General features: G+C 37.8%; 4 protein-coding genes, 2 long non-coding RNA genes and 1 pseudogene across 7 annotated transcripts; 5 read left to right on the top strand and 2 right to left on the bottom strand.

Annotated features, from left to right (window-relative positions):
- Positions 1–6,357: 6,357 nt before the first annotated feature.
- On the top strand, positions 6,358–7,945 carry LOC103453318 (aspartic proteinase CDR1-like). Its single transcript, XM_008392860.3, has one exon. The coding sequence runs from the start codon at positions 6,463–6,465 to the stop codon at positions 7,834–7,836; it is 1,374 nt and encodes a 457-aa protein (XP_008391082.3). The 5' UTR covers positions 6,358–6,462; the 3' UTR covers positions 7,837–7,945.
- Positions 7,946–22,442: 14,497 nt separating this feature from the next.
- Positions 22,443–23,066, top strand: LOC103411597 (aspartyl protease UND-like). Its single transcript, XM_008350230.2, has 2 exons — positions 22,443–22,791; positions 22,933–23,066. Exons 1-2 carry the CDS (start codon positions 22,443–22,445, stop codon positions 23,064–23,066), a joined length of 483 nt encoding a protein of 160 aa, XP_008348452.2.
- A 9,201-nt stretch (positions 23,067–32,267) lies between these two features.
- On the top strand, positions 32,268–34,364 carry LOC103427091 (uncharacterized). Its single transcript, XR_003771549.2, has 3 exons — positions 32,268–32,824; positions 32,927–32,988; positions 34,100–34,364. It is a non-coding gene; the product is annotated as an uncharacterized lncRNA (long non-coding RNA).
- A 10,352-nt stretch (positions 34,365–44,716) lies between these two features.
- LOC114822295 (glucose-6-phosphate isomerase 1, chloroplastic-like) lies at positions 44,717–45,730 on the top strand. Its single transcript, XM_029096627.1, has 3 exons — positions 44,717–45,130; positions 45,221–45,508; positions 45,602–45,730. Exons 1-3 carry the CDS (start codon positions 44,717–44,719, stop codon positions 45,728–45,730), a joined length of 831 nt encoding a protein of 276 aa, XP_028952460.1.
- Positions 45,731–48,478: 2,748 nt separating this feature from the next.
- LOC114822294 (probable splicing factor 3A subunit 1) lies at positions 48,479–58,133 on the bottom strand (annotated as a pseudogene).
- Positions 58,134–60,247: 2,114 nt separating this feature from the next.
- LOC114821987 (large ribosomal RNA subunit accumulation protein YCED homolog 2, chloroplastic) lies at positions 60,248–62,067 on the top strand. The gene is made up of 7 exons (XM_070815096.1): positions 60,248–60,445; positions 60,769–60,957; positions 61,065–61,154; positions 61,330–61,419; positions 61,510–61,590; positions 61,695–61,740; positions 61,825–62,067. Exons 1-7 carry the CDS (start codon positions 60,308–60,310, stop codon positions 61,896–61,898), a joined length of 708 nt encoding a protein of 235 aa, XP_070671197.1. The 5' UTR covers positions 60,248–60,307; the 3' UTR covers positions 61,899–62,067.
- A 60-nt stretch (positions 62,068–62,127) lies between these two features.
- On the bottom strand, positions 62,128–68,135 carry LOC114821986 (uncharacterized). Of its 2 annotated transcripts, none has more exons than XR_011576974.1 (5): positions 65,051–68,135; positions 64,450–64,562; positions 64,280–64,357; positions 63,717–63,801; positions 62,128–63,572 (listed from the first exon to the last, which is right to left on the bottom strand). It is a non-coding gene; the product is annotated as an uncharacterized lncRNA (long non-coding RNA). The 2 variants fall into 2 exon arrangements; XR_011576975.1 differs by having other exon boundaries at positions 62,585–63,572; positions 64,248–64,357; positions 65,051–65,272.
- Positions 68,136–72,089: the final 3,954 nt, after the last annotated feature.

The following is a 72,089-nucleotide window of genomic DNA, read 5'->3' as shown; positions in this document are numbered from 1 at the left end:
ATTATCAACAAAGATAACCTTTCGGGCAAAGTGTTCATTACAACTAGGCTTGTAAGGAGTTAAAAGGCCCCTGACTGAACGATTGCACAATTTCTAGCGCAATTAGGCTATTGACGATGCGCTTCGATAGGACATTACCAACATAAGCAAGTCACCGTTCACAAATGAGATTGAGCGGACAGATCCACCTTGTGGGTTCACTATGCCTCACTTCACTCTATACAAGGGAGACAAAGATCTAGATCAACATCTCAAGCATTACCGTAGACAAGAACAACGACACGCTTATGTGCAAAATTTGTACCACAACTCTACAAAGCGAGGCACAACACTAGTTTCACACCCTATCGCTGCAGTCGATATGGAGTTTCAATGAACTTTCCTTAGTTTTCATTAAGGAGTATTTGTCTAACCGCTTAATCAAAAGGACATCCAACCATCTCTTCAGCATCGTAAAAGACCTTTGGGAGACAATTCGCGACTATGTCAAGAGGTTTAAAGCAGAGAATGCCAAGATTGTTGGCTACAACGAAGACATAGCAACGACCGTATTCAGAAATAGGCTTCCCACTGAACACCCTTTATTCGAAAAATTGATCATGGGAGAAGAACTGACCCTATGAGATGAGGTCAAGCAGTCTAACAAAAAAGAGTCGGAAAAGAAGCGTATGAAGCGTTCCCCAAGCAGAGAAGACTCAGGGCCTGAAACATTCACCAAGTTCACAATTCTAATTGGCCAAATTCTTTGTAAGCTCAAGAATGAACCTTGGTTCGAATTGCCGCCACCCATGAAGTACGATCTTACCAGGCTAGATTAGACAAAGTATTACGCATTCCATCAAGGACCAGGCTACACTACCAACGGCTACCTGAAGTAGAAGCAGTACCTTGAGAAGCTGACAAATGAAGGCCGGTGCGACGAGTATCTGATAGGATTAAAAGCACACCACAAAGTAGCACACAAATGTCCTATTTATTTTCCTTATTAACACTAATATTTGTCAATTGTAGCATATGAAAATAAGGGTCTTTCCCGCAAAAGATTGTTTTATCTAACCACTTAAAATGTCACAAAAACTGGGTTGCTGCCCCTACTGACCAGCCACCCAAATAATAATTATTAGACCAACTTACACTTATCTAAAGTCTACAAAATTTTATATGAACACACTAGACACACAGAGCTACACTCATACATATTTTTAGGATTTTTGGAGTTGATTTGCTATTTAAATTAAATCGAACAAAAACAGGATAGAAACAGATTTTAAGTAGTTCACAAATTAAGAAAAACGAGTTAGGGAAATTGCTATCCACCACCAAATAATCATGCAAACATGTTATGTTTCATTCAAATTCCTTCTATTTCCGGATGAAGATCCTCAAGTTGGCTCAATGTTAGAACTCAAACTATTACTCTTTCTTATGTAGTATGTTAAGAGAATGGCATTTTCAACTTAACTTAGGCCCTAGCATGCAATCTAGAATGGCATGTTCATAGATTTAACAAGTAGAAATCATTAAGAACGAAAAGAGTTTGAGTCATCGCAAGGCATCGTAAGTACTAACGTTGTCTTACTTATCCTAGAAATTGGTTCACATGTTAATCACAATTAACAAGTACTACTCTAGAACATATGTAGGTCCTCATTCGACAAGGGCAGACACACATATATTCATAGCGTTAGAATCCTAGATATGCTTACTACGTATGCATCCATAGAAAACACATAAAGAATTCATTAATGAGACAAGTAGTGAACCAATTTTCATCCATTCATAAAAGTAATTCAAACGAAATGTCATAACAAACTTGCAATCATATTCGGGGCTTCAAAAAAGCCCCTAACTACTAAAAATTTAGTTACACATAATCCTTAAGTTAAAACAAAAGATAGACATGAGTTTGAGAAGATAGAACCGAAAGAAATCGACTGAGGCCTCCTCCTCCTCTTTCCTTCCTTCCCCAACGCTACTTTTAAACCAATTCTTGCTGCATCATTTTCTTCTCCTTAACTCACCTACTAATAGCCATTTAGTGATGACAATAAGTGAGAGGAAATGGTAAAACAATTGTAACTCTTTGGGTAGCCTTTATGCCAATTGCTCCCTCTTAATCCTCATCTTTAATTCCATTCCCTTTTATATTTGAATAAGTGTCAGCTGGCTTGTTCTTGGCTGCATCAGTTTTGGCTGCTAGATTTATTGGGTTTATTGCTTTCATTGCAGTTACAAACTGTTCAGTCTCTTGGTAACCTTTCAGTGTTAGAATGGCTATAACGTTTTCTAGAAAAATGATATTAACAATTCGTGAAATGCTCCAGACAATAGACATCCGTAGCTTTCCAAGACTATAAGGCTCATTCTCTAATTCATTATGAGCTGCATGCAACTTGCTTCCAAAGTCAGCTGATCTACACAAGCAGTTTTGACGAATTTGTTACTTAAAATCCCACTTGTGCTATTTTTCTTTTCTTTGCTTGACAAATCCTACAAAACACAAAAGAAAAGTACATAGCTCAAAAATACAAGGAACCAACTAAGAAAAGATAAGTGAATTTAATGTAAAATATATATATAAATGAACTTATTAGTATCTTGATAGGTCAACAACACAGCCTACACAAGCATGGGAAGTCTCCATCACCCCTTGAACCCCATTAGGCTTTTCCAAATAAGCTCGAAGTCTCAAGCAGCTCGACAAACAAGACCTCACAAGCAAAGGATTATCCAGTTTGTTATGCAGTTTCTACCTTCCAGCACAATTGATCCATTTCTTTATTCTCAATAAAGATTCAAGAAGTTATTCATAAGCCTGGCTCAACTGCTGTCTACAACAATTGCTTAAACCCCTATCTAGGTTTTCTCTCCAGTGTGCGAGGATAAACTAATTACTCTCCAATGCGAGAAGGTAAACTAGTTCCCCGACATCCATCTGGGTCTGCTCTCCAGTGCGAGAGGGTAAACCAATTCCCCAACACCTATATAAGTTTGCTCTCCAGTGAGAGAGGATAAACTAATTGCTCTCCAGTGCGAGAGGGTAAACTAATTCCCCAATACCCATATAGGTCTGCTCTCCAATGTGAGAAGATAAACTAATTGTTCTCTAGTGCGATAGGGTAAACTAATTCCCCGACACCCATCTGGGTCTGCTCTCTAATGCAAGAGGATAAACTAATTGCTCTCCAGTACAAAAGGGTAAACTAATTCCCCGACACCCATCTGGGTCTGCTATCCAATGCGAGAGGATAAACTAATTGCTTTTCAATGCGAGAAGGCCACACATCTTAAAAGATCAAATACTTGAAAACCAGTTAAGCAGCAAATTGTCAGGGGGCAGCAACCTCTTCGCACTCAACAGTTCGCTCATTTGACACTTCTTCTTCAGTAGCTCTGATCTTGACAGCTCCATCATTGATTGCTCCATCTATAGCAACTGAGAAATCAAACTCAAGCAGTTTCCTCATTCTTGGCAAACAGCCTAGACGTTGCAGCCCAAACCATGGCCCATGCCACGCCACTTCCTCAGTCCATACTAAGCCAGCCTTTGGTTTTAGTTAAACCGAGCTCAAGCTATGGCACCTGCCACACCACCTCCTCTACCCATGCCAAGTCGACTTCTGGCCCCTGCCAACCGACATGCCACACCACCCCGACAGTTGCCCCATGGCAGCACTACTCAAGAAGAAAACAAAGAAAATTAAGTTTTTCTTACATTGATGGTGCGCGGAGAAGACAAAGAAATCAACAAAAGACGGTTCTTTGCACTGGCAAGCAAAGAAAAGTGCTAGGGTAGGGGGAAACTATCCTCTAGCTTTCTCTCTTTCTTGTAAGGATAAATATTTTCCCTCCGAAGTTGATTTATTCCCCTACTTAAGGTAGGCTTAAATAGGCTTTGGAGGTGATTTATTTCCCTTGCCTAGAAGAGTCTAATTCCATGTCTAAGTGGGAATTTGCATCAAAGTTGGAGATCTCTACACATGCTGCCCTTTCCTGCAAGCAGCCCAGCAGGTGTGGGGTATTTGTAGAGCCAAAAAATAATAAAAAATATTATGGAGGTGACATGTGTACTTTTGGGTGAAAATAACAAAATTACCATCGAGGCACAACGGGATTCCCACGCACATGCAATGGACAATAACAGCTCAACCAAGGAAGAGTCAAAGGTGGTCAAAATGGTATTTATTCAAAAACCTCTCATCACTCCTTATCAAATCCTCACTCAAAATGTAACTCCCAATTTTCCTAATCAATTTGGGATTAATTTCCAAGTTAATTGCAAGATATTATTTCAAGATATTATTTCAAATAATATCTTGCAATTACACTCACAATTTGACCATAGGGCCAGTCACTCCCTTATAAATAGCCATGTTTTCCCACTAAAATGCTAAGCCATTCTCTCCCAAAAAATTCCTAAACACTTTCTCTCTCAAATTCTAACTTTGGCATGAGAGATTCTTTGGTCAAAGCCCCTCGCCCTAATTAATCGTGGGTGTGTGAGGCTTTTGGCCTTAATCTTAGGTGTTATTATTTTGCAGGTGCATTTTCGTCAAATGAGAAGACGGCGGAAATTTGCATCCACACTCATCTCCTTACCTTGACAACTAAGAAGCAAAGCATTGTATCCCGTTCTAGTTCTGAAGCTGAATATCATGATCTTGCCACCGCAACCACTGAACTACGATAGTTCTATTATCTATTTCATAAACCTGTCATTCCTATCCGTACCTCACCTTGCATCTTTGTCAACAATGTCTCCAGACTCCCCAAAATTGCAAATCCAATCTTCCATGCTCAAACTCATCACATTGAAATTGACTACCATTTTATCAGGGAATTGCTTGCCCAAGGAGTTCTTGCTACACTGTATATCCCATCTCACCACCAAATCATCGATGTCTTCACCAAAGGCCTTTCACGTGAACAGTTCTCACTTCCAAGCTTAATCTCCACTTTCTTTTGTTTTGCTTGATGGGGGGACGAAAAGAGTACCATGAATCTAGACCATTCAATAGATACATAAATCATTTATATTTGTTGTTTTATTACTTCCCATAATTAGTTGTACAAAGTCAACTTATATAGGAAGCCTTTTAGGAAAGGGATTCCTATTTTTTTTTTTAAATGGGGATTAGTTGTGGAGCCCACACCACATCAAAGTTTAACGATCCGAACCGTCTATTTTGTCAAGTTTCACGTCATAGATCATCATTGTAAAATATTAGCCAAATCGGAGATATTTGAGACACTTATTTTAGTTCAAAGAAATTGACGAACACTTTGTTCTCTAAGAAACATTGAAATTTCATTGTGATAATTAAATAGGCAAATGACTTCGAATTGAAGAGAAGTTTTGTTATGATGATGTATGAATCGAGACTTATAAAATAGACGGTTCAGATCGTTGAAATTCGATGTGGAATGAGTCCCCCAACTAATCTCTATTTTTTTTTTCAAAAATACGAATCCCTATACATACATACACACACACACACACACATATATATATATATATATATATATAGAACTAATCTCTATTTTTTTTTTCAAAAATACGAATCCCTATACATACACACACACACACACAAACACACATATATATATATATATTGGGATGAGGAATGGAATGCATGGCGATACCTTTTTAACACACACACACATATATATATATATATATTTATATATTGGGATGAGGAATGGAATGCATGGCGATACCTTTTTAGCATCCTCTCGAAAAGTATTGGGACAAGGAACGGAATGCATGTTGCTACCTTTTTAGCATCATCTCGAAAAGTGTACACACACACAAAGCTATGCGAATATACAAACCATTGAGTTATTCTCCCAAAATACATCTCTTTTTTTTCTTCACAAATTCTCTCCGTGCACGAATTCCTCTATGCAGTTATAATGACGGATAGACCGTGGATAATGTGCTACAATGTAACCCTAGGCCGAGAAATTGGCGGAATATCTGCAGCAACGTCTCATTTTTCAGGTGGAGAAGACGTGGATTTGGACCCTGCAATCTTTGTTTTGCCAATCGACAGAAGGGTTCTTTTGCATGACCGTAACTATAGAAGGCAGTTTATACGAAACTATCTTTACATGTTTCCTTGTTTTTATGTTTCCAAGGGTACATGCTTATTTACTTGTTTCCTTTTTTTCATTGAGATTATAGATATTTTATGAAACTACTACCTTAGAAATTTATGTCATGTGACGATCGGTGACTTACTCCCAAGATATACAATCCTTTCTTTTTATTTCCCTTTTTAATTTAATGTAGTCCTTTTCTTAATTAGGAGTAAATCCCTTACGATATATAAGATCTAACATGCAAAAAGAAAGTTTACGCAAAAAGATTAGTTCCTTATATAGTATATCAAGGATAGAATGGTATATAAATAAGCACTGCTCTTCTGCCAAGTCTGCCATTCTGTGTTGAGGGAAGCAAATATGGCAGGCTTATTTGCAAAATCTGCTTCCCTCTCTCTTATTAATCTTGTTATTTTCTTATATTTATCATGCTTAACCACCAATCTCACGGCCTCCACGACCACAACTTCCGCCGTCAAAACACCAAGCCGTTTGGCCACAAAACTCATTCACCGTGATTCGGCTCTCTCTCCGTACTACAATCCTAATGCAACCATCAAAGACCGTGCTATAAGCACATTGAAACGCTCCAGGGCACGCTTAGCATGCTTGGGAGCAAAGGCCGGTTTTTCCAGTGACGATGACACCCGTGCTGGTCTTGTTGCCGAGGACAGTGGAGCACAATTTATGGCCAATTTCTCAATCGGTGAGCCACCAGTTCCACAGCTCTTAACCATAGACACAGGGAGCAACCTCTTGTGGGTTCAATGCCTTCCTTGCACCAAGTGCTTTGAACAAACAAGTCCGATTTTTGACCCTTCCAAGTCCTCTACATACACCCCATTATCATGCTCATCCCCATATTGCACAATTTCCCCTAGTGACAAATGTGACCCCTCAAACAATTGCAAATTCTCTCACACATACTTTGATAGCACCAAAGTAGCTGGACTTATTGGGACCGAAATTTTCACTTTTGAGACGTCCGACGAAGGCATTAGCACTGTCCCGAATGTTGTTTTTGGTTGTGCCCAGGACAATGATGGTTACAACGGGCAGCCTAGTGGAATAATTGGTCTAGGCCCTTCAAACATATCTTTGGCAAACCACATGGGGTCAAAATTCTCTTATTGCATCGGTAGCATAAGGGATCCTAACTACCCTCATAACCAGTTAGTCTTAGGCGATGGTGCAAAGATAGAAGGCACTTCAACTCCACTAGAAGTCTACAATGAACTTTACTATCTAACCCTAGAGAGCATCAGCCTCGCGGAAAGGCGGCTTGAGATCGATCCGGAAATCTTCAAGAGAACAGAATCAGGCTCGGGTGGAACAGTCATCGATTCCGGAACAACAATATCCTTCTTAGCTACAGGTGCATACTATGTGCTTAGAGATGAAGTTCGGAAGTTGCTTGATGGAAGATTGGAAAAAGTGGAAGAGCCTGGTGTTCCTTCAGGTTTGTGCTACAAGGGGAATATAAGGGAAGATTTAACAGGGTTTCCAGATGTTGTGTTGAACTTTGCAGGTGGGGCTGAAGTAGGGTTAGACGTAGAGAGCGCTTTTCAAGATTATGGTGAGGGTGAGTTTTGCATGGCAGTGCAACTGTCTCCTGAGGGCAGTGACTTGAACGTTGTTGGGATTATGGCGCAGCAGCATTACAATGTTGCCTATGATCTTGCTGCAAGCCAGGTTTATTTCCAGAGGATTGATTGTCAACTTCTTGATGATTAATTGGGGGTTTATTGCGCATGATGTAATAATAATCAGGAAAAACAAAGTAATTAACAGTCACATTGATATGTCATGATGTGTTTTTTATATTAAAAGAATTTTTCCTAAATTTTTGGTTTAGTTGATTTTTGTTTATTTATTGATTTATAAATATGAGAGATGTGGTTGAAGATAGATTAGTCTCTCTAATGCTATATTACTGCAGCTTTTACATAAGGGTTTCTTTATATGATCTAACTACACAAGCCCAAAATCTAATATTATATATGTATAATTTGAAAGAGAATAAAATCACCTGACATAAGCCCCAGAAGAACTAATATAAGATATGTCAAGGTTGTGAAGGGCACTGGGCGTATAGCTGGATGGCGGGCAGAAGCCTAGTGTTTAGGCGTCTAGGCAGGGGCTTTGGTGGCTTTTTAAATTTTCACTAAATTTATTGTGTAACATATAAACATTGTCTACTTATGTTTAAAAAATATATATATAATTTTATTGTGATACATAAATTGCAAAATAAAATGACATATAAATTATAAAATAACAGAAAATATTGAAAACATGGAGAATAAACATATAGGTACCGTTTGAAACGTGAGACGGGACGGAACGGAGTGGGACGAGACGTTCCGTCCCACGTTTGGTGCGTCCAACCGTATTGCAACATAGAAAATATTGAAAACATGGAGAATAAGAGGTATGAAAATTGCAACATAGGGGGTATGAAAATATTGAAAACATGGAGAATAAGCGGTATAAACATCGAAAATATTGCAACATAGGCGGGTGCCTAGGCAAGCTATGCATGAGTCTAAGCGGTTGGACGGGCTATTCACTACTTATGTGTAATATATTTTTAATACTTATTTAATTAGTGAATCCATGCCGCTCCCAAATCGGAATTCATTGAGAATTTTCACGCTCCCGAATCTCCTAGCTCTCGAATCTCTACTCAACTCCCGTATTCATGCTTCATAGATCTACACTAAGAGGAAAAAAGAGAGAGTTTGACTCATAAAGTAGTGAGATGAAAAAGAAGGCCCATCTACCAATTGCATCTTCTTAAGATCGATTATAAACTTTCTTCCTTTTGATTGTAATCATCCTCTTTTACTATACAAAAATGTTATTCTTACCATATTTTGCATACCACCTTTTTAATAGAGGTGGGACCTATTTGTATTGGTTTACCCTATCTCTGTTAAGAGAACAATTTAAATGGTACGAGTACAGCACCTCGTGGCATATGTGTCATATAACATAAATCAATTTCATTATCAGAGAGTGATGCGAAATAGATAAGCACACAAATTAAACCCTCTTTTTGTCAAATTGTAGCAAAGATGTAAGTAGGGATCGTTCTAGACCGGGGATTAGGAAGGATTGCTAAACACTTGGAAACTGACTAAAAAACTCAAAAACAAAGTTTAAAACACTAAACTAGACTCAAAGAATGCAAAACTAAAGGTTAAAACACTTAAACAAACCTAAAACTCAAAACAGCAACCTAATGACTCAAAACTGCCTAAAAACCACTTTCTGGGCAGTTTGAGAACCTAACAAGAATTTGGACGAAATTGGGTGAAAACTTGAATCAAAACACTTAGAAACACAAATCAAAACACTTTCTAACTAATCTAAGACTTCAAAATAAAGGGGGATTTGTTTTGGACGAAAATTGAAAACAAAACAGAAACTTAAAACTAAACAGATTGTAAAACGTTTTTGGATGAAAAGGATGGATAAAAAGGCTAGTTAGGAGGTTCTTCTCCACACATGTCACACTTGCAAACGAAACGATTTTCAGTTGTTCTTCCAATAAATTATAAATACTCAACGCTCCAAATTAACCGTGAATTGCACTAATTAACCCTCAGTTTTTCCACAAGTTATTAGGTTGGATGATTGCATACGACAACCCAAAACATTCCCTACAAGTTCCCTACATGAATTGCATAATAGAGATACAAGCACGAATCATTACGTTCTATGAAAAACATAAGCATTGACGAAGCATTTGTTACTATGAATTGCATGAAACTTATGCTAAGAATTCATTCAACGCGATCGTTTTCAAGCGACCTTCACTACTTGTGATTATAAGATTGTAACTATTAGGTGAAACTCCCTCATAATCTAGCATCATATTCATGCATGAAAACTAAGCGTGCACTCTCAATCAACATACACAAATAAGTTATCAATCAAATAGATGAACGAATTGAATCCATAACTTATGAAATAACAACTGAATGTAATCAAATCATATTGCAAGCATGTACATGGTTTCGAATTACCCCCCAACTATGGGGGTTTAGTTCCTCATACTCACAACACAAAGTTTATTGAATTGAAACATCGAAGACATAAGAAAGATTACACCTAAAACGCCCAACAATTCCACTTTGAATTCTGCACGTCAAGCTCCTCCTTCTTCTTCTCCTTGCTGCGGCAGAGAGGGTTTAGGGGATTTTTGGATGTGATTTTGGGTTTGGAAGGGAGTTAGGATAGTATGGTGGTGCGGCAAGGTGTATGGATGGTGTATGGAGGTGTAGAATGGTGTATGGTTGTGGAGAAGGGTTGCGGCAAGGTGTGGGAAATGGCTGGAATGGATGGAGGAGTGGCGGCTAAGGGTATAAGGATGATGGTGGCTGCGGCAAGGTGGGGAAATAAGGTTGGAATAATTTCTGAATTGTGTGTAGAGATGATATGTGCGGCTAGGTGTAGAAATATATATATAGGCACTTAAAAACCCTAACAAATCAGATTAGGGTTTCTAGAAACCCAAATCCACCAGAAAAATAGGTTAAACAATCAGAAATTTGGTGAGAAAAGGGCCTAGGGTGCGGCAATTAAGTGGGCTAGGGTTAGGGCTTCTAGAAAGCCTTGCAAGGCAAGGAAATTGGTGTTCTAGAAGGGGAAAGGTGCGGCCCAAACCCTAGGGGAGATAGATTAGGGTTTAACTTGGCAGAAATTAAATGATTAGGCCCTAGGGTGCGGCATAGGCTTAGGATCCACAAGGAATTAGGGTTTAGGTCATCTCAAAGCCCAAAGCCAAGAATAGAAACTCACGAAAATGGAAACCTCTAAGAATAGGAACTTCCAACTTTAGAAACTTTGGTTGCCAATTCCGACTTCTTTGTTCTTCACTTTTATTTCTTCATTTCTTAAGCTCCTTTGACCTTCAAACTCGTCCATTCCTCGTGCTCCATTAGCATACACAACATTCCGGCTCAATTTTGCTCCAAAAAGCTCCAAATTGCATCATTTCATGTAATATGTCCTTTAACCCTGAAAACACATGAAAGTAACTTAAAAGACTACTTTAACGAAGAAAACATAACGAAAATGCATAAAAACTAGCTAACTAAGGCGCATAAATATGCTCCTATTAGAGAGGTGATACAAACGTGATAAGTTTGTATCTCAATAGTTGTAATTTACTCATGCTCTTCCTATTTATAGCAAGTTGTACATTTGTAATAAACTTGTAATCATGGCTCTCTTTGTTGCCAAAACAAAACCAATTCCGCTGATGGTCAAACTCACGCACCATGATACCATCTTGCATCCGTATTCCACACTAACAACATAACAAGTACGGATTAACACCCTCTCATACGTTGTACAGTTACACTCCAATTAAATTTATACTAGGAGCTATGAGAGAACGATTTGCACAAGAGATTCTTACTCCTAAGAAACTCTTCTAATGAATGTACGTTACATACTAGTGTGATTAAGTTGAAAATCGAAAACCTTAATGCAAAGCTGGGCATAGTACTTGGACCAGAAACTCGACCATGATCACTGGCAACATAAGTGATCATCTCTACAACTATAAACAATTGAGGCACATTTTAATGTTGGAGATCACATGGAAAGGGTAGTGTTTATCACAGAAATCCGTACATTATGTTATCAACGCAACACTGCTCTCAAATTTGATGCTTCTTTATTATTCATCACTCATCTGCATATTCATTATAGGTTTTAGTATGTTGATGAATTAATTGTCACAAAGTCTAATTCTGATGCCAGTCACTAGTTCATCGGTCTGTTATGTTGTACTAAAACCTATAGGTATTAGTTCATCGGTCTGTTATGTGGTACTTTTGCTAGTTGTAAGCTAGAGGATTTTAATTTTTACCTTGGAATGGAGGTCACATGAACAACTAGCCATCTTTCACTCTCTCAGACTCAATATCCTTTGGACTTATTGAAGAATTTAAAATGGACCTGTGCAGAACAAGTCCCAGTTCATATCCTTCCTCTATGCTCTTGTCAGCGCATGAAGGTGATTTCGTTTCTAATCCGGAGACTTATCGCAGTATGGTGGGCGGGCTCCAATGTTTAACTTTGTCTCGTCCCAGCATCGCCGATGCAGTTAATCAAGTATGTCAATTCATGCATAATCTGGAGTCCACTCATCATCAAGCAGTCAAGCGTATCTATAGTTATATCAAGGGCACCATCGAGCATGGCATACTCTTCCACTCCTTTCAGGACTACTCCAATTAAGTATTTTCCGATGCTGATTGGGCAGTTCCATTGACGACCATGGGTCTAATAGGGATGTATGTATTTTTATGGGTCCTAGGTAATCTCTTTACTGGACAGCTAAGAAGCAAACCACTGTATCCCGTTCTAGTTCTGAATCTCAATATCATGCTCTTGCCACGGCAGCCATTGAACTAAGATGGTTTTATTATCTATTTCGTAAACCTGGCATTCCAATCCGTACCTCTCCTTGCATCTTTGTTGACAATGTCTCCACTCTCCCCAAACTCGAACTCGTCACATTGAAATTGACTACCATTTTATCAGGGAATTGCTTGCCCAAGGAGTTCTTGCTACTCAGTATATCCCATCTCACCACCAAATGATTGATGTACAAGGTCACTTATATTTGTTGTAATAATTATTACTTCTTATAATTAGTTGTACAAGGTCAACTTGTAATATACATATTCAGAGCTATGTGAATACAAAAACCATTGAGCTATTCTCCCAAAATACATGTCTCTTTCTTTTCTTCACCAATGTTCTTTCTGTGCACGAATTCCTCTATGCAGTTGTAATGACAGATAGACCGTCGATAATGTGCTACAATGGAACTGTAGGCCGAGAAATTGGCGGAATACCTGCAGCAACGTTTCATTTTTCAGGTGGAGTAAACTTGGATTTGGACCCTGCAAGCTTTGTTTTGTCAATCGACAGAAGGGTTTTTTTGCATGACCTTAACTGTAGAAGGCAGTTTATACGAAACCATCTTTACATGTTTCCTTGTTTTTATGTTTCCAAGGGGCACATGCTTATTTACTTGTTTCCTTTTCATTGAGATTATAGATATTTTATGAAACAACAACTACTACCTTAGAAATTTATGTTATGTGACGATCGGTGACACATGCTCAAGATAAACAATCCTTCACTTTTTTTTTTCCCTTTTTAATTTAATGTAGTCCTCTTCTTAATTAGAAGTAATGCATTACGATATATAATATCTAACATGTATAAAGAAAGTTCACGCAAAAAGATTAGTTCCTTATATTGTACATCAAGGATAGAATGTTATATAAATAAGCACAGCTTTTCTGCCTAGTCTGCCATTCTGTGTTGATGGAAGTAAATATGGCAGGCTTATTTGAAAAATCTGCTTCGCTCTCTCTCAATAACTTCGTTATTTTCTTATATTTATCATGCTTAACCACCAATTTCACGGCCTCCACCACCACAACTTCCGCCGTCAAAACACCAAGCCGTTTTGCCACAAAACTCATTCACCGTGATTCGGCTCTCTCTCCGTACTACATATTGGAAAACCAGTAGTATATAATAGGGTAAAGTACAAAAAACTACCTCAATTATTGATGTCACGACACTTTCATACCTCATCTTTTAAAATTGACAATGTCATACCGTATCTTACGAATTTGTGACAATGTCATACCTTCGTCAGTTTTTCTGTTAATTTCTCTGTTCAATGCTGACGTGGCCCGACACGTGTCCCACTCACTAATCTAGCTGGATTAAAAAATAATTAAATATATTTTTAATAATTAAATATTAAAAAATTAAGAATAAAAAAAACAAAAAAAAAAACTTCGTAGGGATGCGGCATCCTTTCCTTCTCCCGCACCAATTTCAATTTTTTTTGTTCTTCTCTCCCCTCCATCTTCTTCATCTTCTTCTTCTCCTGGGCGATTTGTCACTTTTTTTTTTCGGTTTTCAATTTTTTTTGTTCTTCTCTCTCCTCCTTCTTCTTCTTCTCCTGGGCCGAAACATCTAGTCACTTTTTTTTTTTTTCGTTTTCGTTCTTCTTCTTCTTCTTCACTTTTTTTTTTCGGCTTCAATTTTTTTTTATCTTCTCTCTCCTCCTTCTTCTTCATCTTCTTCTTCTTCTCCTGGGCCGAAACATCCAGTCACTTTTTTTTTTTACGTTTTCGTTCTTCTTCTTCTTCACTTTTTTTTTCTTCGTTTTCAAATTTTTGTGTTCTTCTCTCTCCTCCTTCTTCTTCTTCTTCTTGGGGCGAAACTAGGTTCGAATTTTTTTTTTTTTTTCTAGGTTGCAGGCCGAAACTGGGTTCAATTTTTTTTTTCTGGGTTGCAGGTAGAGGGAAAAGGGGACGAAGATGAAGATGGGGAGGAGACAAAGAGGGTTCTTCTTCTTCTTCTTGGGCCGAAACTGGGTTCGAATTTTTTTTTTTTTTTTTTTGTTTCTGGGTTGCAGGTAGAGGGAAAAGGGGAAGAAGGTGAAGATGGGGGAGGAGAGATGAGTGTGCGTTGGGTTGGGGGGGGACAAACTGGGTTGGCAGAGTGAGGGAGTGGCGAGAAAGGGGGGAGAGAGAGAGAGTGGGTTGCAGAGAAGAGAGAGTGGCGAGAAAGTGACTGGATGTTTTGATTGGTTGGTTTACAGGCATATCAATTTAGTTGGGTGGTTTGATTGGTTGGTTTACAGGCATGAAGAGAGAGAGTGGGAAGGGGTTTTGGGTTGCAGAGAAGAGAGAGTGGCGAGAAAGGGGGGAGAGAGAGAGGAGAGAGTGAGAGAGATTTAATATATATATATATATATATATATATTTTATTATTCTTAATTTTTTAATATTTGATTATTAAAAATATATTTTATTATTTTTTAATCCAATTGGATTAGTGAGTGGGACACGTGTTGGGCCACGTCAGCATTTAACAGAGAAATTAATAGAAAAACTGACGGAGGTACGACATTGTCACAAATTCGTAAGATGCAGTATGACATTGTCAATTTTAAAAGATGAGGTATGAAAGTGTCGTGACACCAATAGTTGAAGTAGTTTTTTGTACTTTACCCTATATAATATTAACAAGTTTCCTAGATTACTAACAGATGTTAACATGGTACCTGAGGCAACCATTGCAAAACAAGAAAATGATATCTTCTACTCGTTGAAAGACTTAATGTTCTTAAGGTGATACGCAGAACCTTTCTTTACAAGCAGGGAGTCCTTATATAAATTAACATTCACCAACTTCCCTCTATCATGGAGAGTTGGTTTTTGTCAGTTAACAGCAGTTTCATCAAATAAGTGGGACGTAAGTTATCTCCACAATTGTTATCCATATTTCCTTAATAATAGGTAGCAGTTTTTTTCCACGTTTGCAACTTATGTCAAATTGTATTGTTACCAAATACATTTCTTCCTTCACTAAATGATAGTTTAGTCCAATTAAGTTTCTAACATTCTCCCACTTGGACGTAAACTAATCATTTCATCGAAATGTTATTACAATTACAATATCGACTCCTTAGTGATCACATCCAGTTACACGTAATTTGCTTCCCCACATCTACCAGTATTAGTTCAAATGTCGAACTCTAGAAAACCATGTGCAGCTCATTGGCACATGCACTCTAAAATCACTGTCATTTGAATCTAATCTGTATGATGTCAAACTTTCAATGAACTTAACATTCATTTTTCTATGAATCAATTCAATCAACTTTATGGATCATCTTTGGATAATCACAGTTCCTTTACTGAATTGAAAATCATATACCACTTTGTGTTATATAAGCTATATAACTCAGAATAATCATAAAGATTCAGCACATGCATATTTATTACTGCAACTCAGTCTTAAACCGTCACTTCATAATTGTAATGGCATACTGAAAATCATGCAAATACATATAAATACACATTCATACATGCAATTACCCAGTGTACCTTTATAAAGCTAACTTTATGTTGCCTTCAACCTTAATCACTGGATACTAGCTTTTCAAGCTTCCTGCATAAACATACGAAACCAACATGCTCTTTGGAACATAAGTCAATTGTACTAATATATATCATAAACTGAATCAACATGGCATTATTTACAATAACCACAGGGAAAATAAGTTAAGCCAAGCATCACCATAAGGAACATAAGATAAGCCAAGCATCAGGTCCAGATGCTATCAAAATTATGCAGCAGTGCTTTCTTTACTCCCACATTTCAGTTGATTCAAAATCTGGTGCGCTTGGGTGTACGCAACCTCTACACCCATCAAGAAGAGCCTTTGTCTTTCCGTTTCTTGCAATGAATAAAAATTTGGCTATCAAAGACATGAAAAACTTGAAACAACCATTAGTGATTGTTAAATGCATGTTTATATCGCACCTTTGGGCAAGAGATATAAGCTGCCATTGACCTTCATTGTATAGCCATCATTCAAGAATCTTATCATGCATTTATTATAAGTCTTAGGACAAGAATATGACCTGATCTACATGATACCATACACTGATTAAAAATACCAAAAACTTATACATCCCCATCTTTGGAAAAGAATGTGAACATTTCATGAGTTTTAAACCACAAATATTCTTCCTTTACTGTAATAGAACAATGTTCTTAACATTTTACTGCAAACCAAACTGTCAGTATAGGAGCAGAAAAAATAGAACCGAATTGTGAATGAGATGGAATCGGATTAACGTAGTGAACAAGCAAACATCTGCAAGTGTGAGTTCATCTCCACACAGGTATCTTCAACTGCTTAAATGATCTTCGATCGTGTCCAGTGTGTCGAACGACTTGTTCACCGCTGTATCATTTTCTTGTTGAGAAATTGGGGTAGATTATGCTATTCCACTTCTCAATCTTAGGCTTTAATGGTGTTGGTGAAAGATCCAGACCTGGATTACGAACCAACTCATTGAGTCCGGAGTTCAACAATTGGATTATATGGAAGCTCTCATTGCAGACCACTTCATTCCTCTTCGCATACTAAAGCATTGGTATTGTGGACCTCCCGTCGTACCTTCGAGCCCGGGATAATGGTATCTCTTGTAGAATCCAAAGTGATGTAGTTATTAACAAAATAGAAACCAGCAATAACCAAAACAGTTGAGTACCATGTTATCTCTGTCATGCAATTTAATTATACAATGGATCTAGGGCCTGCTAAGTTGGCTTTCTGCCACTTTTCATGCTTCAATCTTTGCTCAGCAGTCGAAGTGTCAGTCAGTGGTGCAGGTTCATCCTCTCTCAATGCTAAATCGAGATCCATCAGGCCCAGCAAAATCTCAATGTCTTGTCTCCACCTTTTGAAGTTTCCTCCATTGAGAGGCTCGATCGATGAAAGGCTAAGTGTAGATGATGTTGCTGAGGTAGCCAAATAAAACAATAAATACAATTTTAATTTCATGCATCACTTACACATGTTCATATATCCCCTTTTGGTTAGAAATATAAACACCCCTTCAAAGTCATCATGTACATTCTGACCACTTCAATCATCTTTTATCACAGATATATCAAGTCTTTGGACAAGATAATTACAAGATTATACAAGGAATGATTCATTGAAACCTTAGGCATTTTATATACTCTTTCCTTTGGAAAAGAGTATGAACATGCAATGAATCTTTAAACCCTTCTTTGCCAGAATATACATCCAAATCATTCACTTTGGTGAATTCAAAATATTATCGTAAGTGATGCATGACATTAAAAAACTTCTGAGGCAAGACTACCTCATGCATTTTATTGAAAGTATCGGTGCTGTCATGTGTTGTTGGATGGAATAATGAAAAGCATGAGTGCTACTGTCGATGCTGTTATGTGCTTTGGTTCAACACATTTCATACAAAATTCACATGCTGAAAACATATGCAGTTTGACACATACATTCGAATCTAGGATTTGTTAATTTGGCTCTAATACCAAATGTTAGAAAACTAGTAGTATATAATATTAACAAGTTTCCTAGATTACTAACAGATGTTAACATGATACCTGAGGTAGCCATTGCAAAACAAGAAAATGATATCTTCTACTTGTTGATAGATGATGTGAAAAATAAGTTAACACACAAAATTAAACCCTCTTTTTATCAAATGTAGTAAAGTATGTAAGTAGGGATCGTTCTAGGCCGGGGATTAGGAGGGATTGCTAAACACTTGAAAACTGACTTAAAAACATAAAAACAAAATTTAAAACACTAAACTAGACTCAAAGAATGCAAAACTATACTTTAAAATACTTAAACAAACATAAAACTCAAAACAACAACCTAATGACTCAAAACTGCCTAAAAACCACTTTCTGGGCAGTTTTGAGAACCTAACAAGAACTTGGACGAAGTTGGATGAAAACTTGAATCAAAACACTTAGAAACACAAATCAAAACACTTTCTAACTAATCTAAGACTTCAAAATAAAGGGGGATTTGTTTTGGACGAAAATTGAAAACAAAACAGAAACTTTAAAACAAAACAGATTGTAAAACGTTTTTGGATGAAAAGGATGGATAAAAGGCTATTAGGAGGTTCTTCTCCACACATGACACACTTGCAAACAAAATGATTTTCAGTTGTTCTTTCAATAAATTATGAAACTCAACACCCCAAGTTAATTAGATACGCTTAAATTAACCTTCAAGTTCTCCTTAAGTTAATGAATTGGATGGAAAAGCGCATACAACAATTCAAAGCATTCCTCAAAGGTTCCTTACGTGATGAGCACAATAAAGATACAATCAAGAATCATGAAGCACAATGAGAACTATAAGTGTTGACGAGGCATTCGTTACTATGATGAGCATGAAACTAGTGCCAAGAATTCATTCAACGCGATCGTTTTCAAGCGACCTTCACTACTTGTGATTATAAGATTATAACTATTAGGTGAAACTCCCTCATAATCTAGCATCATATTCATGCATGAAAACTAAGCGTGCACGCTCAATCAACATACACAAATAAGTTATCAATCAAGTAGATGAACGAATTGAATCCGCAACTTATGAAATAACAACTGAATGTAATCAAATCATATTGCAAGCATGTACATGGTTTCGAATCACCCCCCAACTAAGGGGGTTTAGTTCCTCATTCTTGCAATACAAAGATACATAAAATTAGACATTAAAATCAAAGGAAAGAAAACACCTAAAATGCTCCAACTTGGAAAGCAAGTGCATCAATGGATCTCCCTTCCTCCTTGTTGCGGCATGAAGCTTGTGGACAGATTTTTGGGTGGATTTATGGTGTAGAATGGATGGGGAATGATATGGAGGGGTTTAGGGTGAGTGTGGAAGAGTGTTTGATGGTTGGAAGGTGGTGGAGAACTAGGCAAAGAGGGTGGAAGAAGGTGGAGTGGCTGTTATGTTTTCTAGGCACTAGAATGGTGTTTTTAGGGTGTTTTGCTTCCTAGGGTGTGTATGGACGAATTTCTGTTATAAAATGATGAATATGGGGGATTCTTCTTTGGCCAAGGGGTGTAAACATGTATTTATAGGCCCCAAAAACCTTAGAAAATCAGGTTAGGTTAAGGATGAAATGCATGGCAATTTGTGTGTGTGGTGTGCAATGGTCCAAGGGTGAAAATGAAGTGATGATGCAAAGTGTGAAGGGTAAAATGGAGTGGTCTTGTAGCTAGGGGGCATGAATGATTGTGTACATTGCATAGAGATGGAAAGGGAGGTGAAAATGTGTCAATAAATGGGTCAAAGGTGCAGCAACATGTGGTACACAAGGCATGGGATTCCAAATGTGAATGATGGAGCATCAATTGGTGCATGTAATGGATGTAAATGTTGTCTAAAATCTAATGAGTGAAGGGAACAAGAGGTATCAAGCAATTGAGTGTAATAATTAAATGAATTGAAGCATGAAATTAGAAATTATGTAGAGGACAAGAGTGATCAAGCATGGCATGGAATCCAAAGGGAATTCTATGTGGTTTGCATGGCAAGGAATGCAAGTTGGGGTGACAGATTTTTGGGCTGTTTTCTTCATCTTTTGGACCATAATTCTTCATATTCTTGGCCTCTTTAGTTCTCAAATTCGTCCATCCACTTGGCCCATGCATTTGCTATCCATTCCAAGCCCGAAACATGCTCCAAAGGCCTCCAAAATGCATCTTCTTGCATACTTTGTACTTAGAGTCTGAAAACACACAAAAATGACTTTAAACATTAAAATAACTAAGGAAACACGACATAAATGCACAAGAACAAGCCAACTAAGTCGCATAAATATACTCCTATCAATAGAACCCAATAACGCATAACTTTTCTTTACGAGCAGGGTGTCCTTATATAAATTAACATTCACCAACTTCCCTCTATCATGGAGAGTTGTTTTTTGTCAGTTCACAGTAGTTTCATCAAATAAGTGGGATATAAGTTATCTCCACAATTGTTATCCATATTTCCTTAATAATTGGAAGCGGTTTTTTTCCATGTTTGCAACTAATGTCAAACTGTATTGTTACCAAATACATTTAGTCCTTCACTAAATGATAGTTTAGTCCAAGGAAGAAAATATCGGTAATATCAGAAATATCGGTAGTCCGAAAACACGGAAATATCGATGGAAATATCGGGATAATATCGATATCGATAAAAATTACATGGAAACCACGGAAATTGTAAGAAAAACTTGGAAATTTTTATTGAAACTTTGCAGGATGTTTATTTAGTCAATTATCTATTAGTTTATCACAAAAAATTGGAAGGAAATGCATTGCATGATGGATTTAACATTATCAAGTTGATTATATAGCGAGCTGACAAACATTGTGAGTGTAGAAAATATGTAGAAATTAATGAAAGAAGTCTAAACACACCATAATCATTTATATATAATGAATTAGTACAATATTTTACACTTTATACATTGCATGGTAAGATACATGAGTGGCTTAGTACCACATAGAGTTCCTATGAGGTTCAAAATTTTCACTATCTTCATCATCTCTATGTGTAGAGTGAGTGTATTTTGAAGAGTAGTTAGCAACCATGGCAATGGTTTTCAAGAACCAAAACCCAAAAGTCAATAGGAAACCGAATACTTCGGTATTTTTCGGGATTACCAAACAAATGGGATTTGGAAACCAATCCCATATCGAAAATTTCGGTATTTTTCGAGATGGGATTCCCCAACTTCAGGATGGTTTTGGTTTGGGATTTTTCGGTTTGGTTTGGGATTTTCCGGAATTTTTTCCAGCCCTACCATGTAAGTGACCAAATAAAAAATAGAAAAATTAAAAACCACATGCCATTGACTAAGTAATTAATTGACACAATTTAAAATATAATACCACAAAAAATTTGGAATATGTGCAAATTTGTTTCTTGTAAAAAGAATTCAAAACAAAACCATATATATAAATATTGTAGCTTATTATCACAACAACATAAGTGGTACAGTGGTTAAGGCATTAAGAAGTTAAGTGGGAGGGGTTCGAACTCTTCTATGCTCAAAATTGAGATTTTTCCAAATTTTCAGGAATTTTTGGACTAAGAGGGGTTCGAACCCTTCTATGCTCAAAATTGAGATTTTTCCAAATTTTCAGGAATTTTTGGACTAATATCGCGATATTATAGCTAATATCGAGAAATATCGCGATATTATCGATAATATCGCGATATTTTGACGAAAACTTATTGGATACTCATTAAAATATCGGTAAGTCAAAAAAACGAAAAATATCGACGATATATCGGCGATATTTTCGATATTTTCTTCCATGGTTTAGTCCAATTAAGTTTCTAACACTACAATCCTAATGCAACCATCAAAGACCATGCTATAAGCACATTGAAACGCTCCAGGGCGCGCTTAGCGTGCTTGGGAGCAAAAGCCGGTTTTTCCAATAACGGCAATACCTGTGCTAGTCTTGTTGTCGAGGACAGTGGAGCACAATTTATGGCCAATTTCTCAATAGACACAGTGAGCCACCAGTTCCACAGCTCTTAACCATAGACACAGGGAGCAACCTCTTGTGTCTTCAATGCCTTCCTTGCACCAAGTGCTTTGAACAAACAAGTCCGACCCTTCCAAGTCCTCATCATACACCACATTACCATGCTCATCCCCATATTGCACAATTTCCCCTAGTGACAAATGTGACCCCTCAAACAATTGCAAATTCTCTCACGAATACCTTGATGGCATTAAAGTAGCTGGACTTATTGGGACCAAAAATTTCACCTTTGATGCGTCCGACAAAGGCATTAGCACCGTCCCGAATGTTGTTTTTGGTTGTGCCCATGACAATGATGTTACAATGGGCAGCCTAGTGGACTAGTTGGTCTAGGCCCTTCAAACATATCCTTGGCAAACCACATGGGGTCAAAATTATCTTATTGCATCGGTAGCATAAGGGATCCCAACTACCCTCATAACAAATTAGTCTTAGGCGATGGTGCAAAGATAGAAGGCACTTCAACTCCACTAGAAGTCTACAATGAACTTTACTATCTAACCCTAGAGAGCATCAGCCTCGCGGAAAGACGGCTTGAAATTGATCCAGAAATCTTCAAGAGAACAGAATCAGGCTCGGGTGGAACAGTCATCGATTCCGAAACAATAGTAACCTTCTTAGCCACAAGTGCACACGTTGTGCTTAGAGATAAAGTGCAAAAGTTGCTTGATGGAAGATTGGAAAAAGTGGAAAAGCCCGGTGTTCCTTCAGGTTTGTGCTACAAGGGGAAAATAAGGCAAGATTTAATAGGGTTTCCAGATGTTGTGTTGAACTTTGCAGGTGGGGATGAGTTAGGGTTAGACATATAGAGCGCTTTTAAAGATTATGGTGAGGGTGAGTTTTGCATGGCAGTACAAGTATCTCCTGAGGGCAGTGACTTGAACGTTGTTGGGATTATGGCACAGCAGCATTACAATGTTGCCTATGATCTTGCTGCAAGCCAGGTTTACTTCCAGAGTATTGATTGTCAACTTCTTGATGATTAATTAGGGTTCATTGTGCATGATCTAATAATAATCCGGAAAAACAAAGTAATTAACAATTACATTCATATGTCATGATGTGTTTGTTATATTAAAAGAGATTTTTTTTTAAAATTTTTGTTTTAGTTGATTTTTTTTAATTTATTGATTTCTAAATAAGACTAGCCTCGCTGCACGCACTAACATGCGTGCAAGAGGCATTTTTGCATCACGCGCCCCTAAAAGTGTATTGTGTTAGTTTTTTTTTTCATTGTAATTATCAAGATATACTTTAAATGTATTCACTAGTACAAAAACATGTTTGTGCGACGGAATCTTGCGCGACGGAGCAAATTTCGTCGTTCAAAGTATGTTTGCGCGACGCAAAACACAAAACGTCACGCAAAAGGATTTTGCGCGACGAAGACTGGTTTCGCGCAAAACAGCTTTGTGCGACACAAGCCTTCGTCACGCAAAGGCTATTTGCATGACGTTTTGTGCGTCGAACAAAATTTTGGCGCCAAACCATCCCAACTTTGCACGACGCAGGTGTACTTACGTTGCGCAAAACAACTTTGCGCGACGTAATTGAACCTATGTCGCGCAAAGATGTTTTGCACAACGTATGTGGCGTCGTGCAAAGTCGACGACTTTTTTTTCTAAAATAACCACACACAAGGGCCTTTTTCTTCACACTCAACCTCTCTTTTTCAGATTCTCCATCTTTCTCAACCTTCACCATCTTCACCTTCAGGTATTGTATTTATTTGATTAATTAATTAACTATTTATTGATTACATTTATGTTTGGATTTTTTTATTTTTGTGTATTTACGTTTTTCTTTAATTATCTTTGTCAATGCTTATTTTTAACAAGTTGAGTTTTGATTTTGAACAATTGAATGAGTAGAATGAATGACTAGAATGAATGACTTGGAGCCAAACAAAGAATGTTTTACCATTTTTTTCTCCAACTTTGCGCGACGTACATGCACTTGCATCGCATAAAGATGTTTTGCTCGACGCAGTGGCACCTACGTCTCGCTAAGTCTATTTTTATTTTTTTGGGGTTCTTGCATTGTCTTTTTCTCTTGTGGTATCCACTTGTGTAAATGTTTTAAATTGATGATCGAATTAGTTTATTGTATTCATATAGGGTTAACGAGTGTAGCTGTAAAAAATCATCAAAATCAGAGTTAAAATAACCGCTAAATCGTGATTTTTCGTTTATGACTGTTGTTGATGTACAAAACCAAAGGGGTCTTGGAACAACGTAAATCCGACCATGAATCTGCTAGAAAGTAAATAACATAAGATGTATCGTCGTTCACCCCAATGTTTGGGCTACGTCCACACTGATATTGTATTTCTCTGAGAGGATTGAGGATGAGAGGGTGAGAGCTTCTGAGGGTGAGAGAGCTCTTCCCATGGCCTAAGAATTGGTCTCCCTTAATGAGGAGAGTGAGGGGTCCTTTTATAAAATAAGGGCTCCTCACTTATTACATATTTGCCCCTTCATTTATTACATAATTACATTTGAGTCCCCCGAGTATTTATACGAGATCTAAATACGGAGGCTCTAAGTATGGTATAAACAGTAGTCCCTCAAGTCTTCAGTCAAGAGAGTTTTTTAGCTGAAGACTTGAAATTCAGTCCATGTGTAGGCCGAAGTAACTAGATGTCGTCTATAACTGAATGCTCGATATGAGGCGGTGCTCAATGTGAAAATGATGCTCAACTAGAAGTAGCACATGTTGCGAGGCTGCTCGGCTTCTAGCTTATGTTTCCTTGGTTGGCTCGGCTTGTGGCGTTGAAGGTGAGGGAGTCTCTTTTATAGAATAAGGGCTCGCTCCTCAATATAAAAGTGATGGGCTAGAGTTGATGTTCGCGGCGAGGCGGTTGCTCAGTAGGCGGCGATGCTCTCTAATGATGGTGAGGGAGTCCCTTTTATAGAATAAGGGCTTGCTCCTCAATACATAAGTGATGGGTTAGGAGTGATGTTGGCGGCGAGGCAGTTGCTCAACTGGTGGCGATGCTCTCTAATGATGGTGAGGGAGTCCCTTTTATATAATAAGGGCTCGCTCCTCAATACATAAGTGATGGGCTGCTCTCTAATGAAAGTGAGGGAGTCCATTTTATAGAATAAGGGCTCGCTCCTCACTACATAAAGAATGGGTGTTCTCTAATGAAAGTGAGGGAGTCCCTTTTATAGAATAAGGGTTCGCTCCTCAGTACATAAATAATGGGCTAAGTCCCCCAAGTATTTTTCATGAGGCCCAGTTGAGGCCCAATATATGGTACATAATGTAGTCCCCCAAGTCTGCGGTCAATAGAGTCTGTTGGCTGGAGACTTCAAATTGAATCCATGTATGGGCCGAAGTGGTGGTTGTTCGGAGGCGGTATTTGTATACCCTGCACTAAAATTTTGTAGGTGAAGCTTTGCAAGTGAAGCTTTGAAGCTAGATTGACATGAGTGATGCTCATGAATGTTTATGTTGATTGACATGAGTGATGCTCATAGATGTTGACATGAGTGATGCTCATGAATGTTGACATAAATGATGCTCATGAATGTTGACATGAATGATGCTCATGAATGTTTATGTATGAATGACATGAGTGATGTTCATGTATAATTTTGGAGTACTGCGCATACTTTTGATCACCTAGTGGGTGATAATAGCGGCAGGTTGTCGAATAATTTGGGAGTATTGGGCGTACTTTTGATCACCTAGTGGGTGATAATAGCGACAGGTTGTCGAATAATTTTGGAGTACTGGGCGTACTTTTGATCACCTGGTTGGTGATAATAACGGCAGGTTGCCAAATAATTTTGGAGCACTGGGCATACTTTTGATCACCTGGTTGGTGATAATGCGACAGGTTGCGAATAATTTTGGAGTACTGGGCGTACTTTTGATCACCTGGTTGGTGATAATAACGGCAGGTTGCCAAATAATTTTGGAGCACTGGGCGTACTTTTGATCACCTGGTTGGTGATAATAGCGGTAGGTTGCCGAATAATTTTAGAGTACTGGTGTATTTTTAATCACCTAGTTGGTGATAATAGCAGCAGGCTGCCGAATAATTTTTTGTAGTACTGGACGTATTTTTGATTACTTGGTTGGTGATAATAGCGGCAGGCTACCGAATAATTTTTTGCAGTACTAGGAGTACTTTTGATCACCTGGTTGGTGATAATAAAGGACCTGGCTCTTTTGGGCATATGGGCATTCACCCTCCACATAACACTCCAGCCCATTATTTTGGGCTTTTCGTTTTTTTTTTTTTTTTTTTACCCTCTAATAGGGTTTATACTGATGTCTTTGAAAGATAAGAAAAATAAACTACATCATTCAAAAAACAAGAAAAGTAAATCACATCATTCTGGTGGGTGTTTACTCCTTACTTTTGCAGTGTGGGTGTTTATTCCTTGCTTTTGCTTTCTGCTTTTGTTTCCCACTGTGCCTTCCTCTCTGTCTCTATCTCTGCGTTGTTGTCCATTTGTAAAAAGCATCTTTAGAGGTCATCACTCATGAGCTCTGCGACCACTTTCTTTAGAGGTCATCAACCCACATGTGCTTGCATGCACCTGATCCATTTAATCACAGAGAATTAATGGAAATCATCGCCGGGCAAAAGCAAAAGCATACCAATATCAGTCTCCCTTTTTCTTTTTCTTTTTTCTATTCTATTCCCTCTGCCTTTAAACCCACGGAGAGACAAAAGAGACAGAAAAGTTGAAGCTCTTCGCAGGATCCTGGAATTTTGAACTAAAGCACTTTGCCCAGCCATTTTCAACCATGTACTCAGAAACAGTTAGAAGAGCACGGCACCAAGACATGGCCAGAGGAAGCCGGAGACGAGGTAGAGCAATGTCCCTTTCTAGATCTTTGAATGTAGTGGATGTTGAGCTGGAATTTTCTTGGAAAATTCAAGCAGGATTTTCCCGGAAAGTCGTTGTAAAACCCAAAGCAAGAGCTATACTGCATTACCTTCGGATGAGGTGGCCAGGGCGGGGAGCTTGGAGATAAGGCAAGCGGACGCAATGGCAGTGTGGAACGGTTGAAGAAAGCTCAATTCTGGCCGCAACAGCCTCGAGGAAGGGGAGCGAAGAGCCATGAAATTGGACGAAATCGAAGGGCATGGCGCTGCTGAAATTCTTTTTCTTGCTGTTGACGTCGCTACTCAGAAAAACGCGAGTAGAATTGTCGATCTTCCAGTGATCGAAGCTGACATTTTTTTTATCTTTGTTCGTCTTCGGTATTCGACGTAGAGAATGCTGATCAGATAAGCAGTCCAGCTCCCCATGATTCCGTAGAAAACCTAGAATATGATTCCCAAGAGCATTCCCAGTTGGGAGAAAGAGTAGGGCAGAGTCAGCAGAACTTGAGCAAACTGGTTCGATACGCAGCTGAACCAGGCGTCGTAGATGGATCTGCCATGCCAGATGAAGCTTTTAAGGTTAAAACCAGAGTTCTCATCTGCTGCATGTTCTTCTTCTTCCTCCCTGTCAACAGTCTGGTTGAAGGTTATGGCTTCCTCTGATTGCTTTTGTGCTGCCATTGCTGACGGATTAAATGATCAAAGCATGAACCCTTTTTCTTCTCAGTTTCTGTCTCTGTGTACTGTGTTTCTGTTAACTGTTGCAGAGAAGTTACCTTCTCTCAATGAACCTCTATCTCTCTCTTTCTCTCTCTCTCCTTTGTCGATTGAATAGGTGTGTCTCTGAGTGTGGGTGTTAGGTTGTTTGGTTCTTGGGTTTCTGCAGATTCACGGTGGAGGTGAAAAATTGAGAGAGAACCGACATAACTTTTCGTGTCGATTCCTACAGACGATGCCAAATGTTAATGCATAAAACCAGAGGGGTCTTAGAACAACGTAAATCCAATCGTGAATCTGCAAGAAAGTAAATAATGCATAATGTATCGTGGTTCACCCCAATGTTTAGGCTACGTCCATACTGATATTGTATTTCTCTGAGATGATTGAGGATGAGAGGGTGAGAGCTTCTTAGGGTGAGAGAGCTCTTCCCATGGCCTAAGAATTGGCCTCCCTTAATGAGAAGAGTGAGGGGTCCTTTTATAGAATAAGGGTTTCTCACTTATTACATATTTGCCCCTTCATTTATTACATAATTACATTTGAGTTCCCCGAGTATTTATACGAGATCTAAATACGGAGGCCCTAAGTATGGTATAAACAACCGTAAAAAAGTTTTGTCTCATTACTTGATCTCTGAATGTTTGTTTTTTATGATTTTTTGCGTACGCGATCTCGAAGCATATACAAACAAGTTTAACGGTTGGATCGTTCAAACTAGTTTTGTACAATGCGTTTCCCATCAAAACAATAGATTCACTAACATTTGGAATTTATTAATACTTTCATCAACTATAGCATAAGATTTTGTGGTATCCACTTGTGTAAATATTTTAAATTGACGATCGAATCAGTTCATTGTATTCATATAGGGTCAATGAGTGTAGTTGTAAAAAATCATCAAAATCGGAATTAATATAACCGTTAAATCGTGATTTTTTGTTTATAATCATCAAAAAGTTTTGTCCGGTTACTTGATCTCTGAATGTTTTTTTTTTTTTTGCAATTTTTTATGTATGCGATCTCAAAGTATATACAAACAAGTTTGACGGTTGGATCGTTGAAACTAATTTCATACAATGCGTTTCCCATCAAAATCAATGATATCTGTATTTACTAAGTACATTTTCATTTATTTATTTTGTATTCATAAGCAAAAGGGTAAAAAAAAAAAAGACCTTGCATGACGTAGGTAGAACTACGTCGCACAAAACCATTTTGTGTGACGCAGTGGCACCTACATCGCGCAAAGTCTTTTGTTTTTTTTTTTTTTTTGGGTTCTTGCATTGCCTTTTTCTTTTGTGGTATCCACTTGTGTAAATTTTTTAAATTGATGATCGAATTAGTTCATTGTATTCATATAGGGTCAAAGAGTGTAACTGTAAAAATCATCAAAATCATAGTTAAAATAACTGTTAAATCGTGATTTTTCGTTCATAACCGTCGAAAAGTTTTGTCCCGTACTTGATCTCTGAATGTTTGTTTTTTACGATTTTTGGCGCATGCCATCTCGAAGCATATACAAACAAGTTTGATTGTTGGATCGTTAAAATTAGTTTTGTACAATGCATATCCCATCAAAATCAATGGTATATGTATTTACTAAGTACATTTTCATTTATTTATTTTGTACTCATAAGCAAAGCGGTAAAAAAAAAAAAGACTTTGCACGACGTTGGTACAACTACGTCGTGCAAAGCTGTTTTGCGTGACGCAATGGCACCTACGTCGCGCAAAGTCTTTTTTTTATTTTTTTGGGGTTCTTGCATTGCATTTTTCTTTTGTGGTATCCACTTGTGTAAATGTTTTAAATTGATGATCGAATTAGTTCATTGTATTCATATAGGGTTAAAGAGTGTAGCTGTAAAAAATCATCAAAATCAGAGTTAAAATAACCGTTAAATCGTGATTTTTCGATCATAACCGTCGAAAAGTTTTGTCCCATACTTGATCTCTGAATGTTTGTTTTTTACGATTTTTGGCGCATACGATCTTGAAGCATATACAAACAAGTTTGACTGCTGGATCGTTAAAACTAGTTTTGTACAATGCGTATCCCATAAAAATCAATGGTATATGTATTTACTAAGTACATTTTCATTTATTTATTTTGTACTCATAAGCAAAACAGTAAAAAAAAATAAAAAAAAGACTTTGCGCGACACTGGTACAACTTTGTCGTGCAAAGCTGTTTTGCGTGACGCAATGGCACCTACATCTCGCAAAGTCTTTTTTTTTATTTTTTATTTTTTGGGGTTCTTGCATTGCATTTTTCTTTTGTGGTATCCACTTGTGTAAATATTTTAAATTGATGATTGAATTAATTCATTGTATTCATATAGGGTTAAAGAATGTAGCTGTAAAAAATCATCAAAATCAGAGTTAAAATAACCATTAAATCGTGATTTTTCTTTTATAACCATCAAAAAGTTTTGTCCCGTACTTGATCTCTGAATGTTTGTTTTTTTCGATTTTTGGCGTATACGATCTCGAAGCATATACAAACAAGTTTGACGGTTGGATCGTTGAAATTAGTTTTGTACAATGCGTATCCCTTCTAAACAATAGATTCACTAATACTTGGAGTTTATTTATACTTTCATTAAGTATAACATAAGATTTTGCGGTATCCACTTGTGTAAATATTTTAAATTGACGATCGAATTAGTTTATTGTATTCATATAGGATCAAGTAGTGTAGTTGTAAAAAATCATCAATATCGGAGTTAAAATAACGGTTAAATCGTGATTTTTCGTTTATAGCCGTCGAAAATGTTTGTCTCGTTACTTCATATCTGAATGTTTGTTTTTTGCGATTTTTGGCGTATACGATCTCGAAGCATATACAAACAAGTTTGACGGTTGGATCGTTGAAATTAGTTTTGTAGAATGCGTACCCCATCAAAACAATAGATTCACTAACACTCAAGAGTTTATTTATACTTCCATTAAGTATAACATAAGATTTTGTGGTATCTACTAGTGTAAATATTTTAAATTGACGATCGAGTTCATTCATTGTATTCACATAGGGTCAAGGAGTGTAACTGTAAAAAACTCATCAAATTCAGAGTTAAAATAACCGTTAAATCATGATTTTTCGTTTATAACCGTTGAAATGTTTTGTCTCGCTACTTGAACTCTGAATGTTTTTTTTTTTTGCAATTTTTAGTGTATGCAATCTTGAAGCATATACAAACAAGTTTGATAGTTGGATCGTTGAAATTAGTTTTGTAGAATTTTATAATAATTTTTAAAAATATATATATATATAACTTGCGCGACGCCTTAATGGGATCGTTGCACAAAACCACTTTGCGCGATGTTGTAATGTATACATGCGTCGCGCAATGTGTTAAAAATTTGGCGGTAGTTTTGTAAAAATTAGGCGCTTTTTTTTTATTTTCCCAAATTTGGTCTCACTCGGTCTCTCAGGCCATTTCCAACCGAAGGGTCCAGAGGGCCGAAAATAACCCTAAAACCGTCTCCAGCCGAGGGTTAGGCCAGAGGGCTTGGGAATCTGGGACGGCCCCATGGAATTTTAAAGGGCCAAAGGGCTAAAGGGCTGGCTATTTTTTTTTTTTATAGTTTTCCTATTGTTGTCACTTATAACCGACAGCATTAAGGAATGATTTTTTAATACTGTCGGTTATAATCGACAGTAATAGGTATTCATAGGCAAATTTTTTTTTATTTACTATTAGTGTCGGTTATAACCGACACTAATAGTTTGAAATTTTTTTCAATATAACGACTAGCTGAGTTAGCTAGCTGTTGCAGCTAGCCGTTGGGTTTTCCTTCAATATATTTTCCAATATTTCCTTCTTCAATATTTTTCAATATTGCCTTCAATATATTTCTCAATATTTCCTTCAATATCTCCTTCAATATATTTTCCAATATTTCCTTCATCTATAATATTTGTTTCAATTTTTCAATAATTTCCTTTAATATTTTTTCAATAATTTCCTTCAATAAGTTCCTTCATTTGTTTCCTATAACTTATATTTCACAAAATTTGTTTCATATTTTTTTTAAATTCTATTTTTTTTCCTATAACTTCTATTTCACAAAATTTGTTTCATATTTTCTATAACTTCTATTTCACAAAATTTGTTTCATATTTTTTTTAAATTCCATTTTTTTCTTTAACTTCTATTTCACAAAATTTGTTTCATATTTTTTTTTAAATTCTATTTTTTTCCTATAACTTCCTAAGTCATTATACAACATTAAATTAAATTAAATAACATGAAACAACATTAAATAACATTAACCAACATAAAAATTATACAACATGAAACTTAAACAACATTTTTAAAAACATTTAAAAACATAAAACGTAAATGTCTACTCCATGCTTCTTTGGGCCCAAAGATGTGCAACAAGATTTTGTTGTAGGTACTTGTTTGTGGTTGAATTTGAATTTAAGTTGTAGTTTTTAAATAATAAATTATGTTTGGCACTATTGCCCTTTGGCCCTCGGATGGAGACGGTTTTATGTAAAAGGGCTAAAACGAGCCATCTGGCTCTCGGTTAGATACGGAGGCAAATATAGTTCTATATTATTCATTAAAATATTGATATCTTAAAGAATCTTGAAGAACGCTAAAACGAGTCATCTGTCCAGCCTTCGGTTGAAGATGGCCTCACATCTCGCGTAGCAGCCTGAGCCCTGAGCCTTGAGCCTCCTCTCTCTCTCGATCTTCAATCACTCTCTCAAACCCTCTGTCTCTCATTCCCAACACCATCTCTCGATTTCTCTCTATTTCTGCCTTCATCCAAAAGAATTTCACACGCCTCCACCTCGGCCAAGCTCGCGCCGCCGTCAATTTCGCTCTATTTCTGGCACATTCAATCTCATTATTTGCATATTTAATTTAATGATTGTGGTCAGATCCATGTTTGAAAAGGATGGGTCTGCAAAGGGAATTGTTTTCAGCCAGTTCACATCGTTCTTGGATATTTCAAGGTTCGAATACACCCAGATGAACAAGTCCAACGACAACGATTGGTTCCGAATCTCCGCTGCCAATCCCAAGGGTACACGATGGACTGGCAAGTGCTGGTACGTCTACACCTCCTCAAGTACGAGTTCGATCTCCAGTTCAATATCTCCATCACCTACCCCGCCACCGCACCTGAACTCGAGCTCCCTAACTAGACGGCAAGACCCAAAAGGTCGGCCTTATTTTGATTTTACGATTTTCCCTCTTCCCCCATTTTTGTTTTCTGATTGTAATTTAAGTCCGTTAATTTCTGGGTAATTTTGGATTGGTTCAGATGTATAGAGGGGGGAAGATCTGCTTGACAGTGCATTTCAAGCCGCTTTGGGCCAAGAACTGGTGATTTTTCTATCTTGCTGTCTTTAATTTGTTGTATGTGTTAAATTATTGTGAATTTTTTATCTGTTTGGTCACTAGAAATTATAAGAAATGTAAGGAAAGTTGTTTTTCTTTTTTTTTAATTTTTTGTTGGGAAATTTGTAATATTTGGGTTTACTTAAGATTTCGAAATCAGCTGTGAACTCGGCTCTTAATTTGCTTTAGAAGATATGACATAACAGAACAATAAAAACTCAAATGTTGTTGCAACTGACAAAGAAAACTCGAAATTTGTTCGGCTTTTTTATTATTTGCTTCGAGCAGAAAATTAGGATTCTGAAACCAATTTATGTATTTAGATTAAGTATCTTTGCCTCCGTGAAAGGAATTTCTTTTCGCATAACATGACTTACCTTGCATTTTCTTTGTGGAAGAATTATGTTTGTATTCTTTTCTGTGGATAGAAAATAATTTGTGTAAAACTTGCGCAACGCATTTTCTTTTTCCTTAATTTGAATTGTAGTGAGAAACATCCGTCTGTGGAACTTTTGCTTTTCATGGCATTCACATGGTAATTGATTACCATGAAAGTGTTAGTCTCCCTTTAATCTCCAACAAGGAACGTACTCTAATCTCTTCTGGAAAGCATTAATGCAAACAAACAACGTGCTCATTTGTTTAATTAAACATGTTTGGAGTTATCGGCTATTAGTACTTATGATCTTTCTCATGTTATGCAGTCCAAGATTTGGTATGGCACATGCACTTTGTTTGGGTCTTGCACCATGGCTTGCTGCATTCATGCTTATAAGAATAGCACATGATTTTTCTTTTTTATATGAAGTTTATGAAAAGAGGATTGTGGCTGAAGCTGGATGCTTCACAGTATCGTAAGAAATAATGTTTTAGCATAAATTTTCTACGGTTTTGCATCTCAATTATTAATATTAGAACAGAAAAAAAATTTGGGCTTCCAATTGCTGGTAGAATTGAATCCATGGCTGTTTAGCAAGTTCATAATCTATCATGTGTTTATCTTTTCTCAAACGATCCCCCTTAATATGATTTTTCAAGAGTTCTACCTATACAAGTACAAATTTTTTTCTTGATCCATATGCTTATGTCCGTGCAGATAGAGAGAGGCAACAATTGCTGAGGCTTAAGCATTAGGGGCAGTAGTTTTCTCTCAAGGTCCTTTGTTTGCAGGTGTTAAAAAAATGTGAAGGCTTCAAGTGACAATGTCCTTGTTTGTTGGTCTCTGGATAGTTTGATATTTCCTTGTATATCTCATCGTTTTATTGTTTACTTTAGAAGATTACTTGTTTTTTCTTTTTTGTTCGGACATCTTGTATGTACATTTTCATATATTTTATAATTAAATACTTTTGCTTGGTTAATTAATTATTGTTTAGAATTTAATTACAATATTTATAAAAAAAATGTATATTTTTGACCAAAACAAAAAAAGGGTTTGCGCGACGCATGTCCTACGTCGCGCAATATTTATCAAAAATTTAAAAAAAAATTTGACCAAAACAAAAAAAGGGGTTTGCACGATGCATAACTACGTTGTGCAAAGCGGCTTTGTGCGACGCATGTCCTATGTCGTGCAAAGTAACTTTGCACGACGCACGTCCTGCGTCGCGCAAAGCCGCTTTGCACGACGCACGTCCTGCGTCGTGCAAAGCCACTTTGCACAACGTAGCCATGCGTCGCGCAAAGTGACTTTCCATGACGGAGGACGTGCGTTGCGCAAAGCCGCTTTGCACGACGCATGTTACTTGTTCGTCGCGCAAACCCTAGCGTCACTGTCTTGGCACAACGGTTAGTGCACGACGAAGGTTGCGTCGCGCAAACCCTTAGGCAACGATTTTTAACTTTGCGAGATGAAGGTACGTACGTCGTGCAAAGTGTTTTTTCTACTAGTGATTGTGCATTCGTATGTATACTCCCTCCAGAAAGCTCGCTAATTCGCAATGTTAAAAGGAACATGGCATTTTTACCATTCATTCTTACTGCACGCATTTATACTTTCAATGTTTTGTGTGTAGTTATTGTATAATTATGCTTCAGTTTTTGCCGTAGTATAGGGCATAGGATTCAGTCATTAAACATTGTATATCATCAACATCATCACGTGCAGCAAAATGCAAAAATACTTTTTTTTTTTTTTTTATCAGCGCCCCTACTATCTAATTTGACAAAATAAAAAATAAAAAAAACTAATAAAAGAATGCAGAAAAATTCAAAAACTGCTTGACAAAAGGCAGTCATCTTTACTCATCAACTTATCACAAATTTGTGCAAGTATTTTTGGGCTCTCCCCTATATATAACTTTCTGCATCCCCATGTAGTTTGTATTTAATTTAATTCCTAATTACATTTGATATATATAGTTTAGCAGTAATACAAATTGGAATTTATATACTTGCAATGTCTAGATTCTCGACATATATACTTGGTCCTTTCTAATCCTAACCGCGGTCGCGTTTTGAAGTCCTATAATTTAAAAGTAAGTTCAGTCCTAGTGCTTAAGTTCAAATACAAAGCAAGATGTGAAAAGCAAAATCTCCTCAAACTAAAATATCAAAACGTCCCAAAGCAATATAACAACCAATCATGTTCCCATACCCATGCCCTCTTTGTCCAACTTTTTTTATATGAACAAAGATTGTCCTTAGGCCTCTCAATTTGAAAGCAAATCTGCATATTTTTGTGTACCTACCGACAAAAATCAACAGAATAGAAGTTAAAAGGTGACTTGATGACTGAAATGAAATACTTTATATCTTAAACCAAGGGCAAGGAAATTATCAAATGAAAAGAGTTAAACTAAATCAGACATTTCGACAAAAAAAAAATTAAATAAATAAATAAATCAAGCATTATTCTTAATTTATTATATAAGCTATGACTTGTAGGAGGGCAAAGAAGTCAATTTAGTAATAAAAGAAATAACACATACAATTAATTTATTCTATAATGAATTTGTTCCATACAAATTCGGAGTTTAGGCATTTCTTCCTAACAACACACCCAAAATATGAGTTTTTAGTAGATCCAATTTGTTTCATACATAATTGTGGTAGGGTTATTGTGTTCCTCACTTCCTGTTTTTCTACTCCCAATAAATATAAAACCAAACCTAAAAGCTCACATGTGCACATTCAATCACTCAAATAGAATTATAAGAGAAAATTTTTAACATGAAATTAAAATGATGTCGCATACTTGAATAATTCTCGTCATTTACCTGGAACGCTTCAAAAGATCAAAAAAAATAGAGAAGTCAAAACTCGAGGCATAGATGAAAACTACAGTAAAACTAAATAAACACATAAAATAGAGAGAAAATAATACACTCTCCCATTGTATATCCATAAACTCTTCATTAGCCAAATTGTTTGAGAAATTAGACAAAAAATAAGCCAAAAATAGAAAGAATCAAATCTTAAGAGACAGAATATACAAAACCTCAATTTGAAAATGGCCTTCACGAACTGGCTATAGGAAAGGGATAAAATTTCATAAGAAAGGAGAAGTCGGACGGCGAGGTTTCAATGCGTCTGCCAACCCCAAGAGAGTCTGAAAATGAAGAAGTCAATTTGTTATTGTTATTTGGGAGGATTGGGGAAAGGAACCCGAAAAATGCGAGAAGAAACCCAAAAAATTACTCTAAAAAGAGAAGTAAAAGAACATCCAAACCTGAAGACTTTGATTCCATCACTGTGACTTGAGGATGTCCTTAAGTCCTGTGAAGAAAAATAAAAATAAAAATGAAAGCCTAACCTATCAATTGATTTATTTGATATGTTAAGAGAATAAAATCCTGCAGAGAACAAAAACCACAATCAAACCACTACAATTAACGTGCAGAATTTTCAATAATCCTGTGAAAATGCATGAGAAGATTAAGGAATAAGAAGCATTGTGATGGAGAACAAAACACACAAATTTAATAATTGAGAACTACAAAACGACCAGTTCTTGTTGGTTTTTTGCCAATTTGATCTTCTCCTCCAGGCTTTAGCACAACAACTTCAAATTGTTCTCTTGAGGTTGTTTTATTTTGTGTTTTATTTACATGTCCCACAAGACTACTTCCTCTCCCATGTTTGCTTTTATTTTCATGCATGTTCACGTTTATCGTTCTACAAAACTGTTTCCTTCACACGCTTGCAGCCAACAACTGCCGAATAGCAGTTCTACTCTATACATATTAGGTCTCTTTTTTTTTTCTTTTTCTTTTTAATTCCATCAGCAATAACATGAGAGTCTGTAAATTGAAAGCAGTTTGAAAACGTAGTCTCTCTCCCACATTTCTTTCCTCAGTTTCCAATAATTTTTTTATTTTGTTTTTTATTGGTGTTTTTACTGCATCTGTCTCTTTGTGTTTTCATTTTTTTTATTTTAAAACAAGACCGGTTACCAGTATTGCATTCGTCAATTATCAATTACGTGGACTTGTTTTACCAGTATTCGGTTTAATTTCCGTTATTTATTTATTTATTTATTATTATTATTATTATTATTATTATTATTATTACTAGCATTTGCCTACACATTTTGTGTGTATGAACACATTTTTTAGAAAATGAGGAGAGAGGGAGAGAGGGAGAGAGAGAACGTGAGGGAGTTGGAGGTTTTTTTATTATTTTTTATTATTATTTCAAATTTTAAATATTAGAGATATTTTAACATCACCTGTAGTTGAGGCTTCAATAAAAAACAATAAAAAACAATAAAATTTGGTCTTGTGAAATTACATTATTGCCCATCATTTTTTTTGTGTGATAGAAGACTAAATTGTCTTTTTACCCTCTTTTGGTTGACAAAAAGGGTTTCATTAATTAATAGAGATTATTATTTTTATTTCTTGCTTTTTAGTAAAAATTTAGTTTTTTCTTTCAATACAGTAAATGTTCGGTTATACGTTTTTACCAGTTTGTCCTATTTTTGTTAATTTTTTTAGACTTTTTTTTAACAAACGATATTTTCTACACTAAACAGGATGAGATGGGCTAAACTCTTTTTTGGACTTGATTGTAAAAAAAAACAGAGTGGCATTTTTGGCATTTCGAAATGCTTCACCATTTTGTTGTTCTGGCTTTATCTATACTAATTAATGAAACTCTCATTGTCAACCAAAAGAGGGTGAAAAGATAACTTAGTCTTCTATCACATAAAAAAATTGATGGGCAATAATGTAATTTCATATGTCCAAATTTTACTGTTTTTTATTGAAGCCTCACCAACATGTGATGTTAAAATATCTCTAATATTTAAAATTAAAAATAAAACAAAAACAAAAACCTCCCACTCCCCCCATGTTCTCTCTCTCTCTCTCTCTCTCCCCTCTCTCCTTCTCATTTTCTTAAAAAATGTGTTCATACACACAAAGTGTGTAGGAAAATGCTAGTATATATAGATAGATGAGGAACTGGATGCACTTTTTTCTTTAGTTTACTTTTTAGACCGCAAAACTACTAAATTTTAGAGGATAACTATCCAACAGGATCTTCTCCGGATCTTCTTTGTGAGGATCTTGAGGATTCGTGAATCATGTTTGTTCATCGTACATCGTGCGGTCAGTTTTTCGTTTTCACTTTGCATAAAGTAATGATTTAAATGTTATTCATGTAATTGTTAAACAACATGGGATTTTGGATGCAAGTTCCTACCTAAAGTCCATGAGCAATAGAAAGTATATGAAAACATTAAGTACTCGTACCAAAATACAAAACAACTTAAATATCAAAATATAAAACCTACATCACAATATGTACATTATTCACAATACCCATTAAGTCTATATTGCATTGTTTCTTTTGAAAAGAAAGTTTACATATTTACATCAATGCTGCAATTTCCACCAATTTGTTCCTGATTGATGCTTCAATTTTTCATTGCCAATCTACAAACGATAGTGAGAAAATTAAAAATCAAATAAAAAGAGTTAATTGATAAGTGAGAAATGCATACTGAAAGTTTATCGTTAATAAATTTGTTATCTATTAGGAATCACCATAATTAGCTGGAATGAAGCAAGACTTCTTTGTATACTACATTCCGTGTAAATAAACTTTGTTGGCCTACTATGGAGCCATTTTTTACTAACACGGTTGTGGTTGACTTTTAAACCCCCTCAATAAAGCCACATATAATTGTCCATGACTGAAGACGTGATCTGGAAGGTAAATGCCTACATGTGGTATTGTCTGACCTTGAGATTTGTTTATAGTGATAGAAACTTAGTTTTACTGGAAACTGCTTTCCTGTAAGTTCAAATGGAATCCCAGCAGTATTAGTGTTTTTTAGAGGGATTCTTGGTAAGAAAACTCTAGATCTAGCAAATTGTCCAGTTAGAATTTCAGCATCAATAAGATTTCAGTAAGAACCACAACACAATAATCTTGTACCATTACACAATCCCAATTTCGGATCAATATTTCTCAAAAGCATGATTGGAGCACCTCTTTTTAGAGTTAATTTGTGTAGAGGAAAACCACCAAGTGAGATTGAATTCAAGAACTATGGCTGATACAAATTCCTTGTATCATCCTCAACTGAATCAAATGAATACATTGTCACTTCTAAACCTGGAAACATATTGATTATCTTTTCATTCAACTTATCAACGTCTTCATTTATAAGAGTTACCATTGCCTTTTCCACAATGTAGGTTGCATCATTTATATGATCCTCTAAGTCAGGGAAGATTTTGGCAATTAATTGATTAATGGAATGCTCACTCTCCCATGGTATCACCATGCATTCAGGTAGTTTTACCATATCATCCATAATAACATTTTCATTCCCATCACCAACACGAAGTAAAATTCTGAAAATTCACGATCATTTATGGATCTCATGTTTTGTTTGAGTTTTAAAATATTTACATGGGACCAAAATGATGCTTTAACGACACCGGCTTGGATTAGTTCGAACTTGGTTCCTTTCCAGATAATAGGAAGAACTTGTCAAAAGTCTCCCTCAAATATCATTATCTTCCCCCCAAATCGTAGGTCAATATCTGTTAAGTCTCTGAACATTTGATCAAGTGCTTCAAATGCATGACGATGCGTCATTGTTGCTTCATCCCAGATAATTGCCTTTGCCTTGTATTAGCTTTGCTAAATCAAATTGCTTACTGATCGAACACATCAAGACTAAGTGGTATCTTGAATTTAGAATGTGTTGTCTTCCCACTAGGCAATATCATAGCTGTTATTCCAGATGGTGTTGTTACTCTGCCTCAACCTTCTTAAGTTTGCTAACAATGCTCGATAGAAGTAAGTTTTTCCAGTTCCATCGGGACCATTCACAAAAAAAAGTTGCATTCTCCGATCGTTGAACTGCACCCATTATTGTGTTAAACACACTTCTTTGGTCATCATTTAAGCGTTCAATTGTATTAAGATTTTGTTGTGGAATACCTATGGATATTTCATCTTCAACACATCTTGTCATTCCTGAACTTGATTCAATTCCTCTTGTCATTCCAGGCAAATCAAACTTGTTTATACTGTTATTAAATTGAACCAAAAATGTGTTCAACTCACGCAAGAGTCTGTTGGTAGCAAGTGTGGAAGTTATGTTAGTCGTGGAAACATAATCTTCTATCATGAATGGACAAAACTCATCCCATAACCTTCGAACACCAATTGGTGCACAATATACCAATATGGTGACAAATAATCTTCTTAAAGCCGACGACATCTGAATTGTGGATGCCTCTAGCAAACATTGTTAAATACTGTCGTCTTTTTCTAACAAACCTCGCTGTTCTCCTGCCTGCTTATATGTTGGATACAAAACTCCATTAACTGTTCTCAAGTTTGTGAAGAATGTTGGTCTTCTAACATGATTAAGAAGAATCTGAAGGTAAAATTTTTCGCCTTCAGCAGGTGGAACTGCATATATTCGCCCAATAACCTTATTATGATTCATTCTTTAAGACCACTTTCTTTGAGCTTGAATCCATCTGTAATGTGATGGGATCTCCATGTATAAGTACTGTCGCGCTTTTGCATCTACATGATTAAGTGTGAAAAATTCAGTCAACATTGTCTTTCTTATATTCTCATCATGTAGAATATTTGTTATACTCTCGTCGGCACAAAACTAAACTTGGTACATATTAGGAAGATGTATTTGCAATCGCTCGTCGGCACGAAACTAAACTTGGTGCATATTAGGAAGATGTATTTGCAATCGCTCAACAGATGGGTAAATTCAATTAATAATGAACTTGAATATCTTCCATAGTGCCTCTGGTGCGCAAACCCATGTTGCATCTTGAAACTGTCTTATTTCATCGTATTCAGGGTCTGATTGCACTTCGACTGTCACTCTATCTGGGCTTTTGTAAACATACTTATATAAGTACTTCACACTTTTTATGCTTGCAAAAATTTAGGTACTGTTTGGTACGTGGGACGGGACAGAATGGAATGGGACGAGGCGTTCCGTCCCATGTTTGGTGTGCCTAAAACGGGTGGAACGTGTTCCACGGGATAAATTTTGGGTGAATTTTTGTTCCGCCTCACCCCCTGAAACGACTCGTTCCACATCCGTGGAACACAAAATTATAACATCTCCATCTCCTTCTTCTTTCTCCTTGTTTCTATCCGAGGGCATCTTTGCTCCCTTTCCGTCATGTCCCTTCCCGTCCCGTCCCATTCTGTTCCGTCTCATCCCGTCTGCATACCAAACGATACTAGCAACCATGGATTATATGGAATGACCCAACTATTATCAACCATTATGTTTCCTTGTTGATCAAGTGAGACTGGCAATTGATCTCCTCACCTTTGATAAATTGGATACAAATCATTCCCTTGAACAGTGACTAATGCAAATGGTTTGGGATACTTTCTCTTACAACTCCTATTTTTCATACATGGAGATTGAGGATTATGAATCCCACACGGGCCATGAATCATATGCTTTAACACCACATTGTAAAGTTGAGGCTCTACATCTTCGTTTGGTATTTCAGCTCTAACAATTCAATCATACTTATATGGGTTATTGATCTTATCATTTTCATCTAACACCACCAACATATGCACATGTGGAAGACCACATTTCTGAAACTCAATAATGTATGCGTAAGCAACAACACTGCCCAGTACCCCATTTTCAATGATGTCTTCTTTTAGTTGCTCAAGTTTTGCACAAAATACTTTAGTGAGTAAGTCAAGACAATCTTGTGGTGTTTGTCCAGCGAGTAATTTGCTTTTGATTTCTTCCCAACTTTGGTTACATGTCATGGTAATAAAAAGATCTGGCTTTCCAAATCTATGAACTAGAGTCATTGCGTCTTGATATTGTTGGTACAATCACATGGGCTTCCAACAAATGATGATGGTAAAATAATTCTACGCTCGATGCCACCTGATAATTTTTTATTTTCAATTAGTAGCTATATATATTGTACACACTTTGAACAAAGTTATATTCCTAAATAACGATGAGTTAAATGATATATATACCTACATTGTGTTGACCTGCATTTAAAGAGTCTTCAAGTTCTTTGTAGAGATCCGCTCTAACTGTGTCTTGATTAGAACGCAACCATCTAAGTTTTTGTGATTCAATTTTAATGTAGTTATCTACAACATATTGTTGCAAGAGACGCCCACCTCAAAGAAAAAGTGATGATCTGTTATGGCATATCTGCAAAAGCAAATTTCATATATTGCTTTTAATATGGGAATCATCATTCATCTATATATACTACTGGAAAGTAAATTATGTTATCAGTACAAACCTATAACATATAAGCATAATAGTCGCAACTTGTTATTGCTCTTCACCATCATCATGACTATTAACATCCCAACCATATGTACCATAAGGTAGCAATAGTGGATATTGTAACAAATCATAAAATCTGACATAGTCTCGGATGTGAGAAAGTCGTCCATTAATTGTCTCCACCACGATATCCCTTCCATTCGCAATTGTGGCATTATCTCCATCTATTATAATTGCCGCAACTTGTGAAGCTAAAGGTAAACTATACTGACGCCGATCTATTTGTTGCTCTTTTAGGATCAACTTGCAATTCGACAAATCTTGGCGTTGTCCGAGGCTTCGCAATGTATGAATAAAAGGATTATGGTTGTTCAACATCTGTTGTATCTTTTCAACCACACGTCTATCTAAAACTTCACTTTCACACATTCGATTTTCAACTTCATGCTCAATGTCATATATATAAGCTTGTAAAAATCACGGTATGTTCCCTTCATTTGGTAAAAATCCACCAATCTTGTGATATAATGCACCTTGAGCACGAAATGTGTAAATCTCATGACCACCAATATTTATTCTTTCATCCATGTGTACTCCCATTGAAGTGAATGAAAATGCGTGATTGTAAGCTCAAATATTTTGCTTGAAGTGTCTACCCTCAATTGTTTGGTTAGAGAAAAGAGCATCCATTTCTAGTGGAGACTATATTGGGGGTAAAGCAACTCTTCCTTTCAAGCAACACATATTCAAAGTTTCTCGAGTAAACAATCATTCATAGTAGTAAGGACATGTGGTTGGAGCAGGTAATTGGCAACCTAAGATACCCCGGTTCTTATTGTAATTTCTAGCACAATTGTGGTTTCTTCTTCCTCTGCTTTGGCGCACATGATGATTGGTTCTATTAGCATGTTCTTCTTCTGATATTTTTACATGAATATCCAACACTCAGTATAAGAATTTTCTTTGTAACTTGTTTATACCATATTTAAGGCCTCCGTATTTAGACCTCGTATAAATACTCGAGGGACTCAAATGTAATTATGTAAAAAATAAAGGGGCAAATATGTAATAAGTGAGGAGCCCTTATTCTATAAAAGGACTCCTCACTCTCCTCATTAGGGGAGGCCAAGTTTTAGGCCATGGGAAGAGAGCACACAGAAAATAGGCTAGAGAGCACATTGCCTCTAGCCTTCTTGTATATTCACCATTTAGAGTGAAATAATATCAACATTAGTGTGGACGTAGCCTAAACATTGGGGTGAACCACGATACATCTTGTGCTCTTTAATTTCTTGCAGATTCACGGTCGGATTTACGTTGTTCCAAGACCTCTCCGGTTTTGTGCATCAACATTTGGCGCCGTCTGTGGAAAACGACACAAAAAATTACGTCGGTTCTCTTTTCATTTTTTCATATCATACTCCACTGTGAATCTGCAGAAACCCAAGAACCAAAAACCTACAGAGTCACTGCAAAACCCATGCCTTCCGCTCCAGCTCCCCGTCACGACAACAGCTACAAACGAGCTTCACAATACTCATATTTGTCTCTCTCCTCTCTCTCTCCTATGAGTAATCTGTCTGTTTGTCTTCATACATATAAATCTCTTTCCTTCCCAGCTATTTTGACAACCAAAACTCTCTCTGCCTCTCTCATGCTTCTGATCTCTTTCACCTTAACAAACTCAACAAACCCAACAAACCAAACAACTTTCAACTGAGAGAGAGGGATAAATGGGCGGACGAGATTTATCTGGAGAGAGAGGCAGGGGTAGCGCAGTGCAAGTAAAGAGAAAGCAAAATCAAAAGCGATGGCGAAAGAGAAAATAAGGGCGAGAGTCAGATTCCTTCCTTCATTCTCTCTCATCCTCATAAAAGCCGAACGTATTTCCCAACTGTAACTCCCGAGCACACATCCATAGTGTGACTGGGTGTGGAAACACCCAAATCCTCAAAAGTTCCTCAGTCGACGATTCCAACGGTGTTAATGTCTAGCATTTACTCTGCTTCTCCGATTATCACGTGCCACCTGAAACCGACGAGTTCGCTGCAGAAGGATTCCGTTCCTGTTTCTGTTGCGTTTCCCGGCCGGGTCGGATTTACATTGGTCGATCGCGGCTTTGCTCTGTCAGTGGCTCGGGATGTCTCAGCGGAGTTAGGAAAGACCACCGATGGGGTTCTAAGTAAGAAGAAAGGGCTGGTGAATTACCCATATGCTCTGTGGCGGAGGTACGTTGACTGGCTGTACCAGCATAAGGAGCTCGGTTTATTTCTGGATGTGAGTCAGGTCGGGTTCACAGACGAGTTTGTTTCCAAAATGGAGCCCCAATTCCAAGTGGTGTTCAAGGCCATGGAGGAGCTGAAGAAGGGCACGATTGCTAATCCTGATGAAGGCCGCATGGTTGACCATTACTGGCTCTGAAACCCAAAGATCGCCCCCACCTCCTTCCTCAGGTTGCGGATTGAGAACACCCTCAAGGCACTTCTGAAGTTCTCGAACGACATCGTCAGCGGTAAGATTAAGCCGCCATCTTCGCCGGAAGGTCGGTTTACTCAAGTACTATCAGTTGGAATTAGAGGCTCAGCACTTGGACCACAATTCGTTGCTGAGGAATTAGCTCCGGATAACCCTCCTCTTAAGATAAGATTTATTGACAATACTGATCCAGGAGGAATTGATCATCAGATTGTACAGCTTGGGCCCGAGTTGGCTTCAACACTTATCATTGTGATTTCAAAGAGTGGAAGTACTCCTGAAACTATAAATGGGTTACTGGAAGTATAGAAGGCCTTCCGTAAGGCCGACCTAAACTTTGAAAAACAGTGTTGGGCAATGTTTGCTGCTCTACGGTGATGTAACTTGTTGTAGCAGCCCCTACCATTGTCGGTGAGCATGGAAGACATGATTGCGGATCCGGCCCCTACCACTGTCGACGAGCATGGAAACCATGATTGCGGATCCGGACAGCAGTCATCCACCATCCCACTGAAAAACCCATAGGAGAACAAAGTAAAAGCAAAGCAGAAAAAACAGAGAAAAAGCAAAAGCTCAAATTCCCTTCAATTGTGCAGATGGGCTCTGCCAACCTTGACGTTTTGAAAGTTGCAGGAAATGGAGTGGGAAAAACAAAAGCAGAAAGCAAAAGAAGATAAAAAGAAGCAGACATAATTGTGGGGGTGATGGAGAAGGGAATTATGGGTGTGACCCATCGAGCAGGTCTTGCCCCCGCAACTGCCAGCTGCACATGCTATCCCACTATCCAACCATCTGTTATACCCACCTTCTGCAGCAGCTTTTTTGAATGATATGATTTACTTTTCTTATCTTTTGCAGACATCTGTATAAACCCACCAGAGGGTAATCATAAATAAATAAAGAAAGCAACACGCCAAAAACAAAAAAGGGCAAGCCCAATATAATAGGCTGGAATGTTATGTGGAAGGCGAAGACCCATAAGCCCAAAATAACACCAACCAGATGATCAAAAGTACGTCCATTACTCTAAAATTATTTGGTAGCCTGACGCTATTATCACCAACCAAGTGATCAAAAGTACGTCCAGTACTCCAAAATTATTCGGCAGTCTGCCGCTATTATCTCCAATTAGGTGATCAAAAGTACGTTCAGTACTCCAAAATTATACATGAGCATCACTCATGTCAATCATACATAAACATTCATGAGCATCACTCATGTCAACATTCATGAGCATCACTCATGTCAACATCCATGAGCATCACTCATGTCAATCAACATAAACATTCATAAGCATCACTCATGTTAATCAGCTTTAAAAGCTTTATTTACAGAGCTCCAGCTTCAAAAGCTTCATTTACAAAAGCTTCACCTACAAAGCTTCAGTGCAGGGTATACAAAGACCGCCTCCGAACAACCGCCACTTCTGCCCATACATGGATTCAATTTGAAGTCTCTAGCCAACAGAATCTATTGACTGAAAACTTGGAGGACTACACTATGTACCATATATTGGGCTTCCGCAACTGGGCCTTATGAAAAATACTTAGGGGACTTAGCCCATCACTTATGTATTGAGGAACAAACCCTTATTTTATAAAAGAGACTCCCTCACCTTCATTAGAGAAAGACTCTTAGCCCATCACTTATGTATTAAGGACCGAACCCTTATTTTATAAATAGGAATCCCTCACCATCATTAGAGAGCATCACCGCCTGCTGAGCAACCGCTTTACCGCGAGCATCACTCCTAACCCATCATTTATGTATTGAGGAGCGAGTCCTTATTTTATAAAAGGGACTCCCTCACCATTATTAGAAAGCATCACCGCCTGCTGAGCAACTGCCACGCAGTGAGCATCACTCCTAACCCATCACTTATGTATTGAGGAGCGAGCCCTTATTCTATAAAAGGGACCCCCTCACCATCATTAAAGAGCATCGCCGCCTGCTGAGCAACCGCCTCGCCGCGAGCATCGACTCTAGCCCATCATTTATGTATTGAGGAGCGAGCCCTTATTCTATAAAAGGGACTCCATTACCTTCAACGTCACAAGCCGAGCCAACCAAGGCAACATAAGCCACAAGCCGAGCAGCCTCGCAACATGTGATACTTCTAGTTGAGCATCATTTCACATTGAGCACCGCCTCATATCGAGTATCAGTTCTAGACGACATCTAGTTACTTTAGCCCACACATGGATTGAATTTCAAGTCTCCAGCCAAAAGACTCTCTTAACTAAAAACTTGGGGAACTACTGTTTATACCATATTTAAGGCCTCCGTATTTAGACCTCGTATAGATACTCGGGGGACTCGAATGTAATTATGTAATAAATAAAGGGGCAAATATCTAATAAGTGAGAAGCCCTTATTCTATAAAAGGACTCCCCACTCTCTTCATTAGGGGAGGCCAAGTTTTAGGCCATGGGAAGAAAGCGCACATAAAATAGGCTAGAGAGCACATTGCCTCTAGCCTTTTTGTATATTCACCATTCAGAGTGAAACAATATCAATATCAGTGTGGACGTAGCCCAAACATTGGGGTGAACCACGATACATCTTGTGCTCTTTACTTTCTTGCAGATTCATGGTCAGATTTACGTTGTTCCAAGATCCCTCCGGTTTTGTGCATCAACATAACTAATAATATATCTATCTATAGATAGAATTATATACTAAGCTCACCATTGTGGGGAGGAATTAAGAGCATCCCATCAGATATTTGTGACCTATTCGAATATGCTAATTGTCCTATATGAGTACGCATTCTAGCAAAAGTATGGTCATCATGATTTGTGATATCTGACAGAACCCTTGAACTCACGATTTCATGCTCAATTTGTTCTAATAAAAACCACATTATAATATGATTAGTTAAAAATTTTGTGTTTAATATTTAATATATTTAGTTGTGAGTCTAATATTTCGTAAGACTACCACTAAAAATAACTACATCATTGAGATCAATATGATTTCCAAGGAACTGCTAGAGGTATCAGTGTGCAATTGATATGCCGCAAGTTGAAGACAAGTTGTTATTTCCATGGAACTCCCGCAGACTAACTCCTTCAACTTGAGCTTCTCAACCTCTAGTTCCTTACGCTGCAATTCGAGAGCATGCGTCAATTTGCTAACTTTAACAAATTAACCCAGGACACTTTTTTCCTTTTCAAGCCGAAGCCCAAACATGGTATCGCGTAACTCTCCCAGTTTCTTGACTAAGGAACCCACTGGCACACCCAAAGCTACCACATCGTTAATCATGTCTTGCTAACATGGCAACCTATGCTCTGTGATTTCCAATGTGGAAGTATGTTCCATGCCATAAAGCAAGGTCCCCAGTTCCTCAAAAATCATTCCACCCATGAAGAAAGATAAACCTATCAAGCTCACATTTGCATCATCGGCACGCTCAAAGAACTTGCCCAACGCCTCAGCTAGTCTAGAGCGAACCTTTACTCCCATGAAGTCAACCCGATAAGAGAAAGCTTCGCTCGAAGGGATCAGTTCCTCAATCGAATTTAATACCCTAGTTTCATTAGCGATATTATGCTTAAGCTTCCTGAGGGCTTCAACACCTACTCTGGCCCCCTACAACATTTACTCTGACCCCTACAACATAAGTATTCACCTATAAGGGAAAACGAGAAAATATGCACAAGTAAGGAAACAAATCAACAAGCAAAGGCACAAACTAGCACAGCCTACAGATGCTATCTGATATAGAATTCCAATAGACCAACAGGCTTATACATGCACAAGCAAAAACACGAAGAAAACATGCTAGGTGAAATTAGCTACTTTCTACATGCACATGCAAGTCTAAACAAGATTCAAATACTCAAAGAGAAGGCAAACAGTAGCAAATTCACGCAAGAGCAAGCATCAACGAAGAAATGTACCTCTGTACCTTCCATTTCTGCCTGAACATCATCATTTAAAAATCCATCAACTTCGTCAAGATTAACATCCTCTGTTGCTTTACTATCATCCTTGTCACTTGGCTCCCTGCCATTCTCTTCACCCTCTGTGTCCTTCCCTAAGGAAGCCTGAGGATGTTCTCTGCTTCCAAGGTCAGACTCGACACTTGTATTGCTACTTTCCTCAGTGGCCAAGCCTCCTTCAACTGCCTTATTGGCGTCAGCTTCCCCAGTGCTCCACTTTTCCTCACTTGCTTTAGTGATATCGAGGAACTCATGAGGCTTAGGAGTGCCAAAAGAAGCAGACGCTCGGGCACTCTTAGTCCTATGAGCAGAGCCAGCAAGAGCTATTTCCTTGGTGAGAGCCTTAGCTGTAACAAAGTTATAATTAGCATGTAACCACAAAGTGAGATGAGCAAGAAACAAGGGAACAAAGTCTATTACCAGTCTTTGGCTTCACTGTGAAACCTTCACTCTTCAATTTCTTCAAAGTATGGGAAGAGTCAAGCTTGTTGCTAGGTAGACTGTCCTTCACCACCCGAGGCCTGAAGTGTTTCACTGCGTCATCTGAGGCATAACATGTGAAGCAATTTGGAAAAGCATGCAAGAAGAAAGTTAATAAGATAAGTCAAGCTAAGAAAATATACATGAAGTCACCTTCTTCCCTTGACTTGTAGACTTCATGTTGTCAACACTAGACGCCATACTCTTCTTCATACTCCAAGAAGAAGCACCGGAAGCATTGCTTTCCTCAGTTGCAGTAGGGTACTGACGCTTCAAACCGGAAGCAGCCGATGTAGGCTCTATCACTAGTCGGGGATGGTTGATAACATTGGAAAACAACCACGATTGTTTGTCACCATAAAACTTGGCAATGGTAAAGAAAAATTTTAACCAGTAAGCAGCATAACCTTTAAAGATGGCACCTACTCGGGTTCGATTGGTAATGCATTAGAAATGACGAAAACATGTCGGAGGCTATACACGGAACTCTAAAACAGATTGTTGAAAGATATCTTAGCTTCAACAGGGAAACATATTAGCATACCTTAATCAAAACCAAGTTGCCGTCACACCTAGAAATGAGAGTAAATTACACTCATTTCCTCACTATCATCCCCTTTGAAATGGACTAAGGGAGCTAACATAGCTAATGATTTTTCAATGAGCGAAGGAAAATCTAGATTCTCGGATAGAGGAGTTGACGTCACACTTTGATCATCTTCAAATGCAACATCAGTAAAAGAACATCATAGAGGCAAAACCTTCAAGGACTGACATGTATGAATGAAAAATAAAACTGTTCACATCATCCAAAAGCTCCAGGAAGTCCTGCTTCTTAGGTAAATAAAAGGCGAAGTCAATAATGTAACGGCTTTTCATTGCGCCAGAGGGGTAACGAGTTATCTTCAAACCATTGATAAAAATTTTGAAGAAAGGTAGCACATACAAAACTTTTCAATGGGGTACTACCCGCGACTGCTCCTCCAAGGTGTTAAGTTGGTCCAATTCATGGTAGAGGAGCCCGAGGAACAACGAAGCCAGCGAAACCACTTGGCCACATGCGATTACCATGGCCCAATAAATCACTTAGCGACTAAAGGTATCCTTGTTATCATAAAAGATGAAGCAATCTAGCCATAAGCACAACATGGCTTTGAACCTGCAATTCGACTCTTGTTTATTCTGCCAAAAGTGTTTGATCCATTCCTTGAAGCGAAAAACCTTGCTTGGAGAAGTAAGAGCACATTTCTTCAAAACATAAAAAATGTCAGTGTCTGACGAAGGAATGACGTAACAGAAGGGATCCACGTTACCCACAATCTAGAGTGGGGGTGAATTCTCCCCAAGCATAAATAAAGGTATGGGTCTCTGTACTCCACCTCCTAACCATGTGGCGAAAAAACTCGAGCTCGAGGCGAACAACCTGCTTCTTGGTCATGAACACAGTGTCCAAAAACTTGGCCTTGTTAAGGTCGCACATTGGTTCTTAAAGTTGAGCTCGGTCTTTACCCAATCCGCCCAACCAGTAGCCTCGCAACGGGAAAACTTGAAGTGGATCGGCACGGCGGTAAACATCCCGTTTTCGATGCAACATCGAGAAATATGTCTGGGATCAATAAGAGACACTGAATCTAAGAAGGGCTCTTCATCCTTGAAGGCCTTGCTCTGAGGACCAAGAGGAGGCGGTTGCCTGCCTCGTCGAAAAGGGTCCTCAGTAGTGATGGAACCATCAACGACAGTAAGACACTTTGGTGATTCTACGGCCATTATGTACCTATAGAAAGAAAACGTCAAGCCATAGACATTACAAGCCAGTGCAACATGCAAGAAGGAACGTGCATAAGGAATGCACCCCGAAAAGCAAGCAAGCGCATCCTGGGAAAGCAAGCGAAAGCGCCCCAGGAAAGCAAAAGGGTATGTGCATAAACTTCAAAGCCTTTCATGCAAAAGTCTATGACTTTAATATGGGACTATTTTCCCTACATGCTATCATGCAAAGCACATGCATCTTTCCTTACACATGCCATGCTATCAAAGTTTTAAAAGATCTAGTTAGGGAAAGTGTGCCTTACGTGTACCCAAGCAAAACACAGGTTATATCCAGTCAAGCTAACATGCCAAGCAGATCAATGCAATTAATCAATCGATCCCGCTCAAGTGCACACCAACATGCAAAAAGGCTTAGCTAAACGAAAATTGCATAACATATACGTGGAAAGCAAGAGAGAAATCGCAGAGGGCAAACACACATAATTTTGAAGCTGCAAGGCTACCTAAGGAGTGGAGTTCGATTTCCCGAAGGAAACCCCTTGCACGTCCGTGCTGAAACCCTAAAATCTTTAGAACACGTAATCAAGAAAGAATGATGCATGCTTAATTTCATCACCATGGCAAACACAAAAGACAAAAATGAGAAGAAAAATTCAAAAAGGGGTTAAAGGAAGAATTTCTTTACCTGAACAAAGCCTTGTCGCAAAACTTGAAGAAGTATGAATGGGAGAACACAACCCAGCACAAAAAGCTGAGAAGACTTTGGAGAAAAAAGTAGTTATGAAAAATTTGAAGAAGGAAAGAGAATTAAAGGAGGATAGGAAGAGCAAGGACAAATTAAATACTTGTCCTAGGGAAAAGAGCAATTTGTAAAGGTTACCAAGTGAAGGCGGGAGAATACCCAGAGTTTTTCTATATGATTAGATGTGCCGAGAAGCAAAAGAGCACAATGGTAAGAAGTGATCAGCTGCCACGCAGGAAGAAGAATGGTCCCATCAGGAAGCCCACATTCCAAAAAATGAGGGAAAGAAATCCCTTAGGCCTGGGGTTGATTATTTAGCCCACTCAAAGTATCTTATAGCCCAAATAATCAAGGGGGCTAATGTTGGGGCCCAAAAAGGTCACACATCAATCCAACCAAGTCTCAAGGCCTAATTATCATGCAAAGCCTACATTCAAGCCCATGCACATGCCAAGGCACAGGATCAACAAGGAATATATTTACAAACATGTCATGCCACGGTGATTAAGCCAGATATTCACACCATGCTCAAGCCTATTCATCACGCCATGCTTCTTTAGCCACAATTCATGTTAAGCCCAAGTCGCATATTCGAAGCTTGCCAAGTGGATTATGGTGTGGATAAGCTACTTGGCAGCTTAAAGATCTAAGCCCATACTCTTTGCATTTTACATGGGCAACATTGAGAATGAACTAGCCTAGTTTATCCCTTTCCCTGGCAGGCCAACTCCCTTAGTTAGGATAAAACTCGATTCTTGAATTAAATGCATGTTAAGCTTAACAAGTTAAGCATTTAATGATGACTTTCCCTTCCCAGCTTGCACAAATAGCCAACACACAAAAGTCGCAAGGCGCGCTACCAGAATTAGCGCTTGTGGAAGGCTGCCTTGGGGAAGCTGCATCTCAGGAAGAAGCGATCTGCAGGTCTCAACAGTGCAGCTAGTTTACATCAAAATGAGAATAGTATGAGAGATATGGGGAAAGGAAGGGAAAACCAAGCCACAAAGGGATGTTCCATTGAAGCCTAAAGAGGAACCTTTCACTTACATAAGGAGTGGGAGAAGCCATTAGAGGGATTCAAGGGAAAAACACAGAGGGAGAGATAGATAAAACATGGTGAGAATGAACCACCCAGGAAAAAGCCCATAAAGTTCCATTTAGTCCAGAAGTATATTCCAAGCCTCAAGCATCACCTTCCATGCAACCTTGGTAATTCCTACAACCTTCCATCAAACATGTCAACCATTAGTAGCTTTACTATCACCCTAGGAAAGCCTAAATCATGTAGCTAAGAATGCCATGCAACCATGTGAACCTTCTCTCTCATGTAAACTACTAATAATCTTCTAGCTTTGACACCACGCTTCACTTGAGCAAGTCATTATCTTGATCTTTCATGCTATCTCCGAGCCGTTGATGTTACCGTTTCCTAAGACAAGCTATCTCTTTCAAGATATCTCAGGCCTTGTTATGAACCCGCACCAAGGGAGACAAGAGGACATTCTCAAAGACCAAGTCCACCTCGACCTAAAAGTCCCCCAACAGATGGCTTATTCACTACTTAAATGTAATATATTTTTAATATTTATTTAATTAGTGAATCCATGCCGCTCCCAAATCGGGATTCATTGAGAATTTTTACGTTGCCAAATCTCTATTGAACTCCTGTATTCATGCTTTATAGATCTACATTAAAAGAAAGGGAGAAAGTTTGAATCCATAAAGTAATGAGATGAAAACAAAGGCCTATCTACCAGTTGCATCTTCTTAAGATCGATTCTAAACTTTCTTCCTTTTGATTGTGATCATCCTCTTATACCATACAAAAATGCTACTCTAATCATATTCTGCACACCACCTTTCTAATAGAGGCGCAACCTACTTGTATTGGTAAACCCTATCTCTATTAAGAAAACTGTTTAAATGATATGAGTACAGCATCACATGTAATAGGTGCCATATAGTATAAATCATTTCCCTTATCAAAGAGGTGATTCAAACGTGATAAGTTTGTATCTCAGTTGTTGTAATTTACACATGCTCTTCCTTTTTATAGCAAGTTGTACATTTGTAATAAACTTGTAATCATCTCTTCGTTGCCAAAATAAAACCAAATCTGCCGGTGGTCAAATTCACTCACCATGATACCATTTTGCATCTGCATTCCACACTAACAACATAACAAGTAGGGATTATCACATTCTCATACGTTGTGCAGTTACACTCCAATTAAATTTATACTAGGCGCTATGAGAGAACGATTTGTACAAGAGATTCTTGCTCCTAAGAACCTCATCTAATGAATGTACAGTACATGCTAGTGTGATTAAGTTGAAAATTGAAAACCTTATCGGAAAGCTGGGCAGAATAATTGGACCGGAAACTCAACCCTAATCGCTGGCAACATATGCGACCATCTCTACAACAATTGAGGCACATTTGAATGTTGGAGATCACATGGAGGGGGTTGTATCTATCATGGAAATCTATACATTATGCTATCATCGCAAGACAACCATGCAAGAGTCAAATTTGACGTTGAGCAATCTGAACGGTTGAGATTTTACTTAATTGTGTCGTCACTAGAATAAAGTAGCAAGAAAAAACAAAGCACCAGAAGAAACAAATAAAAAAAATTAAAAAAAATTCCTACTCGTTCCTTTAACATGGTACTGCAATCAAACCCGATGGTTCCAGTCCATGCTGCAAAAAGAAATGGATTGTATAAGGATGTCCATCGAAGACGGAAATAGGACAAGGAATTCTACATGAAAATGGTAAAGACAAAAACGCATCTTTCCTGGCTTAGATGCTTTTGACTTGTTACAGAGACCCATTTATGCCCAACACGTACCTCTAAGCCTCTATCCTTTAGTTTAATAACCATCATCAAATAACACCAACTCTACCAGCCGCTGCTTGCTATTGGATGTTCAATGATAGCACAAACGTAAAATAACAAAAGCTTATGCGCCCTTTGTTAAATGCACAATATAGTTTAACCCAACAAAATGATAACAAGACCCGAAATACCAACATTCACCAACAGCAAAATCTTTCATCAAAATAATTGAAAAGGTAAACATTGAAAATAACTCAAGATAAACAAAGGTCTTCCAACACCAAGCATGATTCTAGAGATATCAAAGACTCGAAGCCATAATAAGACAATGAGCACATATTTTCCGAGGAGAAAACTGAATTGCAAAAAGGAGCAGTAATTAGATATTTTATTAAATAACTTGGTCTAGTCAAGGAAAAGAAGTTGATCGACTTCCCATTGTCCTTGAGAGACACTCACCAAGGCACCAAATCTGTAGTAGAAACGACATTAGCAATCAGTTTAAACTTTAAAGACAACAATAATATGTCAAGCAAAATCATTCTATCAACACATGACCAGCATATAATCTCCTATATAACATCAAAGAAAGTAGAATAAAAGTGCCCCACATGATAACTTGCACATTCTCATGGTAACAAGAAAATTCCAACAAGAACCTTAATCACCCGGGTCACATAATATGTTCGTCTCTTTCTTCCACCACGCTCCCTTAATGAAAGAGTAAGTGTTTCTCCTGCTCCAACATTGTAAAATGCAAGTGACATGTTATCCTTAAGAAAACTAGGTTTTCCACTCAACTTCTGTTTGTTTGCTGGAAGCTAGATCTCCCCAGAAATTTTCTCTTTCAAACACCGAACAGTTTCTGACAAAGACTGCACCGTGATCTCCAAAAGTTATCCCTTTAGATTACCTTCATCCACATTGGGCACAGATACTGTGATGCGAACAGGTCCCTATAACCAGAAAGATACAAAGAATAGAAAAGAATAGTTTATGTCAGGCTACTAACAATCCATTATACAATAGCATTGTACTTACTAAAGAATTAATGGTAGAAAGACAAGGATATCGAAAAAATCCATACCGGATGTTGTGCCGGAAACTGATCTTCTGAAATAAGCATAGAATCGTTAAGCTTCTGCCGCTTTGGCTCAAGTTCTTCTGGAAGCGATGGAGAAGCTCCTTCAGGAGGTGGTGGAGGCATTCCCTGAGGCAAATGTGGGGGTGGCATCATTTGCATTGTAGGTGGAGGAACGAGAAGAGGCATATAAGGTCGGGAAACTTGCATTGGTGTAAACTGAGAACCAGGTGGAGGTGGTACAGAAATACCTGGTGCATTGATAGACATGGATGGAGGCATAGGAGGTGGTCGATTGAGCATAGGGGACTACTGTCCAGAACTCATGGGCATTGGAGGTCCAGGAGGTCGAATTCATTGATATTGGACAACTGAGGGCCTTGGTGGAGGAGCAAGGAGACCACCGCTAGTTGAAGTAAAATACTGGACTGTGTTTGGAGGACGAGGTAGATTCAAGGCGAGACCAGGTGGTGGAGGAAGATGACGAATTGAAGGCACACCAGGTCTTGGAGGAGGAGCTTCAGGACCAGGAAGGTTCCTAGCATCATTGTTGAGACCATCATTTTGGTCATCTCCATTGATATTTTGCGACATTGCTTGATTTGTTGTGTGGCCAATACTTCCAGTGTGACCATCCCAAATGACCTGCTTTGATTGCTCATCTTTCTTTTTCTCAATCTCAGCCTTGACTACATTAGAAACTTCTTCCTCTGTGGTACCAAAAATATCAGGACGGGTTCGTGCAAGGCCCACAATGTTTCTTGAGATTTCATCATCTTGAGTAAGAGTAGTCTCCCGAATCTTAGCAAACATCCTTTCCTTTTGCTCTTTGTATTTTGGATCAATGAGAGAAATCCTCATGTGTTCAGACATCTCGTTAATAGGGATAAGCTCTCCAGTGATTGTGGAAATGACATACTTTGTTGGGTCTCTTTCGGCAGGGATCCTGTCCTCGGGTCTCTTCCAATTCTTCACAATTCTCATTGGTGGTTCGGGGTCCTCTGTCACCATGTTCTCATTCTTCTTTTCATCATCATTCTCTTCAATTCTGGATGTCCTCAAGCCCTCTTCAACAAGTTGCATCTCTTCTTCATTCATTTCCATTTCCACCTCCTTACCAGGCTTAACGTCTTCTTCCATATATGCAACCTTGCTTCTCCTTATAACCTCTTCAAGGGTCATCAGATGAGGTAAATCCTCATCCTCATCATCTGCAAAGTCTATTGTTTTAACCACAACAAAATCATGCCAATCAATCATAGCCATTTGTATCCTTTCCTGCTCAATCTCATCTTCAGCCTTTTGTCTTGCTTGCTCTTGTGAACGCTCCCACTCTAGTCGATGGACACACCTTTCGAGCACATTTGTCATGTTTGCAACACTTTTCTTAAGCTTATCTGGAAAATTCTCCGGAGGCATCAACACCTTAGAATACGCATAAGCCAGAGAAGTGAAAAACGTGAACATACTATGCATAGGCTTCAAAAAATGGAACTGGTGGTTGTTCATTCCCTAGTAATACCTTCAGGAAGACGAACAGTATACTCCTCAGCTTGTGGTGGTTTGAGGACTTTGCGAACTGGTCTAAACTGGGCAGAGGGATCAGGCTTTGGGGCTCTTGTTTCACCATCGACAGCTGGAGTTGATGGAACAAACTCAGGTGAAGTAAAATCCACAGGCTGTGTATACGGTCGCTGTCCAGAAGACTGATTCTGGGCACGGAATTCAGACAACCGATGTTGATAGTATGCATGGTAGAGATCGGTCGAAATCAAGAAATTGAACTTTGCATTTCCGGTATTATTAGCCATAATCCTTTTCTCAAATTCCGGTCCACTCTTTGCCACGAATTGGGCAGTTTTGTCAACAATGTTTCTAATGTCTGGAGGAGGATGTATGATACCAATAGCCCTGGTATGCATCGCAACAGATGTAGAGTTGGCTTTGCTCAACTCCTCGTCCAATTGCTTCTCATCCTGATTGACTTTAGTCACTTGGGATTTCGGAAGAGGCCCAAGGTCTCCATCAAAAGGAGGAGCTGGTAAGGGCAAAATGGACCCTATCATTTTCCGTTGAGAAAGAAAAACAGAACACTTAAGTATGAATCGACTAATTAACAGGCATCAAAACAGCCTTGTGCTAACTACAACCTGCACATTACAAATTTCAGGAAAACTTATGCGAATTGTCCAAGCATTTATAAATACGCATGACCACTTTAGTAAGTACTGAGCTGTTTTACTACTAAATACAGAAAACCCGAATTAATGTCGACTAGAAAAACTTTTGAAGATGGACCCCAAAACGATGGGAACACAAACCATGATAGAATTCAAGCACCAAAAAATAAAATAAACAAGAATTGCATTATTAAGCAAAACATACATAAAATTTTGTAGCAAAGCCTAGTTAAGAGATTAGTCCTGCCTACCCTGCCGATGTGGGCGACAAACGAGATCTTAGAACTTTTGGGAGTACGCAAAATATTAGGGTTTAAGGCAGAGAGATAGAGTGTGTGTACCTTAGGGTTCTAACCCGATGATTGCACCTGCTCTAGGTAGAGATGGGCAACGGTTATGGCGGGCAGGTAACCGTGGTTAATTATCCATAACCGTTTATATTCATACCCACATAACCGTTTACCCATTGGGTAATTGCATAAACGGTTATACTCATACCTATAACCATTTATAAACGGTTAACCATACCCATAACCGTGTACCCATTTAACCATAACCATTTACCCGTTTTTGAACCCGTTTGTCATTTTTTTACCCATTTTCCCTTTTTTCACCCGTCTACATGTATTTTTTTAACAACTTGAAAATTACAAAAGAAAATTTTGTCATAATTTTCATTTTCTGACAATTAAACACCGTTATAGGTAGATTTTAGCATACATTTCCCTATTTTAATCATTTAAATCCTCATACAATTCCAATAATTGAAATAATAGTTTACGAACGATATTTTTCTCCTACACCCAAACAAGTCTTTAATTTCAAGACCGATCCCAAACCAAAATTTCAGAAATCCCAAAATAGTTTCGGAATTTTGGAACGAATCAGGAATCCCGAAATTGCTTACTGTAACTCAACCATCGTTCCATTCTACAGAAGTTTATCTGGTGGATACCACCATACTAGTAAAATGACAAATACATTCATCACTCGATATTGCAAAAAGCATATTTTTCAGTGCATTGCCAGGTAATATACTAGACAACACAAAGCATCAAACTTCTTCCAGCCTTAGAAACATATAAACAAGGGAAAAAAAAAAAAAAAAAAAAAAAACCTATCAGATACGATTATTAAATTATATATATATTAAATTAAATGGGTAAATAGATATCTGTTATAATCGTGGGTAATAACCAAAGCAACCCACTTAAATTTTACGAATAAACGTTGTTCGTCTAAAAGGTTATCCATAACCGTAATTGTGAACTTTAAATGAGCGGGTAACTGCGGTTACCCAAACCTATAGATATTTTGTCCATCCCTAGTTCTTGGGTTTTGAAGCTCCAATGTTATCGAGGCAAATGAAGATGGGCATTCGGTCTTCTAACTCAAAAGAGTGCAGCCGTACTTTTTCATCAATTCCATTACAATTTTATCAAAATCAGTTATGGCAGAAGGATATTATTATAATTGGGTTAAAGTTGGAGGATCATTTCTTCACTTGGATTAAAATTAGAGAAAACTATTGAAAATAACTTGAAAATTTTGAGTTTTAACGATAAGGACAAAATAAAAGGTAAAGTGAATAGTACCAAGATTGATTTTTTAGTGTAAAAATGTGATTTTTCGTTAAAGTGAACAATACTGAAAGTTTTTCGTTAAAGTGCCCTTAAAATTAAGAAATTATTGCTACAATTTTTTTCATTTTGTTTTTCATACTTGCCATTTGATTCAGCCAACGTGACTCAACGGAAGTTCTAGCGGACTTGACGAAAATGATTATAACTATATATTTTGATGATTTAAAGAATTAATAGCCACATAATTTTAGTTAATGGGTCATTACTCTAATGGGTTTAAATTGAAGGACTATTGATATAATTTCCTTCGTAAACAAAACAATGCTTAGTACGAGGGCAGCATTGTAATTTTAGCCCATGTTTTGAGTGTCTCCCGAACTTCCAAGTACCACCTCTTTATATGATGATAAGGTTCCGAACAAGAACTCATGTACGACATTTCTCATCCTTCCGGACAAGAACTATAGTCCAAGAGAGATGGCAGAAGTTGGTCATCTGTTATCAGCAAGGCATATTAAGCTTCTCTCTGTAACTCCGGCAAACCCCAAATTCTCCGCTTCGGTGTCTCGTTCTTTCACAATCAGAGCTTCTTCCAAAAGGAACTCTCTCTCTCTGGTACTAACCTCAAACAACACAGATTTCTCTCATGCTTTTTTGCTTTCTTCATTTATGTTGTGTATATTAAGATGCTTATGGTAGTCGACAGCCGGCACTCCATGATCACGTCGAATCCTTATGATATTAAGATGCTTATGGTGTCGAACTATAAGTCTGTGTACCATTGATCACGTCGGTTGTTATATGGATGTGTGGTTTTTTGTATGCATACGCGATATAGATTCACAGTCTGATTACGTAAGTCTATAAACCGAACATTGTTCTAGGCATAACTACTCCATAGCATTATAAATATAGTTGAGCTGCCACTTGTGCTTCAGGGTAACAAAAAGAACAGCAGGAGCAGTAGCCCACGGAGTGTGATCAGATTATCAACAGCAGATGGGAAATGGCATGGGAATTGGAGCTGTGATTACATTCTCTCCCTCCAAGACCTGCGTTTGGATGATTTGATCGAAGATGAAAATACACATGACGCTCAAATTTCGGTTAATCTCTGCGTCCACAAGGTCGCTCCCATTTTTTTCGAATAGCAAATTAGATAATCGTCCTTAACGAGACAGTTTTTTCGATTAAGCACCAGTGTTAATTCCCTACTGCTTATACCTACCTGCAGCATGCTAGCTTTGGCTTCTCCGTTGATGGAAGGATATTAACATCATTCAACAGAAAATGTAGCAACTGCTCTTCTACCTACTGCAGAAAGGTATTTATTTTCTTAGCAGAAGCATGAAATCTTATTCGTTACTTCAATTATATATAAATTCCAGACAACACATTCACCAAATTATGCGTTGGTAAACATATTAACATCGTACTTTATGGAAATAAACGAGACACAAAGTTTGCAGCGCTCATCTGGTTATGCTGTGTCTAAACAGATTGACACACAATTCAACGTGTGGGTTCTGTCGTCAAGCAGAGACGAACACACGGTTCAACTTCCTGAAATCGGTGGCGATGATCCATCATTAAGTCCCTAAACTCTCTGTATCTCTTGCTCTCTTTCTCTCCCTCAGCCCCCCATGATAGTGTGTTAACACAGCTGCATGCTGCAACAGGTTATCTACGTGAAGCCTGGAAATGAAGCAGAACTTGATTCACTCATACAGGACACGATACGGCTTGCAACCTCCATTAAAGTATGAACCAGTAATGAAATAGTTTCGATCATAATACGGACATAAGGCACGAAAGGAAGACCCTTAATGATTGATTAACGACGGGGTGAAATTGTCCTTTGCAGGATACTTGTTCAGAGCTGTGTGAGAAATCATATCCCACCGTGCAGTGTAAGTGTTGCGTGACAAGAAAAAATTAGCAATTATTTTAAGCAAGGAAAGTAATTAATTCCCCATACAATTTGTGATTTGCAGATATTGGTGGAAAAAGCACTGCTTCTGTTGATAAGAGATGGTCTAGGCTTTTGGAGCTAAAGAATATGCAATAATATATGCCTATGATATTATCTGATATTAAGCTCATATATTTTGAACAAGTGTGTGCAATGTACTGTAAATAGTATAACGCAGTTGGAACTGCGGTTTAGCGATACACATTTTTAGTAATAAGTTGAAGAGAAATTCTGATATAGACGCTTCAAATTTCAAATTTTTAAATCAAGTATCTATAGATTAAGCTTTTCTTTTACTAATTTTTTTTAATTTAAAATTTACGACTTTTCAACTTGTATCAATTTTTTCAAGAGCAAAAGTTCCACAGGATTTATGGCCATTCTATATACATTGTCAAATCCTCCCAATCCTACAGCATACCCTTCATCGAGTGACTCACATATGTGTCAAACATTGTGTAATTTTAATTGGGGTATGTATAAATATGTTGGTACGTTATGTAATTCTTGTGTTGGTCTCAATCCCAATGTGAATGATCAGTCTCTCGGAAACATCGCCTTAATAAACTATTGTCTCATCAACAACTTCCGAGCCTCTGATTTAAGATTATCTTCAGCGGCATGGCTTGCTGTTACATTTTGTTGTACTTGTCATCAACTTGTGTGCATCTATTCCTGGTGCCAAATTATGATTAATCCCTAATCAATCTTTTGCCACAGACAAACAAGATCCTCTCCCTCCCCTGCCAAGCACATAGAGGAAAGGATACATAACATCAATGTTTGGTTTGGCAAAAGTCCAACGATGTGCCTCTTTTTCTTATAAATTTCAAGCTAGTTTCCAAGATGTTCGTGTGATTCTTATGCATAATCTTCTTCATTTCTTTCGTCCTAACACCTATTCAATGGATTGGTCCTCCAAGATTTTCCTCATCAATTGCTTGTGTGCCAGTGCCGTACAAGAGCCATTGCTTGGGCATGAGGTTGCCGAGGAATACGTGCAAGCCCTTGTAGAAAATGAGGTCCATGTGAGCCTTAAAAGATGTGGCTTGTCGCAGAAGATGCCTTACTTTCGCGACTCACTCAGCAAGGACACTGGCACTACCCCATTGGTAGAGAATAGAGATAGATGGCACTTCTCCAGCCTCTCTTTCCGAGTGTTTCAAGGCTTTCTTTGGGCTTGTTTTGGGAAGCGAGAGTTCTCTGCCGGAATTTGAGCAGATGCAGGGTCCAAAGTAGCGTTCTGAAGCTTGTATCCAAGTGGCTGAATCATTGGCCCAAGCATATGACATTACATATGAAGCAATTATGGATCCCAAAAATGGCTCCTCAGATCCCAAGTCACCGGCAAGGCATCCTCCAGAGTCCAGACCAGATAAGGACCATTTTGGGAATTTGAAGCACCCATGAAGCATCTTATTTCCGTCGAACAAGTTCTACTTACTGTTTGATTGTGATTGTGAGACATTAGGTGAAGAAAATGAAGAAACTCTACATTTCTGCATTTGCAGCAAAGAAATCGTAATTCGCATGTCTTTTTTCAAACCAAATGTTAACCAAGCCCAAATCATCCGGAGGTGATGAAACAACGTGCATGGTCCTACAAACACCGTTTTCTTAAGGCTGCTTTAACAGTACTTTCTCTTCTGTTATAGAGCAGGTTGACAACAGGTTTCACCAGACCTCATTTGTTGAGTAATACAGGATTTCATACAAGTTCGGATAATACTAAATCGAACTAGTATCACCGGGTTGTGGCAAGTCCCTTGGCTAAGATTAAAGAGAAATTGTTAGCTCATCAATCAATACCGTAAAATTAAGAGAATTAAAAGCACCCAAAAGAAAAGACTGAACATGATTTAGGTGTTATCATACACAATAATCTATTCAGACTCCGCAGTTAAGGTTGCTTACAAGAGAGAAATGTTTGATAATCCGGCGTCATGCTGCAGCTCTCCTCTATAATTATGGAAACGAAAAGTACTTATAGCAGAGGAATCTGCAAGAGGTTCAAGAAAAAAACAATGACAATTCAAGAGAAAAGACAAAGAAGAAAAAGGAAATGGGTCTTTTGCAGATATACAGACAGAAAGAAATTAGGCAAACGAAGCAAAATAATCATCACGCCCCAGATTTAAGTACGAAGCGAGTAGGGAACTGTATATAAAATTTAAAACTTACTTTGAAGACAGTGTATCATCAAGAAAGTCTCAATCCTAGACTAGGTAGCCCAAATATTTGGGGAGGCAATGAAAAAACAGCGCACGTTAAAAAGGTCGTACCCAGTGCACAAGGCTCCCGCTTTACGCAGGGTCTGGGAGAGGTGAATGTCGGCTAGCCTTACCCCCATTTATGGAGAGGCTGCTCCCAAGTCTCGAACCCGAGACCTACCGCGCACGTTAAAAAATAAAATAAAATAAAAATAAAAACCAGTGAGAGTTTAACCTGTTACTCATGCATCTGAGCTGGTGAATTACCTTGGGCACAAATAACCATCCAGTTTTTCCATCATATGCTTTGACGGCAGCAAGGGCGACTTAAGGTTGAACGCCACACTGTGCAGCAGGTTTCCGTAACTAAGCAATAAATACCAATAGACAAAGAAACAAATAAACAACGAAAGAATTGAAACAATATAGAGGGTTACCTTTTCATCTTCATGATGCCAAAGCAACGAAAAAGTTTATATGGCGCAAACCTTTTCAAAATAACCATCGGTTTCAAGTTCCACCAGCTGATACTGTTTAGTTTGACAGTACTCTGTTGCAGGCAAAACTTATACTTAGGGCATAGTGATCCAAAGAGGTATGTATACATATATGTAAGAACGTCAGTACATATAAATATGCGTTCACATAGATGCAGAGATTAACATAAGCAAAAATACAAATATTAACAGCAAATCATAACAGTGTCAGAACAAAGATATTGAACCATGAAGTATGTTGTTAAATTTTAAACTTTCCATCAATATGTTGAGAAAGATAGCTTATCTGGAAGTCCAAAAGTCTTCAGATACCACCAGGAAAAAGTGGATAAATAATGTCACTCATATCACTTATATCATCAATTGAATATATGCATACAAAGATTGCAGATAAACAATACATATGTCTGTCCAAGCTTAAAAATCAAATGGCATAACACAAACAAATAAATAACGAGAGCACACTTACATACCACACACGCAATTAACAATTATCTAATTTGAAAGGGTAGAAAAACCTTCAAAGAATGAGAAGATATACCCGTAACTGCTTTCACGGTACCTGGTCCCTTATTGAAGGGGAAGGAAGTTACAACACCATTTTAGCCAGATTTTTCAATCATACTAAGTGGCCCTGCCAAAATTGGGAACCATCTCCTTTGCTAGCTGGCTAGCCTTTTGTATCTCCCCACTTGAACAGAGTATATTAATTTGTTTATAGCAATAGTCAAAGTCATTAAACTGAGACCTTCTCTCCATGCCATCATAATTTTCCGCCACCTTCTCTACTTTCTTCATTTCAGAAAGCTGACTATCCAACTCTGCATCGGTGTTGGTTACAGAAGTTGAAACAACTGTACCAGAAGCCTCCCTGTCATAAGGCTTGTCTAGTTTATGAGATTGTTGGTGAGTATTAGGTGAACCTCTAACAGGGAAAAACATGCACCCAATTTCATTACGGACAGTAAGTGCTTTTTCGATACGGCCTTGTTCACACAAAGAAACAAGAAAACCTTCTAAAGAATCTGTCTCAACCTCAACATCAACTCTGTTTATTAGCTCAACAACAGATTGGGAGTGAAGCATTTCTTTCAAGATGGTTCAGGCTTCTTCCATCCTTCCCTTGGCGCATAGACCTCTTAGTAAATACAGGAAACCCAAAAAATCAGGTAATGTACCCTTTCCTTTAAGCTCGACAAAGAATTCGATAGCCCCTTCCATATCACCCTTTAGACAAAAGCCATTGATTACAATGCTAACAGTGAATTCATCAGGCTTGAGGGATTTTAAGTCCAATTCATAAAGAACCTTCAAGGCATCATATCTCCAATTTTGTAATAACCATCAATAATCGAGTTGTATACATGTGTATTTGGTTTAAAGCCCTTGAGAACCATCCTCTCAAAAAACTCCTTGGCATCCAGAAGAAACCCCTCTCTACGTAAGGCATCAATCAATGTAGCATAAGTGATTTCCGTGGGTACCAAATTAATTCTCTCTAATGAATCAAATAGCCAAAATGCTTCAACAAGGTGGCCTTGGCGGCATAATCCATTTATAACTGAATTATAAATGATGATATCAAGGGTCACCCATTTATTTTTAGCAAAACTACACAGATCTAATGCCTCATTGATATATCCTAATTTACAAAGACTATCAACTATAAGTGAATAATCAAATGCATCCAGAATAGATAGACCATCTCCAGCCACCATGACAAGTTTATATGCATCCAAAACTCTACCATTCTTTATAAGTGTGTTAAAAAGAGTAACAGGCAAAGTGACGGTTGCAGGCTTGTCCTTCATTTTGTCTAGAAATTGGAGGGCATCATCAACGCCCTTCAGACATATGTAGTAAGCCAGAATCCTGCTTACCTTGGGTTCTTCTAGGCCATACTCTTTCAGAAAGATGTTCAAGAAAGACTAAGTTAGTGAATCTTTCCCATCACCAATTAGACCTTTTAAAATTGTATGGTAAGTTTTTCTTGTGGTAATTGACCCTTTCCTCCTCATCACCAAATACACTTCACATGCAGACTCAGGAAAACCTCTCTTGCACAAGAAACTGATAGCATCATTGCTTATAATATCATACACTTCTATCTCCATTTTATCAATTCGTCGAACCAAATTTAAAACTCCAGCTGAACTTTTTTCTTCAAAAATTGCTTTCAACAGAATTTTATAGATACCAGCATCCTCAAATGCCCCCACCATGAACAGTGCTTTATTAAGTATGTTACACATAACAACATCTATGTAGACTCCAGCTTCCTCCAATCTCATCTTCGTTTCCAGAATCCCAGTGATATTTTCTTCCTCAATATATCCATGTAGCAATGTACAATATGTTATTGTATCTCCAAGTATACCCTTTGAGATCTCATTGGCCTCGGATGTCCTCCCAGATTTGCATAATCCATTCATTACAGTATTGTATGTGACAATGCTTGGATTAATCCCCCTTTTCACCATTTCATGTAGCAAATCAAAAACACCATCGAGATCCCCTATAATGCAAGACCCGTGAATTAAAGTTGCATATATAAACTCATCAACTTCAATTCCCAAATCTTCAACCATCTTGAAAATAGCAAATGCCTCCTCCATTTTTCCTTTCTTGCAGAACCCCGACATGATGGCAGTATACGTAATCAAATTGGGTTCTAATCCACCTTTCCTCATCTTTATCACAAAACCAAGCGCCTTTTCTACATCTCCTAGCTTGGAAAACCCACATATCGTAATAGTATGGCTAATTGTATCTGATCTTATGCCTTTATCCACCATCTGTTTATTCTTGTCAAATACCTCCATCAGAACCCCGTCCAAAATATAACCACAAATCCAACTACTAAACAAAACAAAATGCCAAACCTTGCTTCTCAATCCTACAAACCAAATCACAAACCTCATTAACTCTGCCCAATTTACAAAGAGCAGCAACTAGTGCTGCATAAGTCACAATATTAGGCTCCAAAGCTGCTGAATCCACGGCATTCTCAAGAAATTTGACTGCGATTTCCGGCTTCCCAATCTTACAAAACCCGGAAATTACTGAACTAGAAACAAAATTATCAAAAGGGTACTTAACTTTCTCATCAGTCATCAAGTCCAGCACCTCAATTGCCTTGCTCATATCTCCCTCATTGCTAAACGAATGAATTAACGAGCAAAACGTGAAAGAAGAAGGAAAAATACCGTGGGTCCCCAAGAATCCCGCAACACCAACAAAGCCTTCTCGGGGTCTTTCCGGTTGATACACAGGCCTTGAATGAGAGAGTCCCACATCCGATTCCGCCGCAACTTCGAAGCTTCGGTCATCTGGGTCCTCATAAAATGCTCTGCTTCTTCGTATTTCTGCAGAATAGGTCACGATGGAGTGCGCCTGGGAGTTGCCTTTGATTTGGTTGGACTCCATTTGGGAGAAGAAGTGGAGGAGGGTGTTGAACCGGCGGGTTCGAGAGAGGAATTGGACGATGGATTTGAGCGTGGGAGTGAAGCCGCCTTTGAGTAGAGTTTGAAGGGGTAGGGGTTCCGGAAGACTGGTTCGGCAAGAAGAAGAAGAAAAGGATCGAATTAGTCTGGTGTGGAAGATTGGAGAGAAGATTATCATTGTTTGGGGAACTTTTGAAGAAACAATTAGTATCCGTCCCTAGTTAAAATGTTATTATTTTTCAGATTTTGATTAAAGTTCTTAACGATAATGCAATTGTCATGTGCCGGTCCGGCCCCATCACATCCGAGTTTGATTCCACCGTTATGATATTGTCTATTTTGAGCCCCGATCACATCTTCACGATTTTGTTTCTGAAAATTCAGACGAGAACTTTTCTAATGGGTCACTCATCGCCCAGAGGTGTGGATCATATAAGCCTTATATGTATATTCTCATCTTTACCTAGCACAAGGCATTTTAAGAGCTCACTGGCTTCGGGTTTCATCGGAACTTCGAAGTTAAGCGAGTTCGCGCAAGAGCAATCCCATGGTGGGTCCACTAGGAAGTTCTCGTATAAGTTCCCAGAAACAAAACCGTGAAGACGTGGTCGGGGCACAAAGCGGACAATATCGTGCTACGGTGGAGTCGAGCCCGAGATGTGGTGAGGACCCGGGCCGGGATGTGACACAATAATGAATTTATATGTAAATTACGTAATTTTCAAAATAAAAATTAATATTTGATTTAGGATTTTAATACATACACCTTTATTAAACTTCTAGCTAATTTTCAATTCAAAACATTTCCAAGAGAAAAAAAAATAGATAAGTTTGTACCCCTTAATTTTTTATAAAAATGTTTTCAATTTTTTAATCTTACAATGTGCACATTCTTAAATATACCAATTTGTTGTATGTAAAATGAATCATTATATATATATATATATATATAATCTAATCAATTTTTAAACTTATATGAGTACATTCTTTTTCTTGATTTGAGAATGTATCCATATCAAGTTTAATCGAATAAATTTACTAATGTTACTAAGTCTAATATCTATTATTTTTTGTGTGATTTTGAAGTATGTACCCATATCTGGTACAATAATTTTTTTGTTAATTTTGATGAATGTAGCTATGTTTATATACATACATATATATACATACACAAAATATATTGGACAGTATAATTTATATTTTAATATTTTTAATCCCACAAATTATAGTTTTTTAAATTTAAAATCTCAGGTTCATGACCAAAGAGATAGAGGAAGATCTAGGAAGTCTGTGGAAGAGACTCTATGAAAAGACTTAATGTACTTGGATCTAACAGAATACGTGGCACAAAACGGACCGTAATGGCGTTCTAGGATTTATAAAGTCGACCTCACTTAGTGGGAAAATACTTTGTTTTTGTATTGCCCTACTTCTTAGTCTAGCATTGCATCAAAACGTTTCACTCCAACTTAGTATATTATAAATTCGTCCAGCTTAGTAGTTGAAGCTAGTTCAATCCGAGATAATCCGGGGCAACAAATGCACCTAAAACTTTGAGTTCCCCAAATTTTTAAAGTTGGGGCAATCTCAACTTGGACCATTGGACTCTCACTTCAACAGGGTAATGCTAGGTAGAGTAAGTTTTGTAAACTAAATGACATGGAAGTTGATAATTAGATTATGAAGGGAAATAGTGAGATTTATGTGGGATTTCTAGTGACTAGCATGCATATACAATTCAAAATTTATATACATTAGCAACGGAAGCATGTTATCACATAATATCAAATCTATAATCATGCAAATCCCCTTCAAGAAGCATAGGTTCATATATGATGCATCTAAGAAATCATTGAAGAACAAAGTGAATGTATAGTTTTATACCTCTTAATCTAGATTTGAGACCAAGGATTGACCACCTCCAAGCTCTTTGTTCTTGGAACTCCTTCAGCCTAGCCTCCCTCCTTGCTTCCTCCACCTTACTAGAATGAGTGCTCCTTGGTTCTCCTTTAGTCTCCAAGGTTGAAGACCTCTAAAGATCCACACCCACTAGTGTAGTGAGATGGATGGAGGAATAACCAAAAGGGAGAGAAGATGATTAGCTACTTCTCCCTTATGGTGGCCGGCCTTGTGTGTGTTTTTTGAGAGAGAGATGTTTTCTTCTTTTGTGAAAAATGAACACACAAAACCCTAATGAAACTTTTCACTAAAAGTTCCTTTTATATCTCAAAGATAGTTAGCCAACAACTTGACTCCCTCTCTCTCCCTTTCCCTTTATTTGGCGGGCCCCTTTAGTGTTGTTTGGGCTTTGGACTTTTATTATTTCAAGTCATCTTATACTTAAATAAAAGCCCAATGGGTTTGTGCTTAATGGGCCCATATTAACCCGAACTTTTCTTTAAGTCCAAAAACGATCTTTCATCGCTTCTATGATTTCTTTAGACTTTCTAATCAATCATAACACTTAATTAATCCAATTAATTTATTCCATCATCCATTAGTTGTCTCATTACAAGAGTGTATCGGTGTACAATCATTTTATGTTCTAATTAGCAAGGTAGTGAGGTGATTGGCACCAATCTAATTGATTATATTTAATCCAATCACTTAGTGAATTAAAACTTACTTTTAATTCTCATTCTTCTTTGACGATTACTTATTTAATCATCTAGAAGAACTCACAAGCCATGAGTGACATCTAACCATATATCATGGCTACCCAAGCTAATGTAGAATTTGTTCGGAGAACCTATTCAGTTGGAATTACAATGTAATTCGATCATTCTCTAAAACAATACTCTCAATCACATTATTAGGGTATGGATATATTATGTCAAACCCCTAATGTGATTATTTCATGTTATATGATTCAATTGAGTCGTATAGGAACGCTTTCCTTTATTACGCTCGATACTTCGGCCGAAGATTCCCGAATCATATCTTAGAGTATTCATCATCTCATAACGAGGATTAGAGATCCCTTGTTGATCATACACATGCCTCTGAGAATAAATCACTGACCCCAACAATGCATAAAGCACACCCAAGATAACTATGATGTCTCATGTCAAAGGATTACTTACATTATTCCAACCATTAGAGTTACTTGCTTGACATGTGAGTAGACCTCCATGCAAGTACTCTCGTTGAATTGTGTTCAGTGAACTCATTCCCATAATGAGCACCTACATACCTGTCTTAGTGTCACTACACGAATGAGATGAGACTTTCCATCCTTCCAATTGAAGGGGACATAGTATGTACTGGTCTATGCATTGTCAGTATCCCTCTGACAATCTTATGACCAGGAACCTTTTTGGACATGATGGTTATGTGAAGAAGGTCTATGTAGTCTAACATCATTAGATTACTTCTTTCATCGATCCATTGTCCATGGATTCACTATTTAGGACATATATCGTTTATTGAGACATTCCTAATTAGTATATTTGCCTTTTGATGTATAAGAGTCATCTATACACTCATTCATTGTCCTGAAAAGGTTTCTTCCAAAGATTGACTTTCAGGGCATATCTCCAACAGATTATTACTTAAGTGTTGATTAACGTGTTTATTTGTAAATTTAGTCTATCTAGCATTGTTTCTTTCCAACTTTTTCTTAGCTCCCAAGCACTTGGAACTAGAATAACCACAACAAGTGGTCCAACAATAAGGATGCATACTGCGGCTCCTTAATAAATAAATAAATGTTGGAGATTCCGGTTCGATACTCTAAGTTGGTGAGTTTGCTTGATTGTGGCCACGGACATAATAAAATTCCCATAGCCTCTTCGGATTCAGAAACGATGAGTAACTATGGCTGACCAACAGTTGTCCTCCTTTTAAAAAAAAAGGAAAATTAATGAAAATGATTTGAAAACTTTGAGTTTTAACGATAAGAACAAAATAAAAGGTAAAGTAAATAGTATCATGATTGATTTTTAGTGTAAAAATATAAATTTTAATTAAAATAAACAGTACTGAACACTTTTGATTAAAGTTCCATGAAAAAAAAAACCTGGAGCTAGAAAAACAGTTCCCAAGAAAATATGAGCAACGCCAGAAGCGCCCTTCTATCCCCAAATCCGTTAGTTGAAAACCCCACCCAAACCCCACGCCAGAAAGTTCCCCAAATTT

The sequence above is a fragment of the Malus domestica genome, chromosome 16 (genome assembly GCF_042453785.1).
Source record: "Malus domestica chromosome 16, GDT2T_hap1".
NCBI classification, from domain to species: domain Eukaryota; kingdom Viridiplantae; phylum Streptophyta; class Magnoliopsida; order Rosales; family Rosaceae; genus Malus; species Malus domestica.
This window is presented reverse-complemented; position numbering and strand designations above follow the sequence as displayed.

Bases quoted from the DNA above. Each gene is read 5' to 3' on its own strand.
- LOC103453318 (XM_008392860.3), top strand. From the start codon at position 6,463: ATGGCAGGCTTATTTGCAAAATCTGCTTCCCTCTCTCTTATTAATCTT.
- LOC103411597 (XM_008350230.2), top strand. From the start codon at position 22,443: ATGGGGTCAAAATTATCTTATTGCATCGGTAGCATAAGGGATCCCAAC. The intron at 22,792-22,932 runs GTTTGTGCTACA...TTTGCATGGCAG, and splicing joins AAAGCCCGGTGTTCCTTCAG to TACAAGTATCTCCTGAGGGC.
- LOC114822295 (XM_029096627.1), top strand. From the start codon at position 44,717: ATGTCTAGCATTTACTCTGCTTCTCCGATTATCACGTGCCACCTGAAA. The intron at 45,131-45,220 runs GTTGACCATTAC...GCACTTCTGAAG, and splicing joins ATCCTGATGAAGGCCGCATG to TTCTCGAACGACATCGTCAG. The intron at 45,509-45,601 runs GTATAGAAGGCC...TTGTTGTAGCAG, and splicing joins CTATAAATGGGTTACTGGAA to CCCCTACCATTGTCGGTGAG.
- LOC114821987 (XM_070815096.1), top strand. From the start codon at position 60,308: ATGGCAGAAGTTGGTCATCTGTTATCAGCAAGGCATATTAAGCTTCTC. The intron at 60,958-61,064 runs GTCGCTCCCATT...ACCTACCTGCAG, and splicing joins TTAATCTCTGCGTCCACAAG to CATGCTAGCTTTGGCTTCTC. The intron at 61,155-61,329 runs GTATTTATTTTC...GTGTCTAAACAG, and splicing joins CTTCTACCTACTGCAGAAAG to ATTGACACACAATTCAACGT.